General features: G+C 45.0%; 2 protein-coding genes and 1 pseudogene across 4 annotated transcripts; 1 reads left to right on the top strand and 2 right to left on the bottom strand.

The window, feature by feature from the left end:
• Nucleotides 1-3,593: 3,593 nt before the first annotated feature.
• BRD9 (bromodomain containing 9) lies at nt 3,594-31,644 on the bottom strand. 3 transcript variants are annotated; one of them, XM_045848328.1, is made up of 16 exons: nt 31,458-31,644; nt 30,574-30,788; nt 30,124-30,256; nt 28,657-28,717; nt 28,096-28,240; nt 25,838-25,948; nt 24,974-25,086; nt 23,478-23,610; nt 21,575-21,650; nt 20,148-20,249; nt 18,932-19,064; nt 13,667-13,778; nt 11,420-11,458; nt 8,502-8,601; nt 5,652-5,819; nt 3,594-4,413 (listed from the first exon to the last, which is right to left on the bottom strand). In XM_045848328.1, the coding sequence occupies exons 1-16, from the start codon at nt 31,507-31,509 to the stop codon at nt 4,313-4,315; spliced, it is 1,794 nt and encodes a 597-aa protein (XP_045704284.1). In that variant the 5' UTR covers nt 31,510-31,644; the 3' UTR covers nt 3,594-4,312. The 3 variants fall into 3 exon arrangements, with proteins under 3 accessions (XP_045704284.1, XP_045704283.1, XP_045704282.1); XM_045848327.1 differs by having other exon boundaries at nt 24,974-25,089; XM_045848326.1 differs by having other exon boundaries at nt 24,974-25,149.
• A 58-nt stretch (nt 31,645-31,702) lies between these two features.
• On the top strand, nt 31,703-50,260 carry TRIP13 (thyroid hormone receptor interactor 13). The gene is made up of 13 exons (XM_045848081.1): nt 31,703-31,947; nt 32,723-32,888; nt 34,516-34,645; nt 35,584-35,639; nt 36,621-36,711; nt 37,933-38,005; nt 41,309-41,372; nt 42,140-42,226; nt 42,512-42,618; nt 45,651-45,804; nt 47,915-48,027; nt 48,815-48,884; nt 49,307-50,260. Exons 1-13 carry the CDS (start codon nt 31,856-31,858, stop codon nt 49,400-49,402), a joined length of 1,299 nt encoding a protein of 432 aa, XP_045704037.1. The 5' UTR covers nt 31,703-31,855; the 3' UTR covers nt 49,403-50,260.
• Nucleotides 50,261-60,377: 10,117 nt separating this feature from the next.
• Nucleotides 60,378-69,546, bottom strand: LOC123824962 (annotated as a pseudogene).
• Between the last annotated feature and the right edge of the window lie 1,830 nt (nt 69,547-71,376).

The following is a 71,376-nucleotide window of genomic DNA, read 5'->3' on the forward strand; positions in this document are numbered from 1 at the left end:
CCCATCAGCTGTTTTTGCTGCAGGAACTGAGGTTCACACCCTCTCTCCAGAGTGTGGGTGCCTCTAGGTCAGACCTGGGGATGGCGGCATAGACACAAATGCAAGTCTGATCATCCAGCAGGCTGCCCTCTTGGTGTCCACCAAAGGGCCACGGCAGGAGAGCCAGAGAGGGAGGGACATGTGAACACCGTGCGCCGAGTGGGGAGTCACGTGCCAGGGAGGGTTTTCTCTGGAGGACAGCCAACCAGCGTGGTTCACATCTCCCTTCCTCTTTCCCTGCTTCTTCCCTCAGTGTCTCAATTCTTAGGCTCAGGAAATTTTCAGTTCCCATCTGTGGGGTCCAAGAACTCCTACCTGAAGGCCCCCAAATTCAGGCCAATCACCCATCCCCTCCTTGGTGGGGGTCAGGAGAGTGGATGGGGTACGTCCCTTTTCTGTCCGCAGAGGCGGCATCCCGTGGGCTCCACTGCCTCTGGCAGCACGTGACTTCCTGGTACGGCCACCTGAGCCAGGGCAGCCTCTGCCTCGAAAGGCTGTGCCTCGTCCAAAATGTGCTGTGTGCAGCCCTGCTGCCCAGCGCCTGTGGTGGCCAGGCATCAGTCCCCCAATGAGCAGCCAAGCCTGGACATACAGAGGCACAAGACAGAGAAACCAGCAGGTTACAAGGCTATCTGGGTGGGGCCAGGAGCCATCTGGAAGAAGAAGGGCTCTCCATGAGTTGTGTGTTGCATGACGTGGCCACGGCAGCCTCTCTGAGAGCGCAGGGACCTCTCTGCTAGTTGGGCAGCTGGGCCCACAGAGCTGGTGCTAAGGCTGACCTCTGGCTGTGGTCTGTGCACTCTGCCCAGTCACCTGGCCTCCCCCCATCCCAGATCCCCTGGGTTTCCATTTCCTCACACTGCATCGATGCTATCCTAAAGGACAGCAAAGGAGCAAAGCATCATTGGGATGACATGGACACTTATCCTGGAAACCTGGGCTGACCACAGGTGAGCAGGAAACAGGGCCAGAGAGGCTCTCCTGGGACGCTAGCCTCAGAGGCCCCAGGGACTGAGGGGTCAGGGGGCCTTGTCACCAGGCCACTGTGGGCAGGGCTGGGCAGGCCCGAGCTGACACCAACAAAGCTCTGTTGCATTGACCTCCACCTGAAACCACGTCCCAGCAAGGTGAGAGCCCAAAGACACCCACAGCTGACCAGGCCGCCACCATAGCTGCTGGGCACTGTTGTCCATGGTGCTGCCCAGGGCAGGTCCTTGTTGCCAGGGTCCCAGCAGGTGCCAGGCCAACGCACTACCAGAGACCCAGAGCAGACAATGGGGCTGCCTGATGGCCTCAAGCCCCTGAGAATCCAGTCAACAGCACACACAGGCCACAGGCATGGGAGACATGAAAGCCATGATCACTGGTAACGGAAACCCAAGGCAAGGCCCCCTCAGAGAGGGTGGTCAGTCTAAGGCACCCACGCTTTCAAAAGTATGTGACTTGGAGAAAGACCACAGTTATTAGATGGCCATGTCACAGCTCCTGTGCACAGTGGATTCACTGTCCAAGTGTTGGTCAGCATGGCCTTCATAGTTCTTCAAAGTGCTTCCTGATAACTTAAGATTAATGCCGTTTCTGCCTTGGGTGCCAAACATGCTTCTCCACATACACATGGACAGCTCATGGGTGGTGCAGGGTGGCCACACAGCCCCCAAGGCAGTGCCTGGGTGACGCTGAAGGAGGCCAGCAGGAGTGAGGGGTAGGAAACGCACCGCCCCCAAGTATCCCAAGTGTGCAGGTGGTGGGGGCCTTCAAAATGACCCAGAGCCAGACAGTGGCCTCAGCCACTCAGGCCTTAGAGAATGACCCTAATGCATGGAAATCTTCCACGAAAATAACAGTAGAAGCTACAAAATCAGGGCCTGTTCACTGTGTAAACACTAGGAAATACAGGTAACAGAAAACCTACAAAGCCTGACCCTCAGTCTGGGTGCACCAGGGCCTTCCGTGCAGACTCATGCAGGGACTGAAACATGATGAACCTTCTGTGGGGCTCACGTTGCAGCCTGCTCCTGGCCTGACTGCAGCACATTGATGTCCCTTCCCACAACACAGGTCCACCACACTATCTCATGGACTGCACAAGCACCCTATGCATGACTGATGAACACACCTGAAATTCGGGCCATCCATGACCTTCCATGATCATAGTGCTCTGCGAACTTGTGCGCAGTTCTGCTGTGCACGTGTTTAAGGTCCCCAAAACACCCCGTCAAGCAAGGGTCTCCACCGCAGGTGAGGGAGGTTGGTGTGGATGGGGAGGGGCAGGGAGCAGCCAAGCAGCCACACAAGGGAGTGGAGGTGCTCACCCAAGCAAGCTCACCTGAGCACCTGCACATGTGCACATACCTGGGTACAGGGCTTCCCTTTGGGGTAATGCAAATACTCTGGATTCAATGGCACAACACTGTGAAGGCACAATGGCAACTGAATTGCATACTGACAATGGCTAATGGTTAATTTTGTCTTGTGAATTTTACCAAAAGATTTAACAAAACATTGAGACCTTCCGTCAGAGGTTCATCCAGTCCTGACTGTGCCTTCACCTTCATTCCCTGCGGGCCTGCAGCCTTCTGAGCAGAAAGGCCTTGGAAATCCCTCCACACTGTGTGTCCCGGGCTGTGCCAGGCTGCAGCACAGGCTCGGGCTCAGGAGGCAGCAGCTCCTCCCGCTGTTTGCACTGTGGCCTTGCTCTAGACTGGGAGACCACCACTCCTTTCTGGAAGGCCTGGGGCTCTGGAGAGTGCCATTGTGAGCTATACTGGAAGTTGCCCTGGCAGACAAGAACTGAGGCTAGAGAGCGGTAAAGGCTTGAGGAAGGCAGCACCCTCATGCACAAGATTTGCTGGACCTAGTCCAAAATCTGAGCTCCATTCCATCATCAAAGAAACCGACCTGAGTTCTGCTGGAAAACCCACCCCCCATCCAAAGGCTGGAAATCCAGGTTCTGCCTCTCCCAGCCTCCTGAAGTTGGGTGGCCAATGCAGGGATGAGGGGCTAGGGGTGAGGCGGGGGGCAGCAGGGGAGCAGCGGCACTGAGGCCAGCAGAGGGCCAGCTGCAGGGCTGGGGCAGTTCTGTGGCCTGACTGTGGGGTAATGCTCCTCAGCTTAAGCCTGTTAAGAACTCCTTTTCTGCTCCCAGAAACCACAGCTGCTTCCTGATGCTTCACCTGTGAAGGTTTTGCTCCGCTTTCACCAAATGTCTGCGGGGCATCCTCATCAACTCCGGCCCTTCTCACCCTGTCCGGCAGGGCTCATGGGCCTGGACACGTCACACTGCCCACTGCTTCGCAGTCACACATATTCTCCCCCAGGACTGGCCCCACCCTGGGAGGTAATGGACTCTGATCTTGTTTTCACAATAATGAAACAGCAGAAAGCTGTGCAGGAACGGGTGGGACTCCAAACATCACTGTGGGGGCCAAGAACCTGGCTAGATGCCGAGGAGATGGCAGGAAGAACGACACTGTCAACCTTGTGTGACAAAGGATTTTTACTGAAAAGTCACCCCAAAGTGGACACCTACCAGTGCAGTAAATAATTCTATACAATTACACTCTTTGTGTATTTTTTTATTAAGATCTGTATTTACATTTTGCCAATATAAACAGGCATCCAGTAAACATATCCAGAATAAAAAACATTTTATATGGACACAATACTTCATGGTAACTGGTAGGGCAGCTGACCTCTAAGTCTTCCAGCAGAATGCACTCCTTTCTTAGGCACGTGAATTACAAAGAGAACAAGGAAGCTGCACTCAACTCCTTGCCCGACCAGGGCCAGGCGGGTGTGTGACCAGCTCCCCACATGCTCCTGTGTGACCCCCACCATGACTTGCCTCGGAAACATGGGGATGTGGGGGACGGGCGGGAATGAACATACGGGATCCCCAACAGAGTGTGGACAGACTCTACCACATCTGCTTCCCAAGGGCCACTTGTGGAGGTCATGGGGCAAAACAGATGCACCCAATACCAGCCAGAGAGAAGGCTTTGCTAATACCACGAAGCCCAGAGACAGACCACACCAGCTTTATAAGATCTAATCACACACCCTTTATAAAGGATTTCCACTATTTTGGGTTCATAGGGCTATCTACAGAAACAATGGACCCACATGCGGCCGACATGATATCAGAGACAATTCACCACCTCCCCAGGCTGCTTCCTGCATGCCAAAGGGGACATGAAAGTCTTTGTCTCATGACAAAAACTCTGTACATGCAAATAAAAATTAAGAAAAAAAGTATCTAAGACTATCTACAAGGCTAGCTCTTCGTAGGGGCTGCAGGTTCTGGAGACTGAAGAAATTCATATGGGTCATGGGTCACCTCTGGCTGCTCCCCGACACTGAGGCGAGAAGGGCTTCCTGCAATCATGGGAAAGAGGAGACATTTCAATAGATCTGTACACATGGTCCAGGCTCAGCAGACTCCTGGCCAAAACCATGTCTGTGTGACTGCTGTTAGCCAAGCCCTGGACTCAGCCAGAGCAATGGCTCCCAGGGTTCAGGCCACCTCCCTCCTCCCCTTCTGGGGTGTGGGCCACTACCCCTCAACACTCCCAGGGTCCAGGCCACCCCATCATATCTCCTAGGGTCCAGGCCACCCTCTCATCCCTCCCAGGGTACAAACCACACCCTACCACTCCTGGGGATAGGTGGAGACCACTTTCCACAGGCATAGCTGTGGACACCCTGTAGCAGAAGGTTGGCCCTGACCCTCTCTCCACACAGCACAACCACTGTTTCTGTAGGAATAAAGGCTCCTTGGCCAGGGGCCCCTCAGACAAACCCTAGTCCCCCAGGAAGGCTCCAGTGCCACTTAGAGAGCCTATCAGGATGTTGGAGTTCTCAGATTTGGAGCTGACCCAGGGCTACCTGGAACCCACTTCCCATATTATTTATCACAAGGTTAATAGGACCGAAAATACCGGTCCTGACTCGGACAGCCTTCACCAAACTTCTGTACCTGATCACCACCACTTCTCCCGCCCGCCACCAGCCACCAATTACTCTCTGAAAGAATAATTCGATATGTGTATCTGAAAACTAAAACAGCAGCACTGACACATTCAAGAAGCCATGAGGCAAATGTCTGGTTCCTTTCCTGGCAGGGCCACGATACTCGTTAAACTCAGGAGCCCCCTGGACAAGGAAGGTCACGTGCTCTCCCAAATAAGGATCCTGGAGAAACAAACTTGTCAACACACAGTTTTGGGACTAAAAACAAAAAAAAGAAGAAAGAAACATTCCCAACTTCTACCTTGGTATGCCGTAAGAGTTTACAGCCACAGCCTAATTCTGCCCCTTACCAAGGGCCTCAGTGTGTGGCTGTCCGGGACACAACTGCCAGCACCTAATGTCCAAAGCCACAAACTCACAACACTAACTAAATTCCACTCGAACACTTCACCTCAGTGCAGCCACACAACCAGGGAGGCCTGTTCAAGCTCCAGGGCACTGCAGACCCGTGGGCTGGGACTCACTGCTGCACAACCTCCAATCTCCTAGGGTCTCTAGCCTTTTTTGAAAATCAGTGCTCCTGCTCTCTTCCCAGACGGACGCTGGGAGATTTGGGGTAGAGGACAGGCCAGGAGCTGCCTTACCCAGATGGTGCTGATCCCTGTCGGAGGTGTTAGACAGGGAGCTGAGGTTGGAGGACGGCCGGGAGCCCCCACGCTCTGCCTGTGCCTCATGCAGGTCCTGTAAAAGCTTTGTCGTCTCATCCAAGTTCAGATGGCTGTCATCATGGTCCAGCTCCTTTTTCACTTTCCCTGTGAAAACACAGGACGAGACATCGGTTCAGGTCAACTGGCCCACCCATAAAGCACCGTGTGTGAGCGCTGCTGGTCCACAGCTGCAAATCTCTCACTCGTCCCTATGCATGCTCAGGACAACAGCCCCTCCTAAGGGGAGCCAGATGAGCACAAGCAAGCTTGGAGGCAAGGGTGATACAACTGGAGCGAGCAGAAAGGGGTGGACGATGACAGGAGGGACAATGTGCGTGACAAGAAACCAGGCACCATGTCAATCTGTGCCATTTTATGGACAGAAGTCTTGCATTCCTGTCATAAACAACTGGAAAAACAAGATGTGTGCAAGAGGCCTGCGGACACCAGGACTGGGCACAGGGCAAGCACCCACAGGGCCAGGCAGTGAGTGGGTCAACAGCTGGAGAAGACAGGCTGCCTGGTGAGCTCTCTAGTCTTGGTCAAGCACTGCCCTGCGCCCTGCCAGGGAGGTCAACAGCTCACACATGTGACAATCTGTCCCAAGCACATAGAAGGATGCAGCCTATGGGTGGGACCATGTTCACCCTACATTGTGGCTCTGTGTGCACCCTAAGGATGCCTCAAAGCAAAACCTGGATAGGGTCCGACAGCTCCAAGTTGCCCAACAGCCTGTTGGAACAAGGTCCACCACAGTTCAAAGGCATGCGACCAAATCTAGCAGCCAACAGCGTAACTGCTGTGTCTGGCCTCCAACAACCCACCAGGCAGGCAACAGAACAAGAAAACAGAGCTCCACCAGGGAGGAACATCGTGGAAAGATGTAGGAATAGGCAGACAGGGAGTTAAAACAATTGGATACATGCTCCATGTGTTAAAGAAGGCACAGAAACTGTGACGGTGAGGCCAAAAAGGGATGACGATGCTGAAGAGGCGCAACGGAGCTATATGGAAAGGGAAACCCTAGGAAAGACAATGGCAGGTCAGCACAGCAGATGGAACACTCAGTGCCCCTGAGGACAGCCCAAAACACAGGCTTGGCAACCAATGGGCATAACTGAGGTTAATATACATTTGATAAAATCTCTAAACCCTTAGTATCGAGTAGTTAGACAAAACTCAGGAAGAATAAACCTAGAGAAATGCAAACAAGGCACATTACAAGCAAAATACTGAAAACCAGTAATAAGGAGTAAATCTTAAGATGCAACCAGAGGAAAAAAAGGTGTGTAGAAAAGTGTTATCATAGCAGCTCTAGACTGCTAGCCATACTGAACAAGGATTTCAAGAAGGCTCCCACCGCCTGAACGACAGGAGGAGCTCCCTGCACCTAAACTGTCTGTGCAATGGTACGATTTATATTTAATACCCGCTTTTCTTCTGGAAGGCTGGAATTTGGGGCCATATCCAGCAAAGGTGCGGTGCTGTCACAATCACTGTTGGGGATTAGGCACAACCTGTAGGGCACATGGGGAGCGGCTCTGGGAAGGGAGGGGCGCCTAATCTCCAGATGTACCCTGTGTACCTTTTTTCTTCGGGGAGTCTGGTCAGTGTCCTTTCTGTGAGCACCACCACATGCTAAGTGCTAGGGAATCACCAAAACCTGGGGGTTAGGGTTAGGGACCCCAGAATACTGGGGAAATGGGGAAAAAAAAACCCTGGCAAAATGTCAGACATGAATTCAATTGCATCAGTAATTGCTTGAAACACAAATGGTCTCAACACACTCCATCCAAAAGACAGAGGATGTCAGGATGGATGACAAAGCAAGATTTTATGCTCTTAAAATGGTTTGATGAAACCCACTTTTTGTTTTTAACCCCCACCCAAGGAAATGCCTACTGATTTTAGAGAAAGTGGAAGGGAAAGAGAGAGGGAGAGAAACATCAGTTGGTTGCCTCCTGCATGCACTCTGACTGGGGACTGAATCCACAACCTAGGCATGTGCCCTGATCAGGAATTGAACCTGTGACCTTACGGCTTACAGGATAATGCTCCAACCAACTGAGCCACACTGGCCAGGGTGACACCCACTTTTAACATAAGGCACTACAGACATGGGCTGAGTCAGTCTTTGTGGGGGCTAGCCTATGTGTGTCAGAAGATTTAGCAGCATCTCTGGCCTCTACATGTGATGCCAGAAGCACCACACCCCAATTGTGCCAGCCAAAGATGTCTCCAGATATTGCTATTATATCCTCTGGGGGGAGCTGCTCCCAGGTAAAAACATAGGTGTGTCCACAGTAAGAGGGAAGAACATGCACTGCAAACACCACTAGTCAACAGGCAGCTGGAATGGCAGAGTAGATTTCAAAACATTGAATTCTGTGTGAGATGCAGAGGGTATTCCACATGATGGGGGGTGGTCAGCAGCCCATGAGGGAATATCTTAGTGGGCACACATGAGCACATTAACGCACTATCTGCAGGCCGGGGCAGGTGCCTGAACCAACAGAATGGAAGGACCCAGATTCGAAACATGGAGCCTGAAGTCAGGAAGGAGACCCAGGCAAGCCCAATCTGGAGCCGCCTGAAGGTGATCCTGAGGACAGCAGGGCCCTCACCTACAGCCACCTTACCAGGAGCAAGGACAAGCAGCAGTGTACCAGCCCTATGCTCCCAGGGACCACCCCTCAGGTTGAGTGGAAACATAGCACTACTGGCCACTTCCTTTCAGCCGATCCAACTGCCATATTACAAGTTAGGTGTGTGCCCAGCACAACCTACCCAGAGAGCTGAGCATGGAGATGTCCAGAGAGACGTCAGAATACGACTTCATTGACATGAAATCCAGCACGGAGCCGCCATCTCCTAGGGGGTCCCCAGTCTGTGGAGGACAGAAAACAAAAAAGGAAAGGCACTAAGTGGGCAGTGAACATCCACAGGTAGGACAGGCCTGCTCTGTCATGTCCAGTCCCCAAAAGTGGGCAAGACCAAGCTGTGTCTAGCCCATGCTACATCCCTGGGACCACCAGGTATGAGCTCATGAGTGAGCCACTACCTAGATCAACAATGCCAGACAGGCGCACAAAGGCTACTGGTTCTCTGGGGACTCTGCATCAGGTAGGTACACAGTGCCTGAAGAGCCCACAACTATTTTTCAGGGACTTCACTTAAGTAATGTAGCAGATTCCAAAACAGAGCATTCACTTTCCTTCTCCCAGCGAGCCTCCTGAGGGTGCAGACAGCAGCCACCTCTGCTCTCCTGGCCATCATGGGGCACATCTTCTCCCTGGAAGTCTTCTGTCTACTGTTTCAATTCCCCGTTCTCTACATCATTCCAGAGATGACCAGCCTGCCTTCTCTGAAATACTCTACCCCACCACAAATACATTTTCTTCCATCCAATTTGCTATCAGAATATTAGTTTTTTAGGATTAACATAGAGCTATATTTTAGGTAAATATTTGAATGGCCATCTCTAGTATTTTAAGGCCCTCAAAATTCTGCCAAATCACATACTCTTACACGGGTACTGAATCCTAAGTAACCAATGACAATTTAGTGTCAAATGACAATGCTCCCCTCCCCAAATGACAGTCTGGAGTGACATTGTTTCTTCACCAAATAGTTAAGAAACAAAAGCTTCATCTGAGAGGTGCTGGGAGTTCCTGGGCCCAGCTTGTGCAGATGCTTTTTCTATGCTCCCCCCTCCACCCTAGGCCTCTCCTGGGACTCAGACAGGACCCCTGCCAGCATGCATGGTAGGGAGCGGTGTCCACCTCCATCCAGCAATTCACAGGAACCCAGTGACTGGAAGAAGCTGATGTTCCTGCTACTGAGCAAGGGGACACTAGGCTTATGACCCCCATGACTGTTGGGCTGTCTTGGTCTTGGTGTGAACCCTCTGTGGTCCCAGCCTTGGTATAAACCCTCTGCCATCGGGTTACCTTGGCCTTGGTGTGAACCCTCTGGGGTTGGGCTGTCTTAGCCTTGGTGTAAACCTTCTGGCTGGACTGTATGGGCCTCTGTGTGAACCCTCTGCTACGGGGGCTTTCTTGGCCCTGGTAATCTGCGAATTTGCTTCTTCACTTGGCTTTCATAAAACCTACTTCTAGCTGTTTTGATAAGTGATGTCTCCCAAGAGAAACTGTCACAATAACAATTCAGGCCATCATGAGTTCATGTTTACAGAGCCTGATAATGGGCCAGGCCCCATAAATTCCCACAACAAACCCACCATTACCATCTGCCTCTTAACCAGAGACTGAGGCTTGGAGCTGTTAGGTACCCCGCCCAGGACTCAGCACCAACACCCTTGCTCATCAGGGATCATCATTCCCCAGCTTGTGTCTCTCAAGGATGTAAAAGGTTTACCTGAGGGTCCTAAATCATGACGCAATTTGCAGCTCATTAAGACATCCTGAAAAAACCTGGTTTGTTCACACCCTATTCCCCCTGTAGAAGGACATCTAGCAGCACAAGTTTCCCTAGAGACTACAGCAGAGCAATGCCCCTTCCTATGCACTAATGCACACAGCACACACACACACCAGAGAGCTTTCTCAAGGCTAGACTGCTCCAGAGCTCACCTAAAGGAAAATGGTTTGGCTGTTTCCACTGGTCAAAGCTGGCTAAGTGTGGAGATCTACATTCTAAGATAACATTGAGCATGAGCATGATAGAATGAAGTGAGCAGAGGTGGGTACCTCATATGTCAACACAGGCTGACTATCACACATGAACAGGAAAGCACTTAATGGAGCCGGTCACAGAGACAGGTACAGCCACCACAGGGATGAAGAATAAGGGACAGTATAAGTAACAGGAAGCCTCTTCTGAAAGCTGCCCACACCTGCCCCAGAGCTGACTCTGTGGAGAACTAGCAGCAGGGCAGAAATGTGTGCCAGGCTCCCAGCTCAGGCAGCTTGCAGCATGCCCCAGGTTTTCGAAGATGGGTGTGGGGCTTGCACTCTATGCCACAGTGCACCTGCATAACCAGACAGACCCTGAGCAGAACCCTGGCTGCCTTATGTACCCAGATGCACTACAGACAACACCCTCCTGGAAGACACCTTGTCACCTTCTTCAGTCTGTCACTCAGCAAGCCCCACCTGCCAGACACCTGATCCTCCTGCCCTGGGTGAATCCTACAACCACCAAGGCCAGGAAACAACAGTGGCCTAGGCCCCAACACCCTGCCCAGCATCCTGGCATCTCTGCTCCAAGTGCACTACAAGTTTTTTCCAAGGGACAGGAAATGGCAGGGAGGGCAGGGAACCTTAGCTGGACCACAACGAACAGTTTCCTCAAACAGAAACCATCTACATTAGGCACTCACGAGGCCCCAATGACTTAGATTCGCCAAGCTTGTCTCACTCACAAGTGTACAGTACACATGCACCCCACTGATTTGCCTATTGATGTGCCCACCTTTCAGCAACCCCACCCTTCCCGGCACCTTTGGATTCCTGAGTCTGGATTTGGAGGAATTTATTGTGGTTTTATATCCCTCACCTCAAGCCATTAAAAATCAAGGGGTGGAAAGAGACTACCACTTCATCTTATTCATCAGAAACTTAATTACCTTCTAAATAAGACAATATACAAAGCTCTTCTCAACCATCCCATTTCAAAAGCACAGCACAGCTGTCCTGCTGGAACCCTAATAACAATGTCTGTATTTACATGTCCATGCAACTCACCTTTATTTCATCTGGAGGCTTCACTGGGACATTTCTCCTCTGCAAAGTAAAACAGGCAGGAAATCAGTTTTTCCCAGCGATTTCATATAGGGCAATCCATCCACATCAGGGACACAGGTGACAGCTCATTCACTACTCCTTAGTATTTAAGCCAGACTAACACTAGAAGAAAGGTCGCCTACATGAATCCTAATAAAGCTTAAAAATAATCTTAAGAGGACCAGGGGGGTCAGAAGTAACGACTTGCCAAAACAAACATAAACATTCCTTAAAGGAAGAAGATAAAAACCAGACCAGCCTTGTCCAACAGAAATATAATGTAAGCTTATACCTAATTCTAAATTTTCTAGTAGCCATGTTAAAATTAACCTTCATATAAAATTAGTCTTAACTTTAGTTTTCTTAATCTATTGAAAACATTTTCATCTAACATGTAATCCAAATAAAATAATTATTGACATACTTTCACCCTTCTTTTTTTGTTCTAGTCTTTAAAATTCTAGTTTGTAGCTCACACTTTCCACGTAACTAAAATAAGACAAGCACTTCCAAATTTCCCAGCAGCCCTCTGTGGACAGTGGCTGCTGTATTAGCACAGTCTAGACTTGTAGTGCAAGCCCAACATCCAACCAGGCAACAAAGCAGCAAATCGTGGCCTACAAATCAAAGGAAAATCTGCCCAGAGACAGTTCCAGACAGATCCAGAAAGATCGAAATGACAGAACTAGTGGCTAAGGACTTTAAAAGCAACCATAATAAATATTATGAACATAATGTGAGAATAGATGATGCAAAACCCCCCCCACAAAACAAAAAGCAAAAAACTAAATAGAATCCCAGAGATGGAAAACAGGTATCTTAAGTAAAAAATTCACTACCTAGGATTCACAAATTTAGGTATGGCATAGAGAAGGATTACCAAAATCATAGCAACAGAAACTATTCAAACTGAAAGGAGGGGGCAATTAAGTCTTTTTAAAAGAGGAGCTTCAGTAATATGCAGAATATATCAAGACATCTAACACACGTCAAAGTCACAGAAAAGATAAAATAAGGGTGTGGGCAAACAGTATTTGAAGAAAACAGTAAAAATACGTTCTGGCTGAAAAATCTTCCAAATTTGTTGAAAACCATAAATCAATAGGTCCAAGAAGCTCACCAAATGTTAAACAGAATAAATACAAAGCACACTAAGACACATCAAAAATAAGTAGCTGAAAATCAGTTACAAAGATAAAAAATTAAAAGGCATCTAGAGCATCCCTAAACGGTGTAGCTCAGTGGATTGAGCTCGGGCCTGCAAAGCAAAAGGTTGCCGGTTCTATTCCCAGTCAGGGCACATGCCTGGGTTGTGGGCTAGGTTCCCTTGGGGGCACGCAAGGGGCAATCATACACTGATGTTTCTCTCCCTCTCTTTCTCCTTCCCTTCCTCTCTCTCCAAAAAATAAATTTAAAAAACTTAAAAAAAAAAAAAAAAGCATCTAGAGCAGAGGTCAGCAAACTTTTCTCTGAAGGGCCAGAGAGCAAATACAGGGTGGGAAAAAGTAAATTTACATATTTCAATGGAAATAATACAAATGAATAATACTATAGGTAATGTAAAAACAAACTCTGAGTTTTACATACTAACAACCGTATACCTACTTATACCTACTTTTACCTACCCCTGTATTTGAGGTTTTGAGAGCCATGTAAATAAAGTTTGTAGCATTTTTTTTACAACCTATGAAAAAAGGGAATGTAAAAAACCACTGAGCTCAAGGGTCAGTTTGTCAACCAAAATAGACATATTGCAAATGGAAAACAAGATAAAAATAACTGCATACACAGAAATAGTGCAAGTCAGGTATCTTAAAGCAGAAAGGAAAAAAACATCAACGTATTGATTCCACACCCATGAAAAATGAATTTAAAAATGATGGTAAAGTAAAGCCTTTCCCCAAGATTAGTTGAGCAAATTCACTGTCGCCAACTCTATACTATAACATGATTCTTCGGAACAAAGGAAAATGACAGATGAAAGAAATCTGAGTATGCACAAAGTTATGAAGAGTAGATATATGGCAAACAGAGAGAACTTTTAAAAGTTTCTTCTAAAGGCAACTGACAGTGAAAAGGAAAAAGAAAAAGAAAAGGTCAGTGAGGGAAGAACTGTTTAGCGATGACCTAAAAGCAGCACAATCTACCCTGAGAAGCCAGTCACTTGGATGGGCTCTTTCACAGGAATGGCGCCACAGTGCAGCCCACCTGCCTCAGCTGGAAGAGCATCCTCGAGTGGTCTCCGCCTGTGATCTGGTCCAGGAGGTCATCCACTATTCTCTTGCTGTAGCTCCCAGCATCCTTCACAAACTCTTGCAGGCTGGAAAGGGCCAGGAAAGAACATATTGACACAAACGCTACATGCTTTCATCTTCCATACTCTGCTGCCACCAATGCCAGCAGTCCTGAGCACAGAAGCCTGTGACATAAGCACACCTCAGTCGCTCCTCCATGAGGTTCTGAGAGCTGCGAACTTCCCATACATTGAAGATTTGGACCAACACACTTCATCAGATCCTCAAAGTGGTCGATGCCACCAAAAAGTTAAAAAGATCTCAAGAAAAAATTAATTTAAAAAAGAAGCACAGTGAAGAACAGTGTATACACATGTGTATGGGGTGATAGAATGACTTATGCTAACTTTTGTAAAAGAAGCACATTCATGCCTGTTTTGGGTTTAAAAATAAAGTAGCCTGAGAAAAGATGCACAGTGTAAATGGCTTCCTAATGGGCAGGGGAAGGAGCAGTTGTGGGAGCCAGGCTCGATTTTTGGGCCTTGTGAATGCTTTAAAAATCAAAATAAAACTAACCAAATTTAAAATGAGGCAGAAGAGCCCTGGCTGGCATAGCTCAGTGGATTGAGTGCGGGCTGCGAACCAAAGTGTCGCAGGTTCAATTCCCAGTCAGGGTACATGCCTGGGTTGCAGGCCATGACCCCCAGCAACCGCACATTGATGTTTCTCTCTCTCTATCTCTATCTCCCTCCCTTCCCTCTCTAAAAATAAAATGGGTAAAATCTTTAAAAAAAAAAAAAAAAAGGAGGCAGAAGATGGAAAACCCATGGTCCTAGCATCAAAGCCAGGCAAAGGCTCAAAAGGGCTGTCCAGACTTCAAAGACCTTCACACAGAGCGAGAAGGGTTGCTGGTCTGGAAGCAATACCACTGAAGTCTCTGCTAGGAGCATTTTACAACAAACCACCACAAGCACAGTTGAGAAGGGAACAGGGACTGGCCAGAACACTCACAGCGTCATCTGGAAGTGCCTCAGGACAAAGCATCTGGGGAAGGTGGCATGGAGGAGTCCAGCAAGAAGGGGCCCTGACACCAAGGCCAAGACCTGTCTGCCTCCCTTTGTGTGCTGCTCGTGTGCTGTGACTTTTACTATACGGCACACAGAGTCTGCATGCATTTCAGGAGCATGTACTTGGGGAAGACAAGCTCAGTCCAGCTACATGGTGCTACCTGAAGAAAAGGCGTTCCGACTGGTGTTCCTGAAGAACTGTGAGTATGCTGCCAGGGAAAACAGGAGTAAAGAGGAGGGTAACCAATTTGTGACACCACCATCTCTTGCATGGAATTTCCTCCTTGGTTTTCCACTTTTACAAAAAACCTGGGCTAGGTATTCATTTAGTGTATTAGGGGCTGATTTTTAAAAATGTTTTCATATATTCTTTTTCTTTTCAGAATAAAACAAAGATGTAATATGGAAAGATTCCATTTCTTAGAGGCTAACAAAATTATTTTCCCCACAGAAAATTACTAAAATTCTATAAGAGTAACTAGAAAACCAATTCACACACACAGAGTTCTCCAGAAACACACTACTACATCTCTTATGTTAATATTACACACACACAGAGGGACAATAAGACAACACAGGCCTCAGGAGACAGCTGACCTGCTGACATCTGCATCTCAGACTTGCAGCCTCAAGGACTGGGAAACAATAAATGTTAGTTGTTTACAGCTCTGTCTGTGGGGCTTGTTATGCAGCCCAAGCTGACTAATGCAGCAAGAACATCACATCTGAATACAACTGCAAAACAAACTCTTACTAAACATACACAGCGGTTACACACACAAAAAGACTTTTTGAGCTACAGCCTAGATCATCACCTCCTTAAAACTGAGACTGAGCTTTCCTCCAGGATGCCACACAAAGGGGAGTGACCACCTAAGAAAGATGGTGTCTGCAGCATGCAGAATGACTCAGCCCAGGGATCCTGGCGACGGTCCCTTCAAGTCTTTCCCCAGAGCCACAAACCTCAGACGACCCTTACACAACTCTCATCTACTCTGCCCTCCCTCCACTGGAGCCCAGGATGGAACGTGCTGTACATGACATTTAGGACAAGTTGGTTGCTTGTATTTTCATATATCAAAAAAAAAAACCTTTTTAAAGATTTTACTTGACCTGGCCTGCAACCCAGGCATGTACCCTGACTGGGAATCGAACTGGCGACCCTTTGGTTCGCAGGCCCATGCTCAATCCACTGAGTTATACCAGCCGGGGCTCATATCTCAAATCTTTGCAAAACTTAGTTATTTCAAAGCCCTATACAGCCCAATATTTACAGCTTCTGATGAAGATGTAAAGGCGTAGGTAAATGCAGTAAATACAGTACTTGCAGCCTCCTACAACCACATCGAAAATATAACCAAACTACAGAAAAACCATCATTCAGAACCACCTGAAATCTAGCTGAATGGAAGTCCTACAACTGAAAATATAAAGAAGCAACACTGAGACTGGTAGAGGGTCAGAGGCGCAGAATGGGCTGGTCCCACACCCACATATGCTGAATAAAAATCAGGAGGGATATCTTGGCTACAGGACATCGCCCCCAAGGAGCAAGGGAAACCAGCCCCATACCAGCCCCCCGCACCAGCCCACGGTTCCAGTGCAGAAGAAAAAGTCCCCATAACTTCCGGCTGTAAAAACCAGCGGGAATTGTGGCTGAGTGAGAATTAGGGCTTCTTGAGTCCTAGGCAGTTCCTCTTAAAGGGCCTGTGCATGGACTTACTCGGACACACTCTGAGTTCCAGTACTGCGGCAGCAGCTTGAAAGGCACCAGGTACATACGGAGAGGAACTGAACTGTCTAGCCATCAGGGAGAGAGGCAGCTTTCCACCAAAGAGAAGTGCTGGTAGAGGCCACAGTTCCTTTTCTGAGCTCTTCACCCACAGAACTGGCAAGTGGGTACCACAGCTGAGTCTTCATCAACCTGGCTACCACTGTTTGCCCCATCCTGGTGTTTTCCTGAGATCCCACCTCACCAACTCTTGGGCCAACCCAAGCTGTTTCCAATGCTTTTCCATTAAGAGTGGCCTGTCTTGGCTCATGTTTCAGATTTTCCTAAAATCTCTTAAACAAGCAGGATCTGGGCTTGGTGTGCCCTGTACCCCCTCGCTAAGTGGCTCCAGGCCCAGCAGTAGTGGCAGCCAGCCTTGATTCACAGCTTATCCTCTCCTGGGTACGTCTAAGCCCAGCACAGGTAGCAGCCACCTATAGAATGCAGCCCCAGACAGAACACAGATGCTGGCAGAGGTTGGCCTGCACCTCCTGGAAGGCACAAAAGCCAGTGTACCTGGTGGACAGCTTCAGATGACATCAAAGCACCACCCAATCACAACCATAAGCAACACACTCAAGGGGCAGAGTCAGTAGGCACCTGAGCCCCGATGAAGTAAGTCCTGCTCCATGGGGTTGGCCTCTGCACAGCTGAACTTCCATGGTGGTCACAGCCAATCCTTGAAGCTGACTGGCCTGGGGCTAAATCACTCCCACTGATGTGCAAACAGCAATGCAGATTCAACTACAAAAGGAAAGTGAACAGAGCCAAAGGGTGCAGAGTCCAACTTGGGTGAACAGGGAGGCTGTGCCACTAGACCCTACAGTACACCTACTACCTACAGTAGGCCACTCTACCAAGCCCAGGAGATGTAGCAGCTCTACCTAATACATGGAAACAAACACAAGGAAGTTGCCAAAATGAGAAGATAAAAAAATGTCCTAAATGAAAGAACAGAACAAAACTCCAGAAAAAGAACTAAACAAAATGGAGACAAGCAAACTACAAAGTTCGAAACAATGGGTATAAGGATGAACTTAGGGGAAGAATAGACGAACTTGGAGAGAATTTCAAAAACATAAAAAAGGACGTGGAAACCATAAAGAACCAGTGAGCCAAGAAAGATACACTAATTGCAATGAATAATTTACTAGGAATCAACAGTGGAATAGATGAAACTGAGAATCAAGATGGCAATTTCGAATAAGGAAACAAAAAACATCCAATCAGAATAGCAAAAAAGGAGAATTTAAAATAATGAGAGCAGTATAAGGAGCCGCTGGGACAACTTCAAGTGTACTAACAAGCTCATCATGCAGGTGCCAGGAGAGAGAGAGCAAGAAATTGAAAAGCTATGTAGAAAAATAACAGAAAATTTCCCTAACCTGGTGAAGGAACTACATAAGTTCAGGAAGTGCAGTCCCCAACAAGATGAAACCAAAAGACGCGCACCAAGATATATCATAATTTAAATGCAAAAGGTTAAAGGCAGAGAATCTTAAAAACAACAAGAGAAAAGCAGTTAGTTACCTACAAGGGAGTTCCCATAAGACTGACAGCTGACTTCAAGACAGAAACTTTGCAGGCCTGAAGGACTGGCAAGAAATAGTCAAAGTGATGAAAAGCAAAGACCTACAACCAAGGCTACTCTACCCAGCAAAGCTACAACTTAGAATCAAAGGACATATAAAGAGATTCCCATACAAGGAAAAGCTAAAGAAGTTCATCACTACCGAACCAGTATTATAAAAAACATTAAAGGGTCTTCTTTAAGAAGACAAAAATAAAAACAGAATGAAATAAGTGAACAATAAAATAGCAATAAATACATATCTATCAAAATTAAATCTAAAAAACAAATGACAAGCAGAACAGAAACAGACTCATAGATGCAGAGAAGCTTTTGATGATTGCCAGGTGGGATGAGGGTTGAGGAGCTGGGTGTAAAAGGTGAAGGGATTAAGAAGTATAAACTAATAGTAACAGAGTAGTCATGGGGATGGATATAAGGTACTGTATAGGAAATACAGTCAATAATATTCTAATAACTATACATGGTGTCAGATGGGAACAAGATTTATGGTATGATCATTCAGTAGGTTGCGTAATGTCTAATCACTGGGGTGTACACCTGAAACTAACATAGTATTGTATGTCAACTGTAATTGAAAAATAAAAAATGATTTAAATGAGAAATTGTGATTGAGTTACCCAAAATTCACAACCAGGCTACAGCAAACCACAAGAGTTGACTGAAAACTACTTGGGAATTTCTGCTATTTGACCTGCTGCCAGTGGCTGTCTCCCCAACAGACGGGCTCTGAAGTGCCTGCTTGGTAGGAAAACGGCCCCTGTTGCAGAGCGAGCAAGAGGCCCGCCTGTGTCTCTGTGCACAGCTTACCTCAGTGCACACTGCACACCCGTCTCGTCTCCATAGGCAGAATACAGAAGCTCCATTTCGTCTGATTTCAAGTCTCCAAATACAGAATTATTATGCATTGAAAGCGCAGTACTGGCACTTGATAATAATGTGACTAAGAGTGGGGAAAAAAGGGAAAACATAAGAAACAGCACATTTATACTCAAATCACATCTGGCATGAGACGAACTCCACCTTTCTCCTTGGGCTGCTCATCCACACTCTTGTACAAGGCACCGCCCTCAGTGGCACACTTTCTTCCCTACGAAATTCTTGCTGAACTACTGACTAGTAGAAGCTTTGGGGCATGACTAGCGGAATCACTTCATCACCCTTGTGTTACATCTGTGGCCAATGGCTACAGAGAATGGTTCAGTGTTTTGTAAAGGAGTGAGTGCAACAAGTAGAAGGGCTTCTTGGTGCCAGCTCTTGTCCCAACCCAGACATTACTGGGAACCTCACCTACAGAGGCTGGCTCATGCTGAGGGGATACAAAGGGAATCGGAGGGTCACTGTCCTGAAGGAGGTACATGCTGGCAACTGTGCACGAATGATGTCAGAGGCTGGGAGGGTTGTGTCCTGGGCACAGAAGGGTGTAAGGAAGCAACCCAGGCCTCTCCACACTGAATGCTGGTAGCACCCCAGTTCACAATCAAAATGTCCCCTGGGAACAAAACAGCCAGAAATACTAACAGACACTCCAAAACAAACCAAAAAGCCAACCACAAATACAAATGCAGCCAATCTCCCACACCCTCCCTAATTCTCTCTGGAGAAAGTCATACACAGCTCTCTCTTGGCTGGAGGCATCATCACCCCTCCTTCCAAATGAATAAAATGTGACAGTTTGTTGGAGGACAGTAAATTTCCGCCACTAGATCACCACCACCTAGCCCCAAGAGTCCTGGCTATCACAGCAGTGGCAGCCCACCCAAGAATGCCATGAAGTACAGGACTGAGACCAATCCATCAGTAAAGAGCAGAAGGCAAAGCAGGAACTTGCCTAATGTCATTTTTATTCCTGTCATTCAAATGGTCTTAATTTTACTATTGGTTTCAAAATCAGAATCTGGATATATTTCTAAAAACAGGTAAGTCAGGAAGATCTTGGAGGAGGAACTGGGGACTCCTTTGCGATGACTCACTGACCTGTGGGTGCTCCTCCCCCACACTCCCCACACATTCCCTGCACACTCACCTTTGCTCCTCCTCTCGTCTTTGAAGCCCAGTGTGGTGAAGCTGAAGCCGGGGAGCAACTTGCTGGAGAGTGAGCTCAGGTCCACTGGGTGGGTCTCCTCCTCTGCAAGAAGAGCAGGGCTGTGAGTAGGCGGTTAACGGATCCCCCCCATCCCACACAGCACCTCGAGCACTCTCTTCACCTCACAGTAGACGTGTCGGAGAGGGCCCAGGGGCTCTCTGTAAAGACCACCTAAAATCGAATTCACAAAAGCCAACTACGCCCATTCTCAAACCTCAACCACACTCCAATTTCACTTTATGACTACCCCAAAGTCAGCATAATGAGAAACTTCTGCTCTCTGACCGTGACACTAGAAACATAATTTTCAACTTGACCACTCACCACTTCTAAGGAATGCTGTATGTGTTCTTATAGCAACAGTAGAGCCCCCACCTTTGCACACTCTCCGAATGCACATTTCCTATGCTGAAGCTGTCACTCACACACTATTCATGTGACCTGAGCAGGGTTCTTCAAATCCCTAATTGGAACCTCTACTTCACGTTCTTTAACTAAGCCACTGATCAACTTGTCTACTCTCTTATAAAGACAGTATGATTCATTCTGGCTAAAGAACAAAGAAACTGATGAGAATTTATACTTTGTATACATCAGAAAATGCAAAATAAAACTGTGTGTCAAGGGCTGGATGAAATAATGCCACCAGGCATGTCAGGCCCATGGGGCTGCCCTGCATACATGTGCGCATGGCCAAGAAAAGTGCTTCATTCTCTGGGTGTGTGTGCATGCCTGCATATTCAGTTCCAGAGTTTTACTTTTCTTTAAAAAACAAGCCTTTGAAATCTTTTTGAAGGAGATGAAAAGTATAAAAATGCTTATTAAAGACCACAAAAAAACCCAGTATTTATGCCTTCATCAACATCTTCCTTGATGCAATTATCAACTTGGGGTTTTTTCTTCTAAAACTTGTGTTTGAGCTGACAGTTACTTCTTCAAGCTTTGCGAGTAGAGCAGCATTGAGGACTGGTTTCTGCCAAAGGAGTCATTACTGCATGTGTGAGGTAAATCCTCACGACAGCATCAGGATGTCAAGCCTCGAGCCTGCAGCTCTGCGGGAGTGCAACTCCTGTCCTGCTAGCTGTCCTAGGGACCCTTGGTCAGAGACGGTCTGGCAGCACCCCCACCCCCACGGGATGACCAGCCTCAGTCTGTTTACCACACAAGCATCGTGGTGAGGGGGGCCGTGTCGGAGCGGGAAATTGAACAGGGCTTGTCGTCTACACTTAACCACTGGCGTCACGCACTCCAGTGAAAACACACATCACACACAGGTTAAAAGGTTTTAAAACACTGATCAGAAATAGAGGTTAGCAGAACAGCACAAGGATGAAAAAGGATACTGAGCCCTGAGATGGGCCACCCACCGTCGGCGTCTGGCTCAGCTGTGTTGACCACACTGTAGAGCAGGTTCCCATCTCCGCTCTTCTTCAGATAGCCCATCTGCAAGGAAGCACGCTTGAGTGCACAGTCCCCCCTGAAGTGACAGCCCTCAGCTTTTGCAGTTGAGACTTCTACTGAAGCTCCAACAAAATAAAGGCCTAGGAGTATGGCCTAGCTTGGACAATCCTGAAAGGTCACAAAGATCACTTGTTTCTCTATGAACAAAGGAAAGAGGCCCCTCTCATACCTTTCCCTGGAGTTTAAGACCCACTTGCGAACAAAGTGCACACGAGTGCAATGAAAGAACTCCTTAGAAAAGTTCCTCATAACACCTTCTAAAAAAGAGCTTTTGAAAGAAAACAATTTACCTAGAAACAGCTTTTTACAGTAGGTCAGAAGCCTCAATAAAATGAGCTAGAACAAGACACTGGTCAACAAACATCCTGTTACCAACAAATAGTTCAGGGTCTCCATCTCTAAAGCATGTGGGAGCTATTTCCATTTAAAAACCAACCACCAAACAAAACCAACTCGTCCTCTGCAGGCCATGAAGAGAGTGAGGAAGAGAAGGCACCTTTGTGCTGGTGTGTGTGGGGAGATGGTGGAGAAGGGTGCCCACCTGTTCAGGTGCTGGAGCCCAAGTAGAGGGAACAAATGTCTGAGTGGGAGGAGCAAGCCTGGGAGGGGAACCAGGACCCAAGCTGGGTGAGCAGGGCATGGCATGGAGGATGGGAGATTAGTTACCCTTGGTCAAATAAGTGTATTAAGGGTAAAAGAAGCCAGGTTTCTCATTGTGAAATTACAAAAATGAAAGGAAAAAAAGGAGAAGAGGCTTGGTGGTACTAGATGGCATCAGAGGTTCAGTGTAAAAACATGGTTTTTGGTGAATGTAAACACAGATGTCAGTCTAGGTTCCCTCTAGAAGTCATATATATGTAGTGGCCTTTCCTAGCTCTCTCCGTTGAGGGCCACACACAGCGCCCAGGTCTGGGTTTCTAAACGCCATTCTCCACTAGGAAGCAGGGTTCCTTGGAGAAACAGCAGATTCCATGGCTAAGGTGCAACAGGGGTGCAGACTGGCAAGTCCCATGGAATGACAGCCCCACAGGAAACCTCAAAGTTTCTAGCAGGCTCAATAAATAAATAAAACAGGTAAAATTAATCTTAACAGAATTTATATAACCCCAAACATCCAAAATGTTATCATTTCAAAGTACTTTATAATCTGAATTTTACAGACTTAGAAAAAATTGTAAAGTTCTAGTTCAGACTATCTGTTTAAATATGACTTTGGATGTATCAGAGCAAATAAAATATATTAGAATTTCACCTGTGTCGTTAGCATGAATAAGAAGTTTAAAGCTGCATACGTGACTCACACTATTTCTACCGGATATGCTGGCCTAGGATGTATTCTTATGTCAGAGAGGAGATGCTCAAAGGATGGTGTAACCTCCTGATGACCAGCACCCCACTGGACAGGCTCCCTCCCACCAGCCATACCTGCGTCAGACACACGAGTGACTGCAGCAGCACACAAAGATGTGAGTGCACGGGGAGAAGAATTAACCTGCAGCAGAGAAGTCTGGTGGGCTCAGCCTCTGTCAAATGATGGAGGTTAACATAGTCCTGACACAGGCACTTGTCCCTGGAGGACCCCTTACCTCCCAGGAGATGGGGCCAGTGGCGACAATGGCCAGTGAGGAAAAGGTGCTGACTCTTGACTATAGCACACACTCCTGAGCTGGACCCTCCAGTGACAAAGGCACCCCATGACAGCAACAGAGCTCGGACTAGACACTTGAAACATCCAGACATTAACCTCTTGACTCTGAGGGCTGTGCCACTGTCCTGGCAGAAAACACACCACCCATCAGGGAGCACTACCTTGCTGCCTGGAAGGAGTCGGTTGATCCTGTCCCGAGCCTCATCGGCAGCATGCTCCACCAAGGCCAGTACATGTTCTTCTGCTGTGCTGTCAGTCAGACTGCAAGCGTTTCCTTCTGGCTCAAACATGCAGCTACAAGGCAGAAAAACTGCAAAAGTCACCACAAGGCACACGGCATAACCACTTCACCCCTGCCTCACAGCAGTCAGTCCCTAATGTCCCCAGTCACACAAATACCCAGTAGGAGTGACACAAAGAGTACTTATGCTCTCCTCCCTTTTAGTGCTAACCACAGTAAAACAAGACCCTTTCGTTAAGATGAAGAGTAAGTGTAAATCGAGTAAACTTTCTCTATCAGTTACATTTCAGTTGCTTTAAGAAGAAACATCACATGACAGAAGCCTCATTGTTAAAGCCTCTTTCAAGGTACCATTAGAAAAAGTGGCAAAAATCCTGTGGAGGGTTGAGGAGCTGGTAGCGAGTCAGGGCCAGGAGCACAAGCCTGCTTGCTCACTGGGCTGAAGAACAGCCCTCACTGCAAGGCCCAAGGGATGCCCCAAGCCTTTAGCAGGTCAGCCTCGGGTTCCACATGGAATTCTTGATTCGAACAGTTGAGAGGTGCTAGGTGAAGTATCCAAGGGAGGTAATGTCTGCTGTGGAAGTTTCTAGAAGTAGGTGGGTGAGACACTTCCAAGGAGTCATGGGAGCAAGCCCTGCCTGGGGATGTAATTTAGCCTATGGGAAGCCCTTCCTCTTGTGTAGTTTACAGCTACGGGAGCAGGGAACTCAGGGAGCGTGGTGAGAAGTGCATGTTGCCATGCATGCTGTCTGCTCAACATGACAGTTTTGTTCCCTGAGCCTGGAACAGGCAAGCCCAGGTCACCAGCATGTGTTCTGCACGTGAGGTTTCTTCAGAAGAAAGGGCCAAAAACTATTCACAAATAGGACACATGTGGGAACAGCAGTGAGCAAAGGGCATGCTGCAGGGCTGAACAAATGGGCTCACTGCGTCACACCTGGGACAGATCATGTGTGCTTACAGGAGGGACTGTCTCAGCCCTTACGCCTCCTGTGTCCATTAGCATGACACTGCTCTACTCTAGGACCAGTCACTGTGCTGGCTGTAGGATGGTGGTATGTCCACATAGAGAGAACACAGGTCAGAGAGCAAACCACCACTTCCTGCAGAAATGACAGCGGGGTCTCATGATCTTCTGATACTTTCCAGTGGTAATGGTGACATACAGTACCCACACACTATGATCACCTCTCTCTCAAGGTGGGCAGGGAAGGATGGCCACATCCCTCTGAACATAGATCTAAGCTTGTGAGGAGCTATGCTCCTCCCACCAGGCTGCACAAGCAGTGTACCCCTAAGCTACTCCAGAGACACAGGCAGAAACATAGGCCGGTGTCCCTAACCTACTCTCCCCGGGGAGCACCTGCCTTCCCAAGGTGAGTGTCCGACTCCACAGGCAAGTGCACTTCTCTTTACCTGATGACTTCTCTACTCGGCCTTTTGGATTTCTTGGTAGTTTCTACTTGTACAGGTACAACTTCTGGAACAGGTTCCTCAACAGCTGTGTCTTCGTTGCCCAGAAGAGCTGCCTGCTGAGAAAAATCCATGTCCTGCATAAACGACATGCTGCGCTTCAAAGCTAACAGCCGCTCCTAGAATCAGAAAGGACAGAGCAGCACGACTTTACCTCTCCCTCACAGCCAAGACGCCATGACGATGGGATGGGATGGGGATGGCCACAACCTCACCTGGCCTAACAGCTAATCTTCCATGCGGTGCAACAGGAGGTGGTGGTGGGGTCAACACCAAAGGGTGCAGCCAATTAGCTGGCGAGCACTTAGAGCCGGCGGAGGGGAACAGGCCAGAGGGCACAGGGCTGCACCTCACCTACAGGCTCATCAGGGAAAAAGCAGTGGTCCTAGACATGTGGCGCATGCAACCTGGCTCCTAAGACAGACCTTAGAAGCCACTCAGGATGGCCAGGATGGCCCGGCTGGACTCAGTGAGGCAGCCACACAAATCAAACCCAAAAGGCTGGCTGCAACACAGTGAGAAATTCACCCAGACTTGAGATCAACAGACCCAGAATGTTCTACCCACCCTAAAGGAGATTGTACAGCTAGGGCAGGAACAAGAAGAGAAAGAGGAGAGTGCCTGGAGGAGAGGGACATGGAGAGGACAGCCTGTGGCATCTACCCTAGAGCAGAGGGGTCCATGCCGTGGCCAGTGACGGGAAGATGGAAACATGTCATTCACTGTGAGTGAGTTTCTGTTTAGGCATAAACAACGTAGAGGAGAATTCTCGTTTCTGTAGCTCCTCGGTGTTAGTGGCTTTCTTACTTTGCTCATCATCTTAAAGCCTGCGTGAAGGATCTTCTTAGCTAACTTGTAGTACACAGTGTCTGGCCTGTTGTATGTCATTGCATTATCACACATCAGTTTGAAATCTGCCTGAAAAAAAAGGAGAAAACAATTCATCAAGTTTGAAACACCACACAGCAGCAAAGAGTTTAGATTCCTGTCAAAGAGGCCAAAATGAAGAGCTGAAAATTAAGTGAAAACAATTACATTTGCCTCCTTGATTAAAAAAATAACTTTAAAGCTTTCAGAGAAATTTTCATACTTGTTCACTGATCTCCATTTACACGAAACAAAGTCTGTACTTCTTTTTGAGCATAATATGTACATTTCATCTGAGGAAGATGATGGCTCCCTCTGCATCCTTCCTGTCTCCAACCCTCTCTCCTCTCTTTGAGAGGCGCTCGGATGTAAATAGGAGCAAGGACTAACAGCTGAGTTAAGTAAAAGTCCAGGGATGAGCTGAGGGGTAGGCACAGTCAGGTGCTCTATCTCTGGGATTTTTCCATGGAATTTAAAATTTTGTCTACAGTTATCCTAGTTTTATATAGAAGAGAGCTCAAGTAATGTTTTACTAAACAATAATTTATATTAAAAGTTATTCGAAACATCAGTATTTCAACATCCCAACCAAATTATTTAGCACACAGCTGTCACAGGTGAATGAGACACCAGGATGGACAATGACAAGTGAAGCCACACACCAAGAGTGTGTGCTATCTGGGGACCTTACCAAGTCACTGTGCCAATGTTCCCAGGGCTGAGACTGAGGCTATGAAGCCCCCATCCATCACAGGTCCCAACTGTGGTGGGTTCAGAACACCCTCTTGACTTGTGTTTCTCTGACTGGCTTATTTCCCTTAGCATAATGCTCTCCAGGTCCTTAAGACAAGTACCATATGATTTCACTCATATGTAGAATCTAATTAACAAAATAAACTGACAAACAAATAGAGACTCATAGATAAGAGAATAGACTGATAGCCATCAGAGGTGAGAGGGTTGGGGGCTGGGTGAAAAAGGTGAAGGAATTAAGCAAACAAACAAACAAACTCATAGACACAGATAACAGTATGATGATCACCCAAGGGAAAGAGGGGTGAGGGGAGGGAGAAGAGGGTATGGGGGGATAAATGGTAAATGGAGAGAGACTCAATTTGGCACAAACACACAACACAACATACAGATAATGTATTATGAATTGTACACCTGAAACCTGTATAATTTTATTTTTTGAGAAAAAACCATTCTCTTGAGGACAAGAGATGATGTGGACACTGCTCACACCTTGGCTTTGTCACTGGGCCAGAGACAAAACTGGGGACCATAGTTAGGAAAGACAGAGAACTGTAGGGCATGGAGACTGATACCATTTGCCCCCTGGAGCACTATTCCTTCCTCCTGTGAAAGTTCTTCCTTTCTCCCGTCTATAGGTCAGCAAACCCTTTCAGTGATGTTTCCAGTAAACAGAAAAGCCAAGTTTTTCAGAAGTTAGCAGACCTAAGAAAGGAGCCTAGTGTTGTCTCCTGAATGATACTACTGCCAATGCTGTCAAGCATTCGCTTTGATTCTCCCCCAGGGTGTTGGAACCAATCAATAATTCCTACCTCTCACAGCCAGTACTAAGAAAGAGAGTTAAGAGCTAAGTATTCAGAGGATTTAAGAACTTACTGTTCTAAAAAACTCAAACTCCCAGTTATTATAAAATAAAATTGAGAATCAGGAAAATTACATTTTTAAAAATACCTATTCTGGAACCAGGCCAAATAAGATATAACTTTGCTTGACCTAACATGTCTCATTTAAGCCAGCACTTAACTTAAAAAGAAAGAAATGCATTTCAAATAGCATGCTAACACACGGGCCAGCTTCTAGACCAGCGATTTTCAAATGGTGTGCCAAAAAGGCTCACTGGTGTGCCGTGAGAATTTTTAAAACATGCAGTACCTGACTATACAGTCAGGGCCACTGACCTCTTTCCCCTTAGTCCATCAAATAAAAAATTACATGGGCCATGTTATAACAAAGATCGAAAATTACTGCTCTAGACCAAAATACAGAGAAAACTACAACCAACCCATTTGCCTGATGCGATGTTTGTGAAACATCAACCCAAACACAGCAACAAGTGTGAAAACCTGCAAGTAGAAATGACCTACGTCTGATAAATGAAGTGTTTACTGGACATAAACTAATGCAGAGCTTCCTAACAATTATTTTAGGAACTGAAATTAATTTACCTTAAATTCTGTGACTGACTTGTATTCATTGGCCACAATTTTGTCTTTCATTGTGCCAAAATCCATCGGATGTTTTATTATCATTGAGTATCCAGGAGCAATTGCATCCGTGACAGGAAAAGCAAAAAATCCATGAGGATCTTTTCTGAAAACAAAAACACCTTTATTTAAACTGGAAACCCCTAAAACCTAAATTTCTGAATGATACAAAACCCTTCACCATAAAAATTTTAATACAGTTGACCAAAGTTTATTTCTTAAAAATAAAAAATAAAAACTCATGCCCTTTAAAATTGTTGTAGGTATTTTTGGATACACTAAAAATTCCATGACTAGCACCCTGGCTGCAACCACGGCATCTACATCACAGCTGTCTGACCCCCACACTGACAGTCTCCTCCCCGCTCTGCTCTGGAATGGTGCTTGCCCGTTCTGTCAAAATGGGTGTTTCCAGGGTAGGCAAAGTCTCTGCTCCACACACAACGGTGGTGGTGGCAAAAACACCTCACAGAGAAGAACCCAAATACCCTGAAATGAAAGCTCTTTAGAAACACTCGTTACCTCTGGAGCTGGCGGAGGAAATGCTCTAGCAGTTGCTGAATAGGTGTGCTCTCGTTTTCAGCTGATGATTTAAAAAGGAAAAAAATAAAATTGAACAAAAAGATTCTGAAATCACTTCACTGGAGTGCTTCAATTTCATTGTGCATACTTATTTGTTTCAAGTTCCAAAGCATTTTCATAAGAAGGTTGAAGTAAGAAGTGGATACAAAGGTCAACCAAACTCAGCCTTGGCCCCCCACCAAGTTCAGCTGGGTGTAAAGAGCACCTACACATAGGTCCCCAATCCCTAGTGCCAAAATCCCTTAAACCAACAACATCAATCTATTTCCCTATCACCAATGGGCCTGATACATCACAGATAAGGTATGAAAGGAAGAACAAAGGCTTTGGATATAGTACTTGATGGATTCACCAACTATCATTTCACTTGAGAGTCCTAAACTTCTGGATATGCCCGTTCTTCATGTGTAAAACTGGAATAAGAATACACACTATAGGGGTTATTGTGAGCACTGCAGTTCTTAGCTACATCTCTGGGCACACATGTAAAAACATAATTTTTGGTGAATGTAAACACAGATGTCAGTTTAGGTTCCCTTTAGAAGCTGTATGTTTGTAATGGACTTTCCTAGCTCTGTCCACTGAGGGCTACACCCACCATCTGGACTTTGGTTTCTAAATGCCATTGTCCACTGAGGAACCAAGTCTGAAGCACAACATGAGTGCAGACCAGCAGGTCCCCAACAGCGATGTTCTTCAGAGCGACCAAGAAAAACATCATGTGATCATTAGCTCTCCACGCATAATGCGGGGGGATTACCCAATGCATAACATCAAGGAGACAAGTTAGATTAAGTTACAATTTACCAGTGACTGTACTAACTTTATAGACACATTCATTCATTTATGAAATGTTATTTGCACCTGACCCATTCTTCCCAACATGCTCAGCAGCCCCAAGACCTATCTGTTTACCATGGCAATGACTCACTCATGGGAGGGTACTGCCAGAAAACAGCACCCCACCATGATTGCAATACTATACTTTCTACCTCCACCAGCAAGAAAAGAATCGCCTGAAAAGCAAGCCTCCTGACCATTTGGAAGCCTCTGAGGGAAGTGACCACACACAGATCAGGGTGTTCCAGAAGCTCTCCTTTGGTAGAGTCAGCACAGCTCCCAGTGTTTCTGAAGTCCTTGAAACACTAGCCTCCTCCCATCTATGATGAGCTTCTTAGTTCATGGGCTTAAAGAAAAACACCAGAAGCAGCACTTGACCAAACCCTGCTCTAGAAGTTCAAAGATGATGACAAGAACCTCTGATATTTCACACGAGGCCTTGGAAGAGAAAACACTGTTCCTTCCTTCTGTGCTTCCCCAAAAAGCTGAAAGACACAATACCAACCACTGCTTCACAGTAACAAACTCCAATAGTCCAAGAAAGTCTTTGAAAATGCCAGCACTTGCCTGGTTGGGTCCGGCACGCTCGGACTGGCCGATCAGGGGGCGGCTCCACCTCTACCTTCTTCCCAGGATCAAAGTCATCAGCCTCTCCCTCCGTGTCACAGTGTTCCTTTTCCCGTTTCCGCTTCTTCTCTTCCTATGAGGCAAAGTCAAGGCAGTGAGAGCAATGCAAACAGCTTTAAACAAACCTCCTGTTTGTAAGGGAAAACACAAAGCCAAGAGAGAAACACTCTCTTTCAGAGACTCTTCCCACTCCAGACTCCCACCCTTGCAAAGACCCTCCCCAGGGGTCAGGGGAAAAGTGATGCACAAAGAGCCAGAAGTGAAGCAATTACCTTTGCAGTCTGTTTTGCTACAAACAAAACACCCCCTTTTCTAAGTCCTGCTGCACTCCTGCCTGCCACCTCAGGGGTTTGGGACCAAGACATGGTGGCCACCACCACCCTGTTTTACCTTTCGCTTCCTTCTTTCTTCATCGTCCATATATTTCTCCTTCTCTGATTTTTTCTTTTTCTTCTTCTTCTTTTCTTTATGTCTCTCTCGCTCATGGTCTGACCTATCATCGTAATAACTGGAGTCATGGCCAGATCCAGAGAGTTCAGTCACTTCGCTCCCTCCAACCTTGAGGACCAACTTCAGGGGCTTCTCCAAGGGCTTGTCTGCATAATCTGTAGAGACAGAGACGGTGGCCTCCAGTGCATGCTTAGAGAAAACATCACCCAGGTGGGTGGCATGACTGGCTAATGTGTGGGTGTTATTGTGGAGGCCCTAGAGGATGATTGGCCCTACTAAGGTGGAGCAGAAGAACGCTAAAACCATCAGGGAAAGACGGTGGGGCAAAGCTGAGAGTGGCTGAGGGTTATTTCTGTTTCCTCTCCACTTCCTTCCCCCTCACCCTGCATTAACCTCAAGGAGCCTGGGAGAGGGAAAAGCAACAAAACCAGTGGAAGCAACAAGGTCAGGAGCTGGGACCCCGCAGACCGATCCCACACCCCAAAGCCCCAGGCCCTGTTCACCCCCTTGCTTTCCGCTGACGCGTAACGAACTGCTGCTGCAGGACCAGGAACGGGAAAGGAAAGGCGGGAAGACAAACCGGTAAGAACTTCTCCCGGAGACTCAGACACCAGCCAACTCACATGTTCGGCTTTTCTCCAGGATTTCGGAGGTGGACCCGACGGAGCTCGAACCTCCGCCCCCGCGAGCCCGGGACCCCGCCCACCGCAAAAGCCCGCGAGCCCGGGATCCTTAGCGCGTCCCCGGGACCCTCGCCTGTCCGCCCGCCAGCCCGCGCGAATGCCTAACCAGCCCGGCGTCACAAAGCGCGCCCGCTGCCTCACCCTCATACGACGAGCGCCACTCGGTCTTGTGCTTCTTGTGCTTCTTGCCCATGGCGGTTGTGGGGCAGAGCGCGGAGCCGTGGGCAGCAGCGAAAGCGGCCGGAGCGTGGCCGCCGCTCCGCGGCCCTGGCTCGCCCCCCGCCTCAGCTTGTGGAGGTCGAGGGGCCGCGCCGGAAGCGGACCTCGCGCCCGGAAGTGGCCCCGCCGCTTGCCGGCACGAGCGCTTCCGGGTCGGGTGACGGAACGCTGCGCGCGCCAGATTCAAATCGCGGACGGGGCCGGCGGGCCTTTTGGCGGCTGTGGCGGAGGTGGTGTTGGATGTGGTGGCGGCGCCGGGCGTCCGGCGGCGGCCACGCTCGGCCCGGCTACTCGGTGCTCGTGGCTGCGACGGCGGAGCCATGGACCAGGCCGTGGGCGACCTGAAGCAGGCGCTGCCCTGCGTGGCTGAGACGCCGACAGTCCACGTGGAGGTGCACCAGCGGAGCGGCAGGTGAGCCGGCCGGACCCGACCGGATAGGACCATGGTAGCCCTGAGCGGATCCCGCACCTGCGTGGCCCCTACCGATGACACTCGGGCCAGACGCTGCCCGGAGCTCACTGCGCCGGACTCGGTCCAGACCTATCTGGCCTGACTCTGAACAGGACGGACGCAGTCCTGCCGGGCGCAGCTCAGGAAAGCTGGAAGTGGGAAGGGCCAGATACTCAAGTGTTTTCAGTGCTATCTCAGAACCAGTCAGCAGGGCCGTCAGATGGCAAAGTGGGCCTAGGGGAGCCTTGAATGCCAAGCCAAAAAGTGTTAGGTTTCCTCAGGGTGAATGCCAGGCCTTGGACACTTGTTAAAATGCAGACTCCTGACCTGATCCCACAGCTGTAAGGTTTCCTTCTTTCACTAATAATAGGGAATAGTCAACATTTATTGAATGCTTACTATGTGCCAGGCATTACCCTAAACACTCAGAATGTATTGACTAATCTTCATAGTAGCTTAGTGTAGCAAGAAGTTTTGCTACTGCCCCATCTATCTGATGGAGAGCTGAGGCACAGAGTTCTTGGGCCACTGTGCAGGGGCCACACAGCTAGCTGGCAGTAATGAGTGACTCTAGCTTTGATCCCCAGGCGGCCGCTTCCTCCTCCTTTGTTCTTAAGTGCTGAACTTTCTTATGTATACCCTGATTTCTTAAAAAAACAAAAAACAAAAAACCACTATTGTTAAAGTCTTGCTTCTTAACCTAGAACTGATCTGTGTGTTTTGTATGTTTGTCCAGCACAGCAAAAAAAGAAGATATAAAGCTGAGTGTTAGAAAGCTACTTAACAGGCATAATATTGTGTTTGGTGATTACACATGGACTGAGTTTGACGAACCTTTTCTGACCAGAAATGTGCAGTCTGTGTCTATTGTTGACACAGAATTAAAAATTAAAGACTCACAGGTAAGTTATTAACTTCCGGGGGAAGAAACCATTAACCCGTAGCTGAGTAGGAAGTTGGTGCCCTGAATGTCTGCTTGCTGCTTTGGTAGCGTATGTCAGAAACGGGTTTGCTTTGATGACCTGTTGGTTTGACATCTGGACAAGTACTGGCTCTCTCGCAGGAGCCAGATGCGGGGAGTAGATGTGGCCTAAGGGTCTGCATGCCGTCAGTGCAGTCGGAGAGACTGGGAACCAGGAACTAGATTGCAGCACCATAGAACAGAGGGCTGTACTGATGAGGCCTGTGAGCCTTCTCTTGTGTTCTTTCAGTAAACTATTTTATGGGTGCTCAGCACGGGTGTTAGGACCGTAGGATGTGTGGGGACAGCGGAGATGAGGAAAAGGGCTTGCCTTCTTGAAGCCCTTCATCTAGCCCACCATACAGACTGCCTCACCCACCATCTTACAGAGTTCATGTGTGGGAGCTAAGGAGAGCTTTGTGTAACTGTGGAGGAGTTGTGGCAGGTGTACCACTGTAAAAACCACCCAAAGTGCCCACCTCGGGAACATGCGCCACTGATACCCGGGCAATTTCTGTTCTTATGGAGAGTTGATTTGGAAGAATTGGTATGGCACTAAAATAATGCTTACGTGGTGGACCTCCTCACTCTTATATTATGACCAGTATTTGTTACATTGATGGAGTTTTATCCATACTGATATCTGATGCCATTGTACCCAATTTTGGCCAGCCTGGGGGGAAATGGAGAGCTTCCCAACACTTGTGGAGGGACAGTTAGCACAGCCTAACTGGAGGACGTGGGTGCTACCCTCTAAGCATCTTTGATTGCAGATTCACCTCAAGGAATTTATCTGAACAGATAGTTGTATAATTCTGTAGAGATGTGTGAACAAGTATTATTAATAGTAGCTAACAATTTGAAATATTTTAACTATCCATAAGAGATTGGCAAACATCTGACACATTTACACCAAATGTGATGTAACCATGAAAAAGATTTTTATCTACCAATGTAAAATGTCTCTAAACTCTAGTAAGTGGGAAAAGCATGATAGAAAACTGATAGAATCACTTTTGTGGATGTGTTATAGATTAACATCTATGAGGTTGGATGTTGGGAACTTTGATATTTTCTATTCTATATTTGCAATTTTTAAACATACATCTGTTCCTTTTGTAACTATAAAAACAATAAAGTTGTTTTTTCAGAGAGATATTAGACCCTAAAAGGGGAGAGGGGATAAACATGTTTAAAAGAGCTAATTCTAAAGCTAATAAAAGAGCTAGTTTTAAACATATTGCACCTTCAGTCTTCATTTTTGGATTTTAACGTTAAAAATGGACTTTAGAGTCCTGGCCACTGTGGCTCAGTTGGTTGGAGCATTGTACTGTAAAGCGAAAGGTCATGGTTCATTTCCTGGTCAGGACATGTGCCTGGGTTGCAGGTTCGGTTCCTAATTGGGGCACATACAAGAGGCAGCAGATTGATGTTTCTCTCCCTTCCTTCCCCTCTCTAAAATCATGAGCATGTTCTTGGGTAAGGATTTTAAAAAATGGACTTTAGAATTAAAAAATGAGTGGTTTTTCCATTTGTGTAGATTTATTTGATTTTCCTTCTCATCATAGCCCATCAATTTGAGTATGTGCAATATTACACTTCATATCTTCCACCTGAGTGAAGATGGCCCCACCAGTGAAAATTTGGAAGAAGAGACAGAAAATATAATTGCAGCAAATCATTGGGTTCTACCTGCAGGTATGTGTGACAGCAGCAGTAGGTGGAGCATGCTAAGTCCACGAGGTCAGAGGGTGACACACACCTCAGACTTGCCAAGTCAGTTAGCCAAAGAGATTTTGTTTGTTTTGTAGGCCTTCAGGGCATCTTATTTCTTATAAAATGGTAAGTACATTACAAAAGAGTAAGGTAGAGGATTCCTTTGGACTGGTTCTTCGTAGGTGGTATTCGTTGAGAATGTAAACTGTACTCTTCTTTCCTGCCCAGTTGGTCAGTTCTGCTGGCCTCCTTCCTCCTACTGTCTTGATGTTTATTTGTGGACCTGCCATTGTGTTCTTGCGAGCAGGGTTAACTCTATCATCAAGTTTTATGTCTGATGTCCTAATGGCTAGATTAGACCCGCTGGTCTGCCTTGCCCAAGTGTTGGCTTATAGCAGGGGTGTCAGACTCATTTTCACCGGGGGCCTCATCAGCCTCGTGGTTGCCTTCAAAAGGCCAAATGTAATTTTAACACTATATATATAAATGTAACTACTCTTTAACAGTTAAGCTAGAGCTTGGCTCTGCCACCGGATCGAAACAGTGCCGGGCCAGATAAAGCAAGATGGAGAGCCGGATTCGGCCCACAGGCCTTGTGTTTGCCACCTGTGGCTTATAGGGAGAGGGGTGGATTCAGTCTGTGCTGTGTAAAGTATGGGTCCACAAAAGATGACTGTGCATAATAACATGACAAAAAAATAACTCTTAACCAGTTATTGTTTGTCAGAAGTCCTGTGTAACTGGCATTTATTTTGCATATTTAATTTCAAAAAAATTTTTTTAAATGTAACTTCCCTATGATCATACACTTAGCATACCACATGTGGAACAGGAGAGAGCACTGGTGGCCCAGGGCAGATCTGGCTGGTAGGTGTAATGCTTGCTTTTCTAAAGTAAGTTTTTGTTTTATTCTGTCACAGCTGAGTTCCATGGGCTGTGGGACAGCCTGGTGTATGATGTGGAAATCAAATCTCACGTAAGTTGCACAAAAGTTCCTGTTATTTGTAGTGGAATCATTATTGTGTTGCTCTCCAGCACCTCTGAGCTCTTTGACTCAAATGGGCTTTTGGGAGCCACTGTCTACCAGCAGCCAGTATTCCAGATGTCTGTCCTCTGGGATTGCTCCTAGGTAGACTTGGTCTCTGGGGCATCCCCTGAGGGGGAAGAGGGAGGGTGCTGAATGTGAAGACAGCTTCGATGGAATTTCACTCTTAGCAACCCATAGGGGCTGAGTGGACTCTGCCACAGGGCACATAGAGCAAGTGGACAGGATCGAGCAAGTACCAGCGTGTCTGAACCCCCTTCAGGGGGAAGGGTCCTTCTGCATGGTGTGGGGGGCACTAGAAGTCTGTATCCTGTCCCTCCACACTGCTCTAGGCAGCCACATTGAGACAAGAGAGTCTTGGCTATTGTTATTTTTTAGTAAGTGTGCTGTGTGCTTGCCTACTACTCCTATTTGATAAGTCCCTTAATTCTTTTTTTTAAAGATTTATTTATTTATTTTTAGAGAGAGGGAAAGGGAGGGAGAAAGAGAGGGAGAGAAACATCAATTGGTTGCTTCTTGCATGTGCCAGTTGGGGACCTGGCCCACAACCCAGGCATGTGCCCTGACTGGGAATCGAACCAGTGACCTCTCGGTTCTCGGGACAATGCTCAACACATTGAGACACACCAGTCAGGGTGAGTCCCATAGTTATTTTGTGTGATCTCAGCATTCTAAATAAAAGTGTCTTTGTGTTTATCCTTTTTGCTTATAATAGTAATAGCCAGCACTTATCCTCTTCTGTTTTAAGTTACCTTCTAAAATGAAAGTTTGTGCTATATCCAGGAAGTGTTTGGTGGAGGCAGTCGCTGGAAGGCTGTCTTTCTTCTGTCCCGGCTGTTCATGTAGGAGCATACATAGTGGGAGCCTTTGCCTGTTGGCTTCTTTATCTGTATTTTTCCTTTCTCCACTCAGCTGCTGGATTATGTGATGACAGCGTTACTGTTTTCAGACAGGAATGTCGACAGCAATCTCATCACCTGGAACCGGGTGGTGCTGCTTCATGGTAAAGCATGTGGGGTTGCATTTTATAAGACAGACTGTGTGTCTTATAGGCTTTACTCCTACGTTTGTCCTTCTATAAGGAGTTACAGCAGTTTCGTTCTGGTGAGCCAGAGTTGTCCTAAAATGTTCCTTCTTTGTGAAGCCTATGCAGCTCACGTTACTCTGAACATTTGTTACGTGACCCTTTATTTGGCAGCCACTCAGTTACTGCCTTCTGACTTTTTTATATTATTATTAAACTTTTCAATTAACTCTTATTTCCCCAACTGATCATAAACTCCTGGAAAAGAAATTGCCTCATGTTTTTTTGTAATATTCTTAGAGCTTTGCTTTATGAGTAGTAAACTGCAAAACCCTGATTTACAGAAATTCTGTCTGGTTCTTCTCTGAGGAAAATAGTGGGTATTTTTCTTAAAATTGGATGGAAAGAAATCTGGAATACCCAAATTATAGTGATGTAGGAATTCAGAGTAACTAACCTCTTTATGCCAGTTAATATAGGTATTTCAATTATTTTTCATTTAGAACCTGTTATATATTTTCTTTTTTGTTATTCAATATGTTTGCAGAAAATCAGAGTTCAACATGTCAGCACTTTCTGTTAGATGCATTTGTTCTTCTGCATTGGTCACCACAGAACCTCTGCAAGGCATGCTAGGTGACACAAAAAGCAAGAAGCTCTACATCCAAGGGTCCTCACCTGCATCCTTGGGTTTAGTATGGGGTGCAGGCCCAGGGAGAAATATCCGTAGTGAAAGACAGTGCTGCAGTGGGCTGCAGACACAGCAGGCTTCACTGCCTGAGTCCTGATGATTAGCTGGAAAGGTGTGTTTGACCTTTGAAAGGTGCCACATAGAGGATGTGTGGGGACAAGAAGGGTGTCTGTGAAGACATTAGACCAGGAAATGCAGTGATCGCTTAGACTGCTGAGTGGGCCCCTGGGCCCCAGAAGCGGGGTGTGTGCCAGTAGCAGTGGAAGGTAAGACCAGAAATACAAGTTAACTTCATATTAGAAAGAAAGAGGTCAAGACTTTTAAAGTGTATTGGTAATATTTTATGGCACTTATTCTGCTAGCAGACTTCATTGTGAGTTAACAGGCAGTGCTTGTAATAACATAGTATTGAACTCTCTGCTTATTTTGTATTCTGTGGAAAATGTAACTGCTGTTTTAAGAAGTTTAGTACAGCACTGACACACGTATTTGCTTAAATTTTGTTACAGGTCCTCCAGGAACTGGAAAAACATCCCTGTGTAGAGCCCTGGCTCAGAAATTGACCATTCGACTTTTAAGCAGGTACCTTGGATGATTTGAAAGAGGGAAGTAGCAGGAATGGATTTCCTGCTTTCCCTTTATAGTAACAGTTATCTTTATTTTTTAATAACTTTATATGATAAGTAAGGTCTCTCCGAATGTAAATTAATTGCTCTATATTCAACATAGTCTTGAGTTATGATTGCAGTTTTTTTAAATTTATGGAGACTTGCTTAATGACCAGCATGTGGTCTGTCCTGCTGACCATTCATGTGCACTTTGGAGAACGTGTTTCTGCTCTTCTTGGGTGATGTGTTTTGTGGATGTCAGCTCAGGGTACTTGATGTCCCTGCTGATGGTCTGGACTGCTATTCCATCACTTACTGGACAGGAATGGCCAAGCCTCGTCTTTTTCTCCTTGATTTCTGTCTTTTTTCAGGTTTATGGTTTCATCACCTTTGGGAAATAGTTGACCATTATTTTATCAACTAATTTTCTTGCCCCCCCTCCCGCCCCTTTTCTGAGAGTACATTTACATGTTAGCCTGCGTGATATTGTTTCATAGGCAACTGATATGCTTTTTTGTTTTTTCAGATACAAAAGTTTTTTCTCTTTGTGTTTCATTTTGGACAGTTTTCTGCAGTATCTAATTTGCTTTTGATTCCAGTCAGTAACATTTTTATTTCTGATTGTGAATTTTTTTCCTCTGGGGTTTTTTGATTCCTTATATACTTTTCACCATGTTCTGTTAAAATCCTTGAGGAATTTATAATAACTTTTAATGTTCTTGTTGACTAAATTCATAACCATTATTTCTGAGTCTATTGTATTTCTTCTGGTTGCAGGACACATTTTATGCTCTTGGCATGTCAGGTAATTTTTGTTTGAATGTGGACTTTGTGATTTGAAGTGTCTGGGCTCTGTAAAGACTTTTAGGTCTTGTTTTGGTAGGCATTTCAGTTACTCATGACTTACTGTGATTCTTTTGAGGTTTATTTTTAAGCTTTGTTAACGAGGGGTCTAAGTGTAGTGTAGTTTTAATTCTCAAGTGGTCCTCTGCTGGTGTCTCAGTTGAACACCTTGAATGAGTAAGAAGTATTCTCCACTTTGGCTCTCTGTGTGAGCTCTAGGGACCGTTTAGCTCACGGATCTGGACAGCCTGTTCATAGGTGGATTTTCCTGCTCATAGATGTCCAGGTGTTCAGTAAACACTTAGAGGGACCCCAGGATGATTTCTGGTGCTTTATTTCTGAAAATCTGCCTCCCCTCTGGACCTCTGCTCTCCAGCTCCCTGCTGCTTCAGGGTCTTTGAACTCTGACCTTTGTCTCCTCAATTCAGAACAATGGCTTTGCTCTTCTTGGGTCCCTTCCAGGTGCTCCAGGCAGAGAACCTGGTGATTGTGGTGCTTACCTTATTTCCCTTCTCTCGGGTCCTCTGGTGCCTGTTCTGCTGTCCAGTAGTTCCCTTCATAGATGTTTCATTTATTCTGTCCAGTTTTGTAATTGGTGAAAGCAGAGGGTAAATCTGCTGCCTGTTGACTCCTGTTTGGATTTAGAAAAGGAAATCCTGTGAGATATAAATATTTACTTTCTTTTTAAAATGTCTTGTAAGTATTTTTACATAGGGAAATTGCTTTATTTTAACCCTTTATTTTATGCTTGGCAACTTGGCCTTTGTCTTGACATACTGAAATGTGTTTAAAGATGTCTAGGGGCAGTTTCCTAACACACCAGAGAGTGAAAATGTTATTACAAGAAATACAAGTTTTCCCAGTACTGTCATGCACCATAAAACTACGTTTCAGTCAGTGGCAGATCACATATATGATGGTGATCCCATAAGCTGAAAAATTTCTATTGCCTGGTGACATTGTAGCCATCATAATGTCAGAGCACAATGCATTACTCACACATTTGTGGTGATGCTGGTGTAAACAAACCCACTGGGCTGCCAGTCCTACAAGTGTATAGTATGTAGAATTCTACACAATACATAATATTGGATAATGATAATGAACAACTATGTTACTGTTTATTGTTTATATGTTACTGCTATGGTTTATATGTTTGCTATGTTTTTATTGTTATTTTACAGTATACTCTTTCTACTTATGAAAAGAGTTTTCTATAAAATAGTGTGTATGCCTTGTTATGCTGTCTCCATACATCTTATGATTACTGCGTCTCTTGATGGCATCATTTTCTCTTGTGATTGATTTAATCCCATCTTGTTTTGCACAGCAGCAGGCTGGACAGGCTGGCAGCCCAGGGGCAGTAGGCTGCACCCTAGTCTAGGTGTGTAGTGGGCTGTGCACTGAGGTCTGTGTAAGTGCCTCTGTGATGTTCTCCCAACAATGAAATCACCCGACTACACATTTTCTCAGAATGTATCCCCGTCATGAAGTGACACATTACTGTATAAAGTCCTAGAAATATATATTTATTTTGTGTCTTATAAATTGCAAAAAGAAGCCCTAGCAAGCATTTTTTGCTCACTTTACTTCATCAAAATACTTTATAATTAATTAACTGTGTTTAATACTCAACCCAGTCCTTTATTTTATTATATTGTCTGTCTTTTCTCTCGCCTCTTTTGTGAACAGAATTAGTAAATGGTCTTGTTCTCTTTTTTAAATGGAAAGTCAGTGATACTTTTTGAAGGTAATTCTTTTCCTTCTGTGGACTTACGACATGAAAGAAACTGGAGAGGACTTTGGAGTCAGTTTCTGTCCTGTCTCAGTCTGGCTTCCTGTGTGAATCTCCTCAGAACTAAGTGCGTCCAGGCTACTCAGCCATCTCCTGAGTGACTGGAGTGTTAGTGCTGAATGTCATTCAGTTAGTGTGTAAGGTTCACTTTTTGCCATCTGAGCACCCAGGGTGCCAGTGTTTTGCTGGAAAACAAATTGTCACATTCTTTAATGTTTTGTGGAAGAAGGAAAAAATATTCAGCTCTAGCCAAAACTTCTTTTGCTTGTGTAGATTTACTTGCTGTATTAGTACCAGTGGTACTTTTTGAATGTAAATATAAATTACAAGTAGATTAAAAGTTAGAGGGATTTTACTCTTGTTTTAATTCAAATGAAGGTATTATATTCAGTGTTAAATTTTTAATTTACTTTAACCAGAACTCTTGGTTGCATTCTGTTAGATTTTTTATACTTATTTAGTATGCAGATTCTAGGTACCTTGATTCTTTGTCAGTGATTATAATGACTTAACCAGTTAGTAATTCTGACCGTGCTGGGCAGCTGAAAGATGTATTTAATAAGCAAAAATGCCGCCACTGGGGATGCAGGAGGACTAATTTGCAAAGTAATTGTCTTAACTCTTTTTTTGTCATCCTAGGTACCGATATGGACAGTTAATTGAAATAAACAGCCACAGTCTCTTTTCTAAGTGGTTTTCAGAAGTAAGTATTAATATTATAATTCTCTGGGCTGTCAACCATGTAGTTGAAAAGGTGCTTTGTATATTAAGCAGACTTTCTGTGCAGACTTTGTCATCAGAGAAAACTTCTAGAGCTAAGTAGTACCTTGGAAATAGTCTGAGGCCCAAGATGCTGGGCACATCCAGACCTTTGACTAGGTGGGTCAGGACATTCAACATTGTCTGAGGAGAGGCGGGCATCCCTATTTCTAACTCCTCGGCTGAGCATGCACCCCGGGCTCTGAGCCCTATTCAGCCATCCATGAACTGAGGGGCTTGGACAGGTGACATCACAGGTGTCCCTCACTACTGAAGTGCTCTGCTCCAGGCAACCCTGTCAGTAGGCCCTTCTGGTGGATGAGAGTGGGGACAGGGAGTGTCCATAAGGGGTGTGCCCAGCTGGTTTGCATGTTTGCACCCATAATTCATCTCATCCCCAGTCATGAGGACAGCTGGGAAAGGAAAAGGGTAAGAGGAAGGCAGACAAGTGAGCTATGTGGCCCTGGACAGGATTCGATGTGGGATCAAGTCTCAGTGTCCTGGCACATGAAGCAGGGAGAGAAGGCATTTGGATTGATTGACTTCCACCCCTGCAGACTGGGTATCTCTGATTTAGGGAGTTCTCTGAGGGCCGTCAGGAGACAGTGGGCTTGTGGGAGCACCGGGGGTCAGAGTGATACCAGGCCAGGACATGTGTGCGCCAGGCAGCATGATGGATGCAGATCAACACTAAGCGTGTTTTGGTTCCAGAGTGGCAAGCTGGTAACTAAGATGTTCCAGAAGATCCAGGATCTAATTGATGACAAAGACGCTCTGGTGTTCGTGCTGATTGATGAGGTAGGCACATCCAGACATTAAACCTGTGATAGAGGAAATGCAAAACTGAATGCCTGTTACTGTTGCCAGGGTGCAACCAGCCCCGTGCTCAGTCCACCCTCCATCAGGCAGTCAGTATCTCATGCAACCCTGTCTTCCTTGGCATCCCACATGTTGAGCTCCTGGCACACCCAGGCACCCATACACCCACTCATTTGTTCATTCACTTGCTCAGTTGATGTGTTCTGAGGCTGCCCTGTAGGGCCAGTTACTGTGATTTTTGATCCAATTGCTCTGTCCCCACAGGTGGAAAGCCTCACAGCTGCCCGTAATGCCTGCAGGGCAGGCACTGAGCCTTCAGATGCCATCCGTGTGGTCAATGCTGTCTTGACCCAAATTGATCAAATTAAAAGGTAATACAGGCACGTGCCACTTAACAATCGGATATATCCTGAGAAATGCATCATTAGGTGATTTGCTATTGTGTGAACATCATAGAGGCGTTTACATACCCAGATGGCATAGCCCACTACACACCTAGGCTATCTGATACAGCCTGTTGCTCCTTGGCCACAAGCCTATGTTACTGTACTGAGTACTGTAGACATTTGTAACACATGGTAAGTATTTGTGTCTGCACATACCTAAACATTGAAAATGTCCAGTAAAAATACAGTATAAAAGAAAAGTATACGTGTGCACTAATGTTGGGGGAACAAGGGGAGGGCTGTGGAGGGAAGCTCTGGAGGGAAAGTAGACATCAGGAAGAAGGAGGGAAGAGAGGATAGAAAAGGGAGAGCAGAGATCCAAAGACACCCATAGAGATAAAGCCTGAGACAAAAATAATAATAAAAGGAAGAAACAGGAAGGGGAGTGAGTTTATATGCATGTGTGTGTGCGTGGGTGTGCACGAGCACATGCAGGGGTGTGTGGGCTCCTGGGCTCTCCTCCCTCACCACCTCTGGGGTCCCAGCCATGGACAGGTGCACAGTGAAAGGATAGCATGCTGAGCCTTCTCATCTATTTAAACCCACCAGAGCTAGCAGTGAAATCAACACTGTAGTCAGGTCGAGCTTTTTCTTCTAACATGACAAGTCTTTTCCTTCTAATCCATTGTAATCTTACGGGACTACCATCAGATGTGCTGTTCCTGTTGAGAGAAGCACCATTATGTGGCACATGGCTCCAGAGGCTCTGACACACTGACCTGACGTGAGAAGTCACAGAGAAGATGTGTGAGGATCACACACCTCTGGACCCTGCGCCAGCTCTCCTAACTAAAAATGCCTCTGGCATTGAGTGTTTGTTCTTTTTCCACTTTTGAGGCAGCATATACTAAATGCATTTTTTGGAAATTAAGCACTTTTTACTTGATTAAAGTATTAAAAATGTAGAACAGAGTTTGGGCATGGTGAAAACTCACACCCTGCAGAGAAACCTGAAATGAAGAGTGCACACTGCTGTGCTCATGCATCGGCTGCAGCACAACTAGGCATGCAGTGGTTGAAGGGCTGGCACTGGGCAGGTGGAGCATCACCTGCTTGCCCTTCATAGGGCCGCATTTCATGTCTCCAAAGTCGAGCCTTACAGGGCCTGTACTCAATGTACCCAGAGCTCACCCAGCTTTAGGAAGCGACTCCTACTAACCTGACTCACAAGGAAGTAATGTTCAAACCAGAGGACCCACCTGTTCTTTGCAGGACTTCAGAGCTCCCTCGGTCAACCAGAGTCCTCGTGTTTGTTCTCTGGTGTCTCTCCCTGATTCCAGGGTGCCAGGGCTCCAAAGCATCATTCAGAAGCTTGCTTATTGAATGTGGAGTGACACAAATGAATTATGTTAAGGAATGTCTTATCTCAGGCTTCATCATTGTTTTGCCATAGAGAATATCTCTAGCTTCTTGGAAATGTAGTTATCTGTTGGGATCAACTGCAGAAGCCTCTTCTCACCCTTCTACAAGCAAGCCTTGTGGAAGGTGTAGCCCCTCCTTGTTGCTATTCCCATTCTCTCTGACTGTCTGGTTTCTACCCCTACTACTACTCCTCTTTCACCCAAGTGCTCACTTTCCTATTCCTGGAAATGTCCAGAGCATTTGGCTCCCCTGGCTGCATTATCCTGACTATGGCAGTTTCTGCTGCCAGTGATTCCCCGCTGTTTGTTCAGAGGTCTCCTGCATAGCCGGTTCATAGCCTTCAGTCGTCTAGCATCACTCAAGGTTCTGGTGGGCAAGCCCCCATCACAGGTCTTTGTGTCCACCATGACCAGACATCAGACATGCTCCCAAGTGGCTTGTTGGGCCCTGGAACCCCTAACTTCCTGGGTTCCCATGACACTGATGGCCGTGCCATGCACCCACTGCTCAGGCCAGGATGTGGGGTCACCCTGACCCTTCTGTCATCAGGGTATGTAGGCTCAGGAAGGAACAGAGACACATGTGCCTCTGATTTCCCTCTCACCTTCCTCCCCTTACATTCTTCACATCCTGGTTCAGGTCCCTCTTTGGGTGATCCTTGCACAGCTGCCTTTGTATGGATCAGACCCTTGGTAACAAAGCCCATCCTGGGATGCATTTCCAGCCATGTGCTTCCTCTGCATCCCCACTTGGGTGCTGCACCAAGCAGCCTGCTCACTCGGCCTCTATGTCCGTCCCTTCTGCCCAGGCTTCTGGGACCCCTGTGCTCTCATCCCTGCTCTCATTTGGCTCGCCCTGCTCACCCTGCAGAGGGCCGCACACCTGTTGCCGGAGTCCAGGTAAAGCTGATCTTCCTAGGTGCTCCCCTTATCACACAGCTGCCTGTGGACCATCTGTATGCTGACCATGAGCCCTGAGAGCAGTGTCACCACATCCCCTGTGCCCAAGCCCACCAGGCTGGGAAGCATATTCCGCAGGGCCTCTTGTGCCTGCACTGTGCTGGCCCATGTTGGTGAGCAGAATGATAATGGTGGCTCTCTTGTGGTGTTTGGAAGCTAGGGAGGAAAGCAGCTGGTAAAGGGGATAAATAATTTAGCTCCATAGTATACTGGTAAGAGCTGCGTGATGAGCAGTTACGTGGCTGTGCTCAGGCAGGCAGGCAGGGGTGTGAGTGCTGGGGGATTAGGAGATGGGGTGGTCAGGGATGCACTACAGAAATTAGGTCTTTTCTACAGTTGAAGGAAGTGAGGAAACAGCCAGCAGGTGTCTAGGAGAGCTTTTGAGAAGGCAGAGAAGGGACCAGAACAAAGGCTTCTGGAAAGTTGGCCTGGCATGCTGTGTTGTGGCCAGGAGCTCAGAGTTGCAGGGCCTCAGGAGGCCCTGTGGACTCCTGTTGGGGCAGGAAGTGTAGCTAGCTGAACAATGGTTAAACACTTGGAACCTTCAAGGGCATCTCTTGACATTCCCTGTGTAGAGTAGCATATTATCAAGTCACAGAGGCATGGGGTGACTGGTCCTCGCTCCTCTGTGTCCAGGCACTCCAACGTGGTGATTCTGACCACCTCCAACATCACAGAGAGGATTGACGTGGCCTTCGTGGACAGGGCAGACATCAGGCAGTATATTGGGCCACCTTCTGCAGCAGCTATCTTCAAAATCTACCTCTCCTGTTTGGAAGAACTGATGAAGGTATGTACTTTGATTTTGTTTTTGTTTTTTTTCTCTCTACTAACTAGTTTCTTATTTTTTTAATTCCTTAGTGTAACTTAAAATAGCTAGTTTCAATATGGAGTACGGTATTTTGACATGGCATTAACCATTTTCTTAGATTGAAAATTTCAGTTTGTTCTATCTGGCAAGTTTTGTTAATTGTCAAAATATTATGGCCACTGACTCAGTATGTCACTCTTTGGCACAAAATAATCATCATGGTTGTTTGATTCACCTGTAGGTGATGAGTGAATGGGAGGGGTGCGGGCTGAGGTCAGCATTCCTGGCAAGTTCTGGTTCTCATGGCCTTTGCGAATGACCCGTTCTCTGGGCCTCATTTTCCTCGCCTGAAAGAAAATGGTAGAGGTCCTTGTTCATAGGAAGGTCATCCTGACTGGAGGGTCTTTCAGAATGAGGTCACCTGACTGGAGGTTGTAGTTGAGAAGGTTAGTTAACTGAAGGTCATAGTTCACAGGGAAGTTATCCTTACTAAAGGTTCACAACCTCTCATTGACTACAGTGTTCATGTCCCTTTGGTCCCAGGTTGTAGTGATGGCAGTGAGCACAGCATCAGTGAGTACAGTATCACAGTCAGTCTCTTATAATACAGTCTAACAGAAACCTGACATGTGCCCAGTGCCAGGAGCTCTGGGCACTGGGGAGCCATGGGCAGTAACCAAGCCAGCCAACAAGTAGGCATTTACATGGTGATCATAGTAATGGCATTGTTGTAACTGCTGGTCGGGGGGGATGAACCCTCTCCTCCTTCCCCAGCCCTCATCCACCAGGATCCTGGCACCACAGATCTCGAGCTCCAACATCTTCAACAAGGATGACACAGCCTCTGTGACAGGGACAGGAGAGCTGCCCTCAGCTCTGGTCACAGAGCTGGGGGAGCACTGTCCTGGTATGTGCATTCTGTCCTACGTTTCTGTAGAGAGGGAGAGGGGCCCCATGGAGCTTAGATTTGAAACCCCAAGTGACCATCAGAAATGTCGTAATACAGTATTGCTGCCAAGAAGCCAGTGTGATGGCAGATCCTGCTGAAGATCGCCAGGTGCTTTCAGTGTGCTGTCAGATTCCACTTGTGCTCTGAATCCAGGGGATGTCCTCAGGATTGGCCAGGTGCATGGACTTTTTCTGGGAGCCGGGCATGTGGCCAGGGGCAGTTTTTTTACAGAGTTTATAGGAAGTTAAGGCATTCCAATGTTTTGGTAGAGATTTGGCTAGTCCTGAAGGCTGAAATGTGATTTTTGCCCTCTCTGTCAAGATCCTGAGGTCTGCCATTCTTATATGAGCCTGGAGGCTACCACTTGTCAATGGAGGGGTGGCAGGGGGGCAGCTCAGGGAAGGTGCAGGAGCCTGAGGAGGTCAGTCACTTAGTTAGGCAGCGGTTGAAACGAACCGAACACAAACCCTGTTTCTTAATTTTACCCATGATCCTCACCAAACCTCCAAAATGTGTGGAGAAAGCCATTCCTTCTCTCTCTTCTCTCCTGGCTCCTGAATTGAAATAGTTCATGTTAAAATTCATTTAGTAGTGGTCATTGTAGCAATCTGACAGTTCAGTGTGACTACTTCGTAGAGCATCCAGTGTGCAGGCATGTGGTCTACAAGGTGAACTGTGAGACTCAGATCTTTGGTCTGTGTTGTTCCATCAAATGAGAGTCTTATCTTAAAAACAACCAACACAGACCCTCCTTGAAAGGTGGGTGAAGTCCTGGCTCCAGAGCCTAGCTCTGCCATCTACAGGTTGTGTCTCATCCTTGAGACCAAATACCAGACTGGACTCCCATGTTGGTGCATGGTAAGGACATATTTTGTCCAAAGAATAGAAGAGGCCGGGTTGCTGCTTGTTGCAAAGATATGTTTTGTTGTTTGTATTGTTTTTGTTGGGAGAAGCAGGGAAGTATGTGGTGTGCGTATGTGCCCACGGCCACCTGTGAGACGGGAACCGGCCTGTTTCCTGGTCAGCTGTGTGTGTTTAATGATCCTGTTTGCATGTCTATGAGATGTGATGTGGATTATGTTCGTTCTCTCAGTGTTATCCTGTTGCTGACCACGTACATTCTGCCCCCTGTCTTCTCAGTGTCAGATCATATACCCTCGCCAGCAGCTGCTGACCCTCCGAGAGCTAGAGATGATTGGCTTCATTGAAAACAACGTGTCAAAGTTGAGCCTCCTTTTGAGTGAAATTTCAAGGTGTGAATGGACCTCAGTGTTGTAACTATGAAAAGTCCTTTTGCTGTAGTAACAGGGAGTCATAATTGACTGTAGCCATCTGGGGTAGTGGTTGTGGGGTCAGAGAACAGGGATTTGAATCACAACTCATCACTCACAGGCTGGGGGAGCTTTGATAGTTCCTGGGCCAGAGGATGGAGGTCCAGGGTCGGTAGTGCTTCCAAGTTCTCAGGTGGCTTTGGGGGTCAAGGGAAGGTGGGAAAATGGAGCAGAGCCTTGAAGGACAGTTAGAATTCAAATAAACTGGACATAACTCTGGAAGGCCATGGACAGACACCATGTGTACAGGGACTTCAGTGGGTTATATGCTGAAGGCTGAGTAAGGGAAGCTTCCAAGTCCTGACCAGAGAATTTGAAGTTTATTCTGAGGCTATGAGGCATGTGGAAGGTTTTGAACAAAGGGATAGCATAAAGAATAGTATTTTTAAAAGATTTTTTTTATTATCTGTTGAAGGGATGGGACAGGGGAACAGTTCAGAGATTTGTATAAAAATTAATAAAGATGTGAGGTAATCCATGCCACTGGGCAGGCATTGTAGTCCCTGAGCACAGTGGTGCCCGTAGGTGGCCCATGAGGGTGGCAAGGACTCTGTCCTACTTGGAGCAGTAGCTGAGGACTAAGGGAGACCAGCCCCACTCGCAGGGTTGTGGGAGAAGGGACGTTCAGAGACACAGGTGGGGGAAGTAGTCTTGAAACACATGACTGTTCACATGGAATTGATGTCCCCGAACTTGGTTACATTTACAGGAAGAGCGAGGGCCTCAGTGGCCGCATCCTAAGAAAACTCCCTTTCCTGGCTCACGCGCTGTACATTCAGGTATGTTTTCCACAGCTACCCTCTGCCTCTGGGTACTTTTCCCACCCACTCTGTCCAGCAGGGTGTGGCTTTGCTAGGAGTCACACTTAATTTCATTGGGGTGGATGTCTGCCTTATTTTACCTCAGTTTCCAAAGGGACAGCCTCCTGGGGCTGTAGGAGGCTCTAGTCTTGATGCCTTAGCTGTGGAGCCCTCTCACGCCCTTTGGGAGGAGGTGGCCATGCCGTATATCTCTGCTCACACACATCGAGAGCTCACATCCAAGCCTCAGAGGTACTCGTCCTCCTCAGGTCTGAGCTTAGCTCACATAGAACAGTGGCCTGGAGTTGCCCGCTCTGCTCTCTGCATCAAGGATGGGGTGGGTGCTGCCGGTGGCCCCCAAGGGTGAGGGTCACCCCATTGACTCCTGCATATTTTTCTAGGCCCCCACCGTCACCATCGAGGGCTTCTTGCAGGCCCTTTCCCTGGCAGTGGACAAGCAGTTTGAAGAGAGAAAAAAGCTTTCCTCTTGTGTTTGATCTGGGCTCCCCCACCTGTGGTTTCCAAGTCATGAACACAAGCAGTGAGGTCACTTTCTCAGACATCTTCGTACAACATGGCATAGACCTGCAGAGCCAAGCGTTGTTGAAAGGAGTGTGCTGTATTTACATATTTTTAAATGCATATTAGAAGGCAAATGCATATTGGAAGGCCTGTCATTTTCCATGTTTTAAAGGGTGATATAGGTCAAGTTCTCTTGGCTCTTTGTAAAGAACTGCTTAGATGTCTTTATTTCATCCTGCCTGCAGTTGATCAGACACAAAATATTGACAAATTTTGTTTAAAAATGATGATTAATAATAGATTAGGGAAACGAGAAATTTTATTGTCATAAATAAGAATGTGGTCATAGCATTAAAAATGTACACATCACTTAAAATAGAAGGCAGCATTTACTCTCTGAGGTGAGCTTGTCTTATTTAATACAGACATTTCAGACTATTTAATGAATAAGGAAACCTATTCTTGTGTTACAGACAGAAATCAAGAAAAAAATTCTAGGCAGTGTTCTTCATAATAGCCAGACATGGTCCACTTTGCAGGAAAGGTGTAACCCTCGGTGCTCATTTGAAATGTGTATCTAATGCCCCTCCTGACCAGCACAGGCGAGCAGTGCAACAGTACTTCTCCCTGTTCTGTTGAGTAACACTATCAGAGTTCAAATGAAAATTCACGTTAACAGATGTGAAAATTGGAATATTCCACAGAGTATTATGTTTTGCTTTTATCTTATCTCATGCTAAAATAAATTTTATATTAGTGTTTTGTACACATTTTTAAATGAAACTTTTAAAATGTTACCTTTTGTTATATAACTTTTTCAGTATTAAAAAAATTTCCAGAATTTTCTCATTTTGTTTCTTTTATTGCTCCCAACCTCTTTGAATATTATTTAAAAATTACTCACATGATTACTTAATTTTTAACCTGTTTTATGCTTTGAGGATAAAGGCAGAAGAGACTGTGCCATTTTATGGGGACTGCACACACAGCTGTGGGGAGGGGCTCTCAGGCTGTGTGGTGGTAGACCCCTAAAGCCATGGCCCACACGGGCTTTGTCTCTGTGCCATCTGCCAGCCTTGGCTTAGCCAGATCCAGAAACACATCCAGTGACTTCTGCCTTGGAGCCAGGGTCTGGCTCTCTGGTTTTCCAAAGACCCTGTAATGGGGGTGAAGGTGGGGTTTGCGGGCACCAAGGAAGAAGGGGGTGGGACATTCCATGCCCTAAGTATTGGGGCTGGAGTGGACAGGGACCATGAAACAACTTTATTTTATGGGTTTACTGCTGAAACACCCAAAGTCCAGGTATCCAGGTGAAAGGAAGGGGCCCGGGGAGGAGAGGGAGAACCCCAGGTGCCGTGGATAAAGCAACAGACACAGCAGAGGAGACAGCCAGAGGGAAGAGAGCTCAGAAGTAGGTGGGGCAGGGCCTGAGAGTCCAGGCCCTGCTGGCTGAGGATGAGAGATGTGTGAGGGCGGGAGGTCCATCTACCAGATCTAGAACCATTTCCTGGAAAGTGGGTTCTAGAAGTTCTATGAGTGTGGCTGACACATCTACCTGTGGTCCACTAGAGGGCGATACCACTCCACGGGATGTGACCCAGGGAGTTCAGGGCCCACTAAGGCCCCAGAGTGGAAAGCAAGTTCAACAGAGGTGACCAGCCAGGCCACGTGTTCCTGTTCAGGTCCCGAGGCTCCCCTCTACTTTCCCCACAAGTTGTGTATGTCCATGTGCGTATATGTATGCACATGTGTATCTGTGCCTGAGTTCATGGAGATGGACATCTGCGTGTGTGTGTGTGTGTGTGTGTGTCTGCAGGGGAGGGGACAGGGTAGCACAGAAACACAAGTGCTCTCAGCACATCATTCCTCCTCAGGACCTAGCTCACTAGACCTGTGTAAAGAGAAGAGACATGGGCCATCCCTATACCCACCCATCCTCCCAGAAGAGGCACCTGCTTCTGATGGGGAGGCCAAGGTATGGGGGTGGGTCATACCTGGGCCCCCAGGTAGAGGACACAAGACCCAGGCTCTTGACCCTGCATTGGCTGCCATGGACACTTTCTGAGATGCAGTGAAAATCCCTGAGATGCACATTGCCTGGCAAGGCTAGATGTTGCCGTTGGCCCAGGGCAAGGATAGGGATGGGTTGCCCTGCCCATGAGAAACAGGCTTGTGAAGGGGTGGGTGTAGCCATGTTCCTGTTGTGGGTCACTAATTCCTCATTGGTGACGTGGGCCAGGGCACTGTCCCCAGGAAGTCCACAAGGTCTACTCAAGTCTGGAGACTGAGTAGATGTGCATGTGCATGTGACCACATCTGGTCCTGTCTGAGTACTCCAAATTGGTGGGCATGAGCCATGGACCTGACTCCCATGGGCTGCTGCAGCCATGAGGCCACACCTGACGTGGAAGTGCAGGGATATGGAACCACTGCTTAGCCAAGCCTGAGGGAGTCTGGTGGTCATGCTACGGTCCTCAGTTTCTCCAGGGTCAGGCTGCTATTGAACATTGAGGGCTGGTGCACCCTGCACCCTGCCTCCCATGTGGAGTTGTTTTCTGAGGTTTCCACTTGGCCTTCCGCACTAGGATGGCTCTCATCCCCAGGCAAGGATCCACTTGGGGCAGTCATGACTGCCAGCTGTGTCAATCCTAAAGATACAGTGATACATGGAGCAGGGGAAATGCTGCAGTCAGCTCCTGGTAACACCAACCCCAGCTCACAGAGGTGGCCCTGGGCCTCATCCACACAGGCCTTGAGGCCAGAGAGAGTTAGCAGAGGGTTATGCTTTTTTTGTAATCCTCACCTAAGGATATGCTTATCGATCTGAGAGAAAGAGAAACATTGACCAGTTGCCTCCCCTATGCACCGTGACTGGGGATGAAACCCATAACCTTTTTGGTGTACGGAAAATGACACTCCAACCGAGGGAACTAGCCAGGGCAGGTTATACTTTTCTTTTCCCCCAGGGGAGACTAACTAGATTCTATTTGGAACAATCAGTAATGCCAAATGAAGGAAGGATGAGACATTTTAAAATAAATAAGAATTCAATTAGTTTTTTTTAAGACATCACTTTCTAACTTGCCCTATTCTCTCTTTGGACACTTTCTTTTCTTTCTATTTTTTTTTATTGTTGTTCAGTTATAGTTGTCCCCATTTCCCACCCCCCCTCCATTGCTCTCCCTTGCCCCATCTAACTCCTACTCCCCAAGATATCCCCACCCCATTGTCCTTGTCCATGGGTCCTTTGTACATGTTCCTTGACTTGACTTTTTCCCTTCTTTCCCCCATTATCCCCTTCCTCCCTCCCTTCTGGCCACTCAGTTTGTTCTTCATTTCCATGTCTCTGTTCTTTTTTGCTCTTTTGTTAGTTGTGTTGATTAGTTTCTACTTATAGGTGAGATCACAGGTTATGAGTGGAGGTGTGGAAAAGCCAGTGCCTAACTTTGGGGAAATTACTCTGGGTACAACTGGGAGCTATTGCAATAAGCTGATGACCCTAACCCTGGGGAAAATGAGGTGACAGAAGCAGGTAGAGATGCATGACAGGGTGGGCTGGAGAGGACTCGCCAAGGAGATGGCAGACAGAGATGGTATTCTCCAAGTCCCATCCCTGATCATGCAGCACATTTTTCCAGCTTCCCTTGAGTTGGTGTGGCCTGTGGAAGTAAGGGATGGAATACATAGAGCTTCTGAGGACAGACAACCTGGGCCACATGTGGAAAGTGATGTAGCCTCCCCAGGCTAAGCCTGACTGAGTGGATGAAAGTGGCCCCCACACTGCCACTCCCTGTGCTATGAACAAGAACTGACCTCACTGAGTTTAGCCATCACATACCTTCCCTCTGGGTTGATGCTTCTTCTCACACCTTCTGTGGAGATGGCACAGTGCAGTAAATAATATCCAGGACTGAATGTGATGATTACATACTCCTGCCATACAAGGCCAGTGAGGCCTGGATTTGGAGGCTCAACTACGTAGTACAAGGCAACAACTGAAGTTCCAGATAAGAAGGCGGTGGCTCTCTTTGGCACTTGCTGGGACTCCTATCACCATGATTTTGCTACTGAAAAACTTTCTCTTTTAGCCGAATTATCATTTATGACCAGAAATGTTGTTTCTCTATCACCTGAGTTATCATTTAAAGCTGGAAACCCTCTTTCTCAATTATCTGAGTTACATTTATGACTGAAAACATTTTGTTCTCTATCATCTGAATTATCATTTATGACTGAAAATGCTTCTCTATCACCTGACATCATTTGATTGAAGACATTATATTCTCCTGAGTTATCATTTATTACAGGGAACCTAATTCCTCTATAACCTGAGTTATGATTTATAACTGAAATCATTTTGTGCTCCATTACCTCAATTATAATTGATGACTGGAAATGTTTATCACATGAGTTATAATTTGTGACTGGAAACATACTTCTTCTATAACCTGAGTTATTATTTATGAGTGAAACCATTATATTCTCTAAGACCTGAGTTATTATGACTAGAAACCTTCTTTGTCTAAAATTTGAGATATCACATGACTGGAATCATTTTGTTTATAATCACCTAAATTGTCATTTATGACTGGAAATGTTGTTTATCACCTGAGTTATGATTTATGACAGGAGACATTCTCTATAACCTGTTATCATTTATGACTAAAAACAGTTGTTCTCTATAACATGAGTTATTCTTGCTCTGTAACTTGAATTAAAAAAATGACTGGGAACATTTTGTTTTCTATCACCTGAATTACCACTTATAATTGGAAATACTTTACTTTTACCTGAGTTATCATGTATGACTGGATACATTTTTGCTCTTTCACCAGAGTTATCCTTTATGACTGAAAAATTTTTCCTCTATAACTTGAGTTGTCATTTATGATGGAAAACCTTCCTCCTATATAACCTGAGTTACTACTTATGATTGAAAATATTTTGTTCTATCACTTGAATTATTTATGACTGAAATTTTTGTTTCTCAGTCACCTGAGTTATCGCTTATAACTGAAAATCTTCTTCCTCTGAATGTTTAGTTATCATATGATTGAAAATGTTTTGTATCACCTGAATTATCATTTATGACTGGAAATGTATCTCTATCACCTGAGTTATTATTTGACTTTAGACATTCTTCTATCACCTGAGTTATCATGTACAACTGAAAACATTTTGTTTTCTATCACCTGAATTATGATTTTTGACTGGAAACCTCACAATCTGAATTATAATTTATTATTAAAAACATTTTGTTCTCTATTACCTGAGATAACATTTATGAATGGAAATCTTTTTCCTCTACTACCTGAGTTATTATTTATGATAGGAAACATTCTCCCTCTAATCTCATGACTTAATCTCATTCTCCCTCTAATTTATGACTTAAAACATTTTGTTCTCCAAACTGAACTAACAAGCAAACCAGAGATACACTCATAGATGGAAAATAGATGATAGCTAGTGGGGGAGGAGTAGTTATGGAGTGGAGGGATTGAGCAAAACAGAATAAGGACCCATGGACATGGACAACAGGGTGGTGATTCCTGCGGGGAGGCAGGTATAGGGGGACTAAATGGTAAAGAAATAAAATATAATAGAGATTATATATAAAAAATCATTTTTTCTGTCAACTGAGTTGTCACTTATGAATGAAAATATTTTTCTATCAATTCATTTATTATTTATGATATGCAACATTCTTCCCCTATAACCTCAGTTATTATTTATAATTAGAAACATTTTTCCTATATCACCTGAGTTTATTTATGACAGAAAAATTCTCTATCACCTGAGTTATTTATGACTGAAAACATTCTTCCTCTATCATCTGAGCTGTCGCTTATGACCAAACATTTTATTCTCTATAATCTTAAATACCATTTATGACTGGAAATGTTTATTATTATTATTTTTTTATTTTATTTTTAGAGATGGAAAGGGAGGGAGAAAGAGAGGGAAAGAAACGTCAATGTGTGGTTGCCTCTCATGTGGCCCCCACTGGGGACCTGGCCTGCAACCCAGGCAAGGGCCTTGACTGGGAATCGAACTGGCGACTCTTTGGTTCACAGCCCACGCTCAATCCACTGAGCTACACCAGCCAGGTATTGTTATTATTTATGATTGAAAACTTAAAAAAAATTGTTTTCTTTCTCCAGAATTATCATTTGTGACTAGAAACCTTTTTTGGTATAACCTGAGCTACAATTTATGACTGAAAACATTTTGTCCTCTATCTTAATTATAATTTTTGACTGGAAATGTTGTTTCTCTATCACCTATGTTAGCATTTATGATAGGAAACATTTTCCCTCAATGATCTGAGTTATTCTTTATGACTAAAAACATTTTGTGCTTTATCATCTCAATTATCATTTGTTACTGTATATGTTTCTCTGTGAACTGAGTTATAAATTATGAAGGAAACATTTTTCCTCTATAACCTGAGTTATCATTTATGACTGAAAACATTCTTTTTCTATAACCTGACTCATTATTTATGACCAAAAACCTTCTTCCATTATTACCTGAGTTATTATTTATGACTGAAAACATTTTGTACTTTATCACCTCAATTATTATTTATGACTAGAAATGTTTCCCTATTACCTAAGTTATAATTTATAATAGGAAACATTCTTCTGCTATCACCTGGTTTATTGTTATGACTTGAAACCTCCTTGCATTATAACCTGAGTTATCCTTTATTACTGAAAATAGTTTTTCCAGTCTAGTCTGAATTATAATTTATTATTGAATATGTTGTTCCTCTGTCATCTGTGTTTTCATTTATGAATAGAATCATTCTTTTCAAATAACTTTACTTACCATTTATGACTGAAGCAATTATGTTCTGTCACTTGTGTTATAATTTATGACTAGAAACCTTCTTTCTCTATAGCCTCAGTATCACCTATAACTGAAAACCTTCCTTATCAGTCTGAATTATTGTGTATGACTGATAACATTTCTTATCTATCACCTGAATTATTATTTATGCCTGGAAATTTTTCTCTATAACCTGAACTATCATTTACGACTGAAAACACTCTTCAACTATCACCCAAGCTATTATATATGACTGAAAACAATCTTTCTCTGTTGCCTGAATTATTATTTATGACTGGGAATGCTTCTCTATCACATGAGTTATAACTTACGACTGAAAATATTTGTTCTCTATCACCTTAATTGTCATTTAGAGCTGAAATGTATCTCTATCACCTGAGGTATCATTTATGGCTGGAAACATTCTTCCCCTATAACCAGAGTTGTTATTTATGACTGAAAACCTTCTTCCTTTATAACTTGAGTTATCATTTATGACTAAAAACATTTTGTTGTTTATAATCCTAGTTATCATTTATAACCAGAAACTGTCTTCCTATACAATGCATTATCTTTTTTGACAGGGCATCTTCTTTCTCAATCATCTGAGGTGCCATGTATGACTGAAAACTCTTTGTTCTCTATCACCTGTGTTATCATTGATGACTGAAAACTGTCTTCCTCTGAAAGCTGGGGTATTTATTACTGAATACATTTTGTTTTCTATCATATGAATTATCACTTAGGACAGGAAACATTCTTGCTCTATAAGCTGATTTATCATTTATGACTGAAAGTTTTTCTCTATAACTTGAGTTATGCCTGGAAACATTTGTTTTCTCTAGCTTGAATTATCATTTATGACTTGAAATCTTATTTCTCTATTATCTGAGTTATTTTTGACTAGACATATTCTTCCTCTATTTCCTCAGTTGTCATTTATGATTGAAAATCTTCATCCAGTATAACCAGAATTATCATTTAGGACTGAAAACAATTTGTGCTCTATCACCTGAGTTCTTATTGACTGGTAGTGTTGCTTATTATCACCTGAGTACCATTTATGACTGAAAACGATTTGTTCTCTATCAGAAAACCTTTTCCCTCTATAACATGTTATCATTTATCATTAGAAACCTTCTTCTATAACCTGAGGTATTATTTCATTTATGAATGAAAACCTTCTCAATCACATGAATTATCATTTATGACTGAAAACATTTTATTCTCTATCAATTTAATGGTCATAGATGACTGGAAATGTTTCTCTATCACCTTATTTATTATTTATGACTGAAAGCTTTATTCTTTTATAATCTGAGTTGTCATTTATGACAGACATTTTTTCTCTGTAATCTTAGTTATCATTTTTGATGGAAAACCTTCACCTGTAATAGTCTGAATCATCATTTGTGACTAAAAATATTTTGTTTTCTATCCCTTAAATTATCATGTGACTATAAATATTATTTACCACTTGAGTTATCATTTATGACTTGAAACATTCCTCTTCTATAACCTGAGTTACCATTTATGACTGAAAACATTCTTTACATCTGAAATCATTTATGACTGGGAATTTTCTTTATCACTTGACAACATTTTGGACTTAATACATTATTTCTCTATCATATGAATTACCACTTATGACAGGAAACCTTTCATTCTCTATCACCTGAATTATCATATAAGGCTGGAAAATTTTGTTTCTATGACCATGGTGACCATTTGTGACTAAGTTTTTTAAAATTTTTCTATTAATGAATTGTCATTTCTATAATGAATTATCATTTATGATAAAACCTCTATCATCATGGTTCCCATTTATGACTAGAAAATTTGTTTTTCTCACATTGGTTATATGATTAGGAATTACTTTATCATCTTACATATCACTTATGACTGAAATTTTTCTTTCTATATCTTTTGATATATTTTTATGACTAAAAAATCTTCTTTTTCTATAACCTGAGTTATAATTTATGACTGGCTACTTTTTTCTTCATCATGTGACTTATCATTTATGCTTGGATACTTTTATTTTTTAAACCTGTTATTTTTTATGATTGAAACATTTTTGGAATCCTTCCACAACCACATCAAAATCACAACTAAATTATAGAACAACCGCTTTTCAGAACCACCTGGAATCCAGCTGAACAAAAGTCCTACAACTAAGGATATACAGAAGAAGCCACATCAAGACTGGAAGGAGGAGCAAAAATGCAGATTAGGCTGGTCATGTACTCACATATATCAGATAAAACTCAGAAGGAATATCTGCTGCAGAAGTCCCGCATGAGGAGCAAGGAGTCCCAGCTTCACATCAGAACCCACAGTGTGTTGGGAACCGCCCTGACTGGTATCAGAAGCTGAAACCCCTGCCTAGCTAAGGCTAAGGGAACGCCCTTGGAACTGTAAGCCAGCAAGGAGACAAAAGCTTATCTCCCTGGCAGGAATGCTGCTTCTGCTGCTTTATTTATGACTGAATCCCCAAAAAGCTTGGTCGGTTAGCCAAAGACGGGTAAGATTCCCCACGGGGGAACGACCTAAGCCAGGCACGATCACTTTGGGAGGCCCCCCCAAAAGAAGGACTTGGGGGGCTGCAGCAAAAGGGGGTGATGGACCCTTGCTCCTCGGCTTTGACATAGCCTGAGTTCTCAGCGTCTGGGAGAAAATCTCCTTATCTCTTGGTTGCCTTAGTTCCCTTGCTCCACCTAAGCCTGAAACAATGACAGGGTGGTACAGCTCGGTACTGAGAAGTGCGGATTTCCCGGGGTGATCAGGCCTAAGAAAGAATATGTAAATTACTGTGAAACCTTCTTTGTTTAGAATGCTCTCAGTTGAATGAGAAGGGTCTTAGGAGGAAGTTAGTTTGTTCCTCAGTCTTACAGCTCTTTGACCCCAACTCAATAGACCAGCAGAGTTCTTTGTTTTCTATGGTTCCTTACTTCCCCTAATGAGTACTGTACTTTACCTGAATTATTATGCAGCATGAGCCTAATAAAAGCAGGTATGGACGGTAAATCAGCGCGCTCCCCACTAGGGGGGGTGGCCATTTCGTCCCTACTTCCCCACAGAAACTAGTTTGTCTCTGTGCATGTTGTTATTTCTCGCGTGTTTATCGTCGAGCCATCCACAGTGTTCCGTGGTCACTGCTGGCCGGTGACCCACACGCAACAACAGTGCAGAGTTCCAGGGCCAGGAAGAGAAGTCCCCATAACTTGTGGCTTTAAAAACAGGCTTGAATTGTAGCTGAGTGAGATGGGGGGCTTTTGGAGTCCAGGCAATTCCTCTTACAGGGCCTATACATAGACATTTGCAGCCTCACTCCCTCTGAGTTCCAGTGGTGGGGCAGCAGGAACATACAAGGAGGAAGTGAGTAATCTGGCATTGGGAAGAGAAAGAAATGGTGGGCAGCTTTTTCCCAGACAGAAGTGCTGGCATAAGCCATTGTTCCTTTAATGGACATTTGTCCCACAGAGCCAGCAGGGAGGTACCATATCTGAGCCTCCATCAACATGGCTATCACTGTTCACCTGGCCTTAGTAATTTCCTGAGACCCTGCCTTACCCAACTTGTGGGTCCATGCAGGCTGTTTTCAGTGGTTTTTCCATGCAAATTGCCTGTCTTGGTTTATGCTTCGGACTTGCCTAAAATCTCTCAAACAAGCAGGATCTGGCTTCAGCTTGCTGTGTACATCTTGCTAAGTGACCCCAGGCCCAGCATTAGTGGCAGCTGGTCTTGGTTTGCAGCTTGGCTTCTCCTGGGCACCTCCAAGTCCAGCACAAGTATCAGCCATCTGCAGATTGCTTTGTAGCTCATTCTGAGTGACACTGGTGGGGCACAGTTGACCTCACCCGCACCTCCAAAAAGGCTCCAGAGACAGTGCACCCTGTGAACAGCTTCAGACCACATTGAAGCACGAAGCAACCTCCTCCAAAAGGTACACTGTCAAGGGACAGACTCAGTAGGCACCAGAGCCCAGCTGCAGTAAGTCCTTCTCCATAAGATTGGCCCCTGCACAGCTGATCCTCAATGGTGGTTGAAGCTGGTCCTCACAGCCAATTAGCCTGGGAGATAAAGATCTCCCATTGAGCTGCCAATAACAATCAAGGCTCAACTGCAACAGGAGGGTATACACAGCTCACAGAGGGGGTGCATTTGGAATGCCCAGCTCTAGTGATTGGAGAGGCTGTGCCACAGGACCCTACAGGACAGCTACTATATTGGACCACTCTACCAAGCCTGAGAGACATAGGATCTCTACCTAATGCATAAAAATAAACACAGGGATGCAGCCAAAATGAGGAGGAAAATGAAAGAACAAAACAAAACTCCAGAAAAAGAACTAAACAAAATGGAAACAAGCAAAGTTCAAAACAATGATTGTAGCCCTGGCTGGCATAGCTCAGTGGATTGAGCACAGGCTGAGAACCAAAGTGTCGCAAGTTCGATTCCCAGTCAGGGTACATACCTGGGTTGCAGGCCACAGCCCCCAGCAACCGCACATTGATGTTTCTCTCTCTCTCTTTCTCCCTCCCTTCCCTCTCTAAAAATAAATAAATAAAAATCTAAAAAAAAATCCATTAAAAAACAATGATTGTAAGAATGTTCAATGTACATAGAGGAAAAATAGATGAACTTAGTGAGAACTTGAACAAAGAAATAGAAACATAAAAATGGAGAAATAAAACAAAATAAAACAGTCAGAAGTAAAGAATATACTAACTTAAATGAAGAATACATTATAGGGAATCAGCAGTGGAGGAGAAGGAACACAGGATCAAATCAGAGATTTGGAAGACAAGGAAGCAGAAAAAACCTAATCAGAACAGCAAAAAGAAAAAAAACAATAAAAAATAGGGCAAGATGGAGGTATAGGTAGATATGCTTCACTTCCTCACACAACCAAGGAAGGAAAACAACCAATTTAAAAACAAAATCAACCAGAACTGCCAGAAAACCAAACTATATGGAAGTCTGACAACCAAGGAGTTAAAGAAGAAATATTCATCTAGACTGGTAGGAGGGGCAGAGACAGCCAACTGGGGTGGAGAGGACACATGACAAGGTGCCGGCTGGTGGAACAGATGGTCCCACATTCATGTACAGGTAAACTGGGAGGAACAACTGTGGAGCAAGACAGACCATGCAACCCAGGGTTCCAGTGCAGGGAAATAAAGCCTCAAAACCTCTGACTGTAAAAACCTGTGGTGGTTGCAGTGGCAAGAGAAACTCCCAGCTTCTCCAGAGAGGCCATTGGAGGAACCAGTGGGGTCCTAGAATGTACTCAAACACATCCACCTAGGAATTAGCACCAGAAAGGCTCAATTCACTTGTGGGTAGCTGGGGAAGTGACTGAAAGTGGGGTGAGAGCCAAGCAAACAGCAATGTTCCTTCTCTGACCCCTCTCCAACACAGCACCACAACACAGCGAAGTGGGTTGCCCCACCCTGGTTGATACCTAAGACTCCACCCCTTGTTATGTAACAGGAGCACCTAGACAAAGATATATGGCCCAAATGAAAGAGCAGATAAAAACTCCAGAAAAAGAACTAAGCAATGAGGAGATAGCCAACCTATCAGATGCAGAGTTCAAAACACTGGTGATCAGGATGCTCACAGAAATGAGTGAGTATGGACACAAATTAAAGAAAGAAGTGAAGGCTATATAAAGTGAAATAAAGCAAAATATACAGGGAACCAACAGTGAAGGAAAGGAAGTCAGGACTCAAATCAATAATTTGGAACAGAAGGAAGAAATAAACATCCAACCGGAACAGAATGAAGAAATATTTTTTTTTTAAATGGGGAGAGGCTTAGGAACCTCTGGGACAACTTTAAACTTTCCAACATCCAAATCATAGGGGTGCCAGAAGGAGAAGAGGAAGACCAAGAAATTGAAAACTTATTTGAAAAAATAATGAAGAAAAACTTCCCCAATCTGGCAAAGGAACTAGACAAGCAAGTCCAGGAAGCTCAGAGTCCTAAAAAAGTTAAACCCAAGGAGGAACACACCAAGACACATCATAATTAAATTACTCAAGATTAAAGATAAGGAGATAATCTTTTTTAAAAAATATTTTATTTATTTATTTTTAGAGAGGGAAGGGAGGGAGAAAGAGAGAGAGAAACATCAATGTGCGGTTGCTGGGGGTCATGGCCTGCAACCCAGGCATGTACCCTGACTGGGAATCGAACCTACAACACTTTGGTTTGCAGCCCGCACTCAATCCACTGAGCTACGCCAGCCAGGGTGGAGATAATCTTAAAAGCAGCAAGAGAAAAGGAGAGAGTTACCTACAAAGGAGTTCTCATAAAACTATCAGCTGGTTTCTCAAAAGAAATTTTGCAGGCAAGAGGGGACTGGAAAGAAGTATTCAAGGTCATGAAAGGCAAGGACCTATATACAAGATTACTCTATCCAGCAAAGCTATCATTTAAAATGGAAGGGCAGATAAAGTACTTCCCAGATAAGGTCAAGTTAAAGGAGTTTATCATCACCAAACCCTTATTATATGAAATGTTAAAAGGATTTATCTAAGAAAAAGGAGAAGATCAAAACTATGATCACTAAAATGACAACAAACTCACAATTATCAACAAGTGGACCTAAAAAAGAAAACAAAGTAAGCAAACAACTAGAACAGGAACAGAATCAGAGAAATGGATATCACATGGAGGATTATCAGTTGTGGGAGGAAAATGGGGGGAAAGGTACAGGGAATAAGAAGAATAATTGGCAGGTACAAAATAGACACAGGGAGATTAAGAATAGTATAGGAAATGAAGAAGCCAAAGAACTTATATGTGCAACCCATGAACATGAACTAAGTTGGGGGGAAATGCTGGTGGGAGAGGGGTGCAGGGCAGAGGAGAATAAAGGGGAGACAAAAAGAATGGGACAACTGAAATAGCATAGTCAATAAAATATACTTTAAAAAATACCACATTCCAAAAAAAAAGGAAGGAAGGAAGGAAGGAAGACCTATGTAAAAAAATGATAGAAAACATCCTTAACCTGGTGAATGAAATAGACATACAATTCCAGGAAGCACAGAGTACCTAACAAGATGAACCCAAAGAGGCCCACACCAAGACACACCATGATCAAAATGCCAAAGGTTAAAGACAAAGAGAATCTTAAAAGCAGCAAGAAAAAAAATGCAGTTAGTTATCTACAAGGGAGCTCCCATAAGACTGCCAGATGATTTCTAAACAGAAACTTTGCAGGCTAGAAGGGATTGGCAAGAAATGCTCAAAGTGATGACAAGCAAGGACCCACAACCAAGATTACTTTACCCTGTAAAGCTATCATTTAGAATTGAAGAACAGAGAAAGAAGCTCCCAGATTTAAAAAAAAGAAAGAAAAAGAAAGCTGAAGGAGTTCATCTGCACCAAACCAGTATTACAAGAAATGTTAAAGGTTCTTATTTAAGAAGGAAAAAAAGATAATAATAAAATGTCAATAAAGGCATAGCTATCAATAATTATTTTAAATGCAAATGGACTAAGTGCTCCAATCAAAAGACATATGGAAACTTAATGGATAAAAAACAAGATGTTTACATATGCTGTGTACAAGAGACTCACTTCAGATAGAAAGACACACATAGGCTGAAAGCAAAGGAATGGAAAAAGATATTTCATGAAAATGGAAACAAACAAACAAAAAAGATGGCATAGCAATATTTATACCAGTCAGAATGAACTTTAAAACAAAGCTTTATAACAAGAGACAAAGAAGGACCCAACAATTTCACTTCAGTGTATTTTCCCAAAGAAACCCAAAAACACTAAATCAAAAAGACATATACATTTATATGTTCATTACAGTATTACTTAGAATAACTAAGATATGGAAGCAAACTAAGTGTCCATTAATAGACAAATGGATAAAGAAGTGGTACATATGTGTATAATGGAATATGACTCAGCCATAAACAAGAATGAAATCTTGCAATCTGCAACAACATGGATAGACCTAGAGGGTATTGTGCTGAGGGAAGTAAGTCAGACAGAGGAGGACAAATGTCATATGATTTCACATATATGTGGTATCTAAAAAACAAAATAAATGAACAAGCAGAACAGAAATAGACTTATAGTATAATCTCAGCAGTGGAATTGGTGGGTCAAAAGGCAGTCCCATTTTTAGTTTTCTGAGAAAATTCCATACTGTTTTCCACAGTGGCTGCACCAGTCTGAATTCCCACCAACAGTGTACTAGGGTTCCCTTTTCTCCACATCCTCACCATTGCTTGTTTTTTGTTGATTTGTTTATGATGGCTATTCTAACTGGTATGAAGTGGTATCTCATTGTGGTTTTAATTTGCATCTCTCTGATGGCTAGTGATGCTGAGCATCTTTTCATGTGTCTCTGGGCCCTCTGTATGTCCTCCTTGGAGAAGTGTCTGTTCAAGTCCTTTGCCCATTTTTAATTGGGTTGTTTGTCTTCCTGGAGTGGAGTCATGTGAGGAAAAAGAACATTTTTTTCCTATCACTTGAGCTATTATCAATTATTGGAAACTTTTCTTTTTCTACCTGTCTTTTTATGACTGGAAATCTTTCTTTCTCTATCACTTTAGTTTTTTTTTTTTAAAAAAAAATAGGAATCTTCTTCATTTATCACCTGAATTACTGTTTATGACTGGAAACTTTTCTTTCTCTATCATGTAGTTATCATTTGTAACTTGAAGCCTTCCTTGTCTATAACTTCGCCTACCTTTTATGACTCGAAACCTTTTTCTCTATCCCATGAGTTACTATTTATAACTTGAAGCATTCTTTCTCTATCATAGCTATAACTTATAATTGGAAAACTCTTTCTCTATCATCTGACTTACCTTTTATGACTGAGTCATTCTCTGCCAATTAAGTAATTGTTTATAAATAGAAAACTTTTTTCTTTATTTCCTTAGTTATCATTTATGACTGGAAATCTTTTTTCTTTATTACCTGAATTATACATATCAGAAGCTTTTTTTTCTCTCTCACACATAATTTCTCATTTGTAACTAGAAATCTTTCTTTTCTGTCACCTAATTTATTCTTCATGACTGGGACCCCTCTCTTTATATCACCTGAGTTATCATTTATCACTAAAAACTTCTTTTTATCACATGAGTTATCATTCATGTGTAGAGTCCTTTCTTCTCTCTTAATTCCCTTATCATTTATGACATGAAACCTCCTTCTCTATCTCCTGACTTATTTATTACTGAAAGCCTTTATGCTCTATCAGCTGACTTAAAGTTTATTAATGAAAAGCCTTTACCACCTGAGTTATCATTTATGGCTGGAAACTGTCCCTATCACCCAAGGTATTAATACTGGATGCATGCTCTCCTTATCTGATGAGTATCATTAGTGTCTGGAAACCTTTCTTTCCCTCTCACCTCGTTATCACTTGAACTAGGAAGCTTTTTAAAATAAATCTATATAGAGTTCTGGCCAAGATGGAGGCATAGTTAGAAACCCTTCACTTCCTCGGACAACCAAAAGAAAGATAATGACCAATCTAAAATCAATAAACAACTAGAAGCACCAGAAAATCAAACTTCATGGAACTCTAAGAACCATGGAATTAAAGAAAAAATCAACCAGACCAACCAGACCGTTAAGGCAGCAGATGGAGAGAAACCTCAGTGAGGCGGCCGACCCTGTAGGTGGGACTGGCTGCTCACGGCAGCAGGCTGTGCACGAGGGGCTGACTTAAGGGAAAACTGACTCAGAGGTGGCTGTGGACTATGGAGGTTGCCATGGAGGGAGAAACTCCCAGTCTCACATGGGAATTCATTGAAAAGTGCACTAGAGACGAGGGGGCCAGTCGCACTGTTCCCTCTCTGGCCCCTCCCCCACAGGCAGCATCACATTGCGGAAAGGAGGTTTGCCCTGCACGGGTGATTACCTAAGGTCCCGCCCCCTTACAACTTATCAGGTGCGCCAAAATGAAAGAACAGAGCAAAACCTCAGAAAGAGAGCTAAGCAATGAGGATATAGCTAACCTATCTGATGGAGAGTTTAAAGTCCTGGTAATCAAAATGCTCACGCAACTGATTGAGCTTGGTCGAAAAATGAAAGAACAAATGAAAGATACCGAAAATGAAATAAAGCAAAATATTCAGGGAACCAACAGTGACAGGAAGGAAACCAGGACTGAAATCAATGATTTGGAACAAAAGGAAGAAATAAACATCCAACCAGAACAGAATGAAAAAAAAAGAATTCAAAAAAGTGAAGAGAGTCTTACAAACCTCTAGGACAACCTGAAACATTCCAATATCCGAATTATAGGGGTGCCAGAAGGAGAAGAACAACAGCAAGAAATTGAAAACTTATTTGAACATATAATGAAGGAAAGCTCTAATTTGGTGAAGGAAATCGATTTTCAGGAAGTCCAGGAAGCCCAAAGAGTCCCTAAGAAGTTGGACCCAAAGAAGAACACACCAAGGCACATCATTATTAAGTTACCCAAGATAAAAGACAAAGAGAGAATCTTAAAAGCAGCAAGAGGAAAGGAAAGAGTTACCTACAAAGGAGTCTTCATAAGGCTATCAGCTGATTTCTCAAAAGAAACCTTGCAGCAAGAAAGGGCTGGAAAGAAGTATTTGAAGTCATGGAAGGCAAGGACCTACATCTAAGATTACTCTCTCCAGCAAAGCTATCATTTAGGATGGAAGGGAAGATAAAGTATCCCCAGATAAGGTCAAGTTAAAGGAGTTCATCATCACCAAGCCAATTATTATGTGAAATGTTAAAGGGACTTATCTAAGAAAAGATCAAAAACATGAACAGTAAAATGACAACAAACTCACAACTATCAATAAATGAACCTAAAAAAATACTAAGCAAACAACTAGAACAGGAACAGCATCAGAGAAATGTACATCATGTGGAGGGTTTTCAGTGGGAGGGGAAGGGGAGGAATAGGGGGAAAGGTACAGGGAAGAAGAAGCATAATTGGTAGGCATAAAATAGACAGGGAGAAGTCAAAAATGGTATAGGATAAGAGAACTCAAAGAACTTATATGTACAACCCATGGACATGAACTAAGGGGGGATGCTGGATGATTGGGGGATACAGGGTGGAGGGGGAAATAAAGGGGGAAATTGGGAAAACTATAATAGCATAATCAATAAAATATAATTAAAAGTAAAATAAATCTATATAGTTTTATTAAGACAAAAACTGACAGTGTGGTATGAAGTTTACATTTAAACAAAGGTTTCATAAAAACCTAACACAGGCCTAAAAAGATTTTACAATGAGGTTCTAGCTGCAGGTCTAGTTGACATCAAGTCTGATGGATCTCGTGATTTAAGACAGCATTTTGGGTATTAAATAATTCTTAGGATTAAAGAAGAATTTTTTTTTGTTTTGTGTTTTAAAGTGAACTACTGCCCCAGTATGAAAGTTTAATCTTCTCCTGAGACCACAGCTTTTGAAACATTTCAACTCCTGAAGTGATTCGGTGAGCTTGTGTTGTCAATGACTGCATCTTGCCACGAATAGTTCAACGTTCAGCAAACAGAGAGGGTCCAAGAATTTTCTACCCTAAGTGCCTGGGCATTTCTCTTTACTTTCACACCTCTTATGCCACCCTCTTACCCTCTCCAAATACCTCAGCCAGTGGTTTGGATGGACAAGCTAATATTTATAACTTCATAACTGGAAAGAAAGGGTCTTCTTGCTAGTTTCAAGAATTAGCACCTCTAAGACAGAATGATCTGCCTCCATATATACTCCAACAGAAGAAGTTCCCTCCTCAACCAGTTTCCATCCCCCAAAGGGCAGCTTTGGTAACTGATCAACTAGCTTAGTCCTTTGTTACCAACAGCATTCGGCTCAGGCAGAGAATGCCTTGGCTTTCGCAGCTTTTAAACAGCTTCTCACAGTCCTCATTTACATTGCCAATGACATATTTTGCAAAACATAAAATATTCTGGACACAGAACTGAATCACCCGTACTCATTTTACTCATGCCTCAAATTACTTATTTTTCGTTTCCCCAGTCAGGCCCCAAATTTTAACAAAAAGAATCTTACCCATTGCCCTTCCTTCCCACCCCATCACTTTCACCCCCAAATAATACACAGTAATAGCCAGAAATCTGCACACATGCTCTATGCTGTAAAAATGCAGAGTTAACACGTGGTAGGACGAAGGCTGTGTGCTGTAGGAATGCTATTTGAAGATCTGCAAAATCTCTTTGCTCTCCCACACAGCCCTTCTGCAGGTTTCATCCTTCCCAGAAGGCCCTTTGCTTTCCTCAGTAAAGTGCAGAATGAGTTGCCTTGGAACCCATATCCTCCTTCCCCTACACAGCCCTTGACCTGCTGCAGGGCACAGAAACTGTACTGACTCTGCAAAGAACATTTTCTCAAGCCACTTTATAGTGTCAGGACAAGTAGAACTCATTTCCCACTTGAAAACCACAGTCAAATGTGATAGGGGCATGTGACTCTTGTCATCTTTTCTGCCATCATCCTCCAAGTGGTAGGAATGCCACATCGGCCTTTCTTCATAGAAGGATATGACAACCTGGTAGCACTTGACCATGGCTTTTTTGGCAGAGACCAGGTCAGCCTCGTCCAGGTCACTTTTCCCAATTCATTAGGAACATGAGTTCTCCACTAGAGTCTGTAGCTCCAATAATTCACACCAGCTCCAAACCCCAGGCAAAGCCTCATTGCTTTTCTTTTCTTTTTCTATTTTTTTAAAGATTTTATTTATTTACTTTTAGACAGAGGGGTAGGGAGAGGGAGAGAAACACCCATGTGTTGTTGCTTCTTGCACACCCCCCGCCCCTGCACTGGGGACCTGGCCTGCAACCCAGGCATGTGCCGTAACTGGGAATCGAACCCGTGACTCTTTGGTTTACAGGTCAGAGCTCAATCCACTGGGCCACACTTGCCAGGGCCTCATTGCTTTTCTGACTCTCCTTTCACTTTGGGCTTGCTCTCCTCTCCTTTTTCTTCAGAGTCAGAGCCAGCATTGTGCTCGCCTCCCTCTGATTTCTCTCCCTTGTGGGCTGTTTTCTGTGACTGTAGAAACTTGGCAATGAAGTGGGCACAGTCCGGGCTCTCTTCTGGCTCCCGCGTGTGGCCCTCATGGAGAACCCTCTTCCCCTTGAGGAGCTACTCCACTTTGCCCTTTACTACTCCACAGTCGAGAACTTTTCCCATCACGTATTCCTCTTCCTCCCTTTCTAGCACTTCCTCCACTTTCTTTTAATTTTGTGTTTTCCCCATAGTGCCCACCAGCTTTCTGGTATAAAGGGTGACGCTGTTCAGAGTAGCACCCGAGAGCCAGACAGGAATCGGTGTCATGCTACTGGCAGCATCTCGTCAGGCTGGTATGAGGAGTGGCCCCCGGAAAAGTGACAGGCCTGGTGGCCACTGCCGAGCCCCTCCCTGAAGCAGCAGCTCAGGGCCAGTGGCCCCCCGCCTCCCCCCCCCCGCCCCACCGCTGCAGGAACCTTTGTTATCACCAGAATTCTCACTGTGACAGGAAAACTTGTTTTTATCGCCTGAGTTATCATTTATGACTGGAAAACTTGATCACATGAGTTAGCATTTATTCATTGATACCTTTCCTTCTCTATTATCATTTATGACTGCAACCTGCTTTCTTATCACGTGACTTGTTATTTATGACTGGAAACTTTCTCTGTGATCTGAATATCATTTATGGTTGAAGATCTTTCTTTCCCTATGCCTTGAGTTTTCTTTTATGTTCCCAGAGCTACATTGCACACCTTGTTTTACTTTTAATGGTTTTCTTTTCTTAAGTTAATGGTTTACATGGAAAAAGAAAAACTGTTAAACAGAAGTTTGAAAAATATAGCTATGAATTCATGTCCTGACTGACTTTCTGTTCTTAGTTTGAGGTACGGATTTTTTACACCACCCCTTTTTGGCACTCTTTGGGAAAGATATCACTATAGGTATTTCTCCCAATACCAGGCACTCAGTAGACTTGCAAAATGCCATACCAGCTGAAATTGCTCAAGGCAACAAGATATGTTACCAGGTTACCTAGAAAAGTTTAAGTTGCTCCTAATGTTTTTGTGTAGTCTTCTTGAGGCATTAAAAACAGGGAGCCTGTCTTCCAACCACCTGGGTTTAGGGCAGCAATTGCTCGAACATAAGTTTGTCTTGTTTTTTCTCTTTGAGTTTTTCAGAAAATAGGGGTCACCCGTGTGCTCTGTTTTGTCAGCTTCCTCGCTGCAGGCATTACCAGCACGCTCCTGCTCTTCCTCGCTTGGGTCGTGGCCACGTGTGGCCCACTCCGCTCCCTCTGGGCTGGCATACAGGAGCCTGGAGCTCCCAGAGTGGCTCGTGCTGAGTCCACAGCAACTCTGTAAAGATGTCTGATCGTACCTTCATTGACAAGAGGGGAACTCAGACTCCTAGTGGGTCGACTCTTTGCTCCAAGCTGCCCAGAGCCACTGAGCAGGGATGTGAAATGCAAGACCAGTCCCCGACATGCCGCCTCCCCCCGCAAAGGCCACACTGTTCCCTGGGACACACCAGCCTCCCAGGCAGCGTGGTCTGTCTGCTTTGTTCACAGAGGAGTTCTTTCCAGTGGGTCTTGAGACCTTCGGGTGGCTGGTATTTTTGAGAAGCAGAGGGCCCTGTTCGTTGGCCCAGTGGGGACGGGCCACCTTGGACAGACACGCCCATCCCACATATCTACTGGGGCAGGCTGCCACCTGCCAGCCAGCGCCCTCCCTCACCCCAGGCCCTGTGACCCCAGGTAACTTCATGGAAAGTTTCTGTGGAGGAAGCATTTGCTCTGACTCCATGTAAGTTTTCAGAATCACGCAGCTGTGTGTCTGACTTAGAGGATACTGGGCGCCCCCTGCCCTGACCAGGCGGCGAGCTGGCCTGAGCTCGGAGGCAGAGCACACCTTCAGACTTAGCAGGAAACACGAACACGATTCTCTCTGGCTCTGTGACCCCAACCATGCTTTACTGAGCCTGAAGCTCTGTGGGGAACGGGTGAGGACTCTTTTTCCCTCATTTACCGTATCAATTGTTGTCACCTGTCACTCAGTGACGGGCACATCTGCAAGAGGAGCTCCAGCCTGTGTAGTTGGGGCACTGCTC

Source organism: Phyllostomus hastatus, unplaced genomic scaffold (assembly GCF_019186645.2).
Source record: "Phyllostomus hastatus isolate PE091 unplaced genomic scaffold, TTU_PhHast_1.1 phas_contig_58, whole genome shotgun sequence".
In the NCBI taxonomy this organism is placed as follows: domain Eukaryota; kingdom Metazoa; phylum Chordata; class Mammalia; order Chiroptera; family Phyllostomidae; genus Phyllostomus; species Phyllostomus hastatus.

Bases quoted from the DNA above. Each gene is read 5' to 3' on its own strand.
- BRD9 (XM_045848326.1), bottom strand. From the start codon at position 31,509: ATGGGCAAGAAGCACAAGAAGCACAAGACCGAGTGGCGCTCGTCGTAT. The intron at 20,250-21,574 runs GTGGGTGGCCCA...CTCTTCTTGCAG, and splicing joins AGCTGAGCCAGACGCCGACG to AGGAGGAGACCCACCCAGTG. The intron at 4,414-5,651 runs GTAAGGCAGCTC...CCATGATTGCAG, and splicing joins CAGGGATCAGCACCATCTGG to GAAGCCCTTCTCGCCTCAGT.
- TRIP13 (XM_045848081.1), top strand. From the start codon at position 31,856: ATGGACCAGGCCGTGGGCGACCTGAAGCAGGCGCTGCCCTGCGTGGCT. The intron at 38,006-41,308 runs GTACCTTGGATG...TTGTCATCCTAG, and splicing joins ACCATTCGACTTTTAAGCAG to GTACCGATATGGACAGTTAA. The intron at 41,373-42,139 runs GTAAGTATTAAT...TTTTGGTTCCAG, and splicing joins TTTCTAAGTGGTTTTCAGAA to AGTGGCAAGCTGGTAACTAA.